This window comes from Cannabis sativa, chromosome 5 (genome assembly GCF_029168945.1).
Source record: "Cannabis sativa cultivar Pink pepper isolate KNU-18-1 chromosome 5, ASM2916894v1, whole genome shotgun sequence".
Classification (NCBI taxonomy): domain Eukaryota; kingdom Viridiplantae; phylum Streptophyta; class Magnoliopsida; order Rosales; family Cannabaceae; genus Cannabis; species Cannabis sativa.
The window spans coordinates 75,142,740-75,213,732 of NC_083605.1; the positions used below are offsets into that span (position 1 = coordinate 75,142,740).

General features: G+C 27.7%; 6 protein-coding genes, 1 long non-coding RNA gene and 2 other non-coding genes across 10 annotated transcripts in view; 5 read left to right on the forward strand and 4 right to left on the reverse strand.

Moving 5' to 3' along the window:
• Window positions 1-4,687, reverse strand: part of LOC115715699 (long chain acyl-CoA synthetase 4) — a 6,368-nt gene extending 1,681 nt beyond the window's left edge. Inside the window, exons 1-16 of the mRNA XM_030644363.2 lie at window positions 4,272-4,687; window positions 3,559-3,622; window positions 3,396-3,485; window positions 3,241-3,297; window positions 2,834-2,882; window positions 2,637-2,713; window positions 2,415-2,454; window positions 2,231-2,325; window positions 1,887-2,054; window positions 1,669-1,779; window positions 1,503-1,590; window positions 1,208-1,274; window positions 927-1,002; window positions 713-830; window positions 354-599; window positions 134-273 (exon numbers count right to left, since the gene is read on the reverse strand). Coding sequence (XP_030500223.2) covers window positions 134-273; window positions 354-599; window positions 713-830; window positions 927-1,002; window positions 1,208-1,274; window positions 1,503-1,590; window positions 1,669-1,779; window positions 1,887-2,054; window positions 2,231-2,325; window positions 2,415-2,454; window positions 2,637-2,713; window positions 2,834-2,882; window positions 3,241-3,297; window positions 3,396-3,485; window positions 3,559-3,622; window positions 4,272-4,423 — 1,638 coding nt within the window. The 5' untranslated portion in view covers window positions 4,424-4,687. The remainder of the gene's footprint in view (window positions 1-133; window positions 274-353; window positions 600-712; window positions 831-926; window positions 1,003-1,207; window positions 1,275-1,502; window positions 1,591-1,668; window positions 1,780-1,886; window positions 2,055-2,230; window positions 2,326-2,414; window positions 2,455-2,636; window positions 2,714-2,833; window positions 2,883-3,240; window positions 3,298-3,395; window positions 3,486-3,558; window positions 3,623-4,271) is intronic.
• Window positions 4,688-14,427: 9,740 nt separating this feature from the next.
• On the reverse strand, window positions 14,428-18,829 carry LOC115716410 (mitochondrial inner membrane protein OXA1). The gene is made up of 10 exons (XM_030645195.2): window positions 18,638-18,829; window positions 18,053-18,512; window positions 17,278-17,368; window positions 16,604-16,651; window positions 16,194-16,243; window positions 15,920-15,995; window positions 15,692-15,823; window positions 15,485-15,592; window positions 15,259-15,313; window positions 14,428-15,126 (listed from the first exon to the last, which is right to left on the reverse strand). Exons 2-10 carry the CDS (start codon window positions 18,508-18,510, stop codon window positions 14,801-14,803), a joined length of 1,344 nt encoding a protein of 447 aa, XP_030501055.2. The 5' UTR covers window positions 18,511-18,512; window positions 18,638-18,829; the 3' UTR covers window positions 14,428-14,800.
• Window positions 18,830-19,785: 956 nt separating this feature from the next.
• On the reverse strand, window positions 19,786-30,034 carry LOC115716411 (RING-H2 finger protein ATL20). 2 transcript variants are annotated; one of them, XM_030645196.2, is made up of 2 exons: window positions 29,106-30,034; window positions 19,786-20,501 (listed from the first exon to the last, which is right to left on the reverse strand). In XM_030645196.2, exons 1-2 carry the CDS (start codon window positions 29,857-29,859, stop codon window positions 19,993-19,995), a joined length of 1,263 nt encoding a protein of 420 aa, XP_030501056.2. In that variant the 5' UTR covers window positions 29,860-30,034; the 3' UTR covers window positions 19,786-19,992. The 2 variants fall into 2 exon arrangements, with proteins under 2 accessions (XP_030501056.2, XP_030501057.2); XM_030645197.2 differs by lacking the exon at window positions 29,106-30,034 and adding an exon at window positions 23,064-23,805.
• Window positions 23,037-24,019, forward strand: LOC133038069 (uncharacterized). The gene is made up of 2 exons (XR_009688028.1): window positions 23,037-23,480; window positions 23,594-24,019. It is a non-coding gene; the product is annotated as an uncharacterized LOC133038069 (long non-coding RNA).
• Window positions 30,035-34,560: 4,526 nt separating the features above from the next.
• Window positions 34,561-37,005, reverse strand: LOC115715916 (RING-H2 finger protein ATL20). Its single transcript, XM_030644591.2, has 2 exons — window positions 36,182-37,005; window positions 34,561-35,153 (listed from the first exon to the last, which is right to left on the reverse strand). Exons 1-2 carry the CDS (start codon window positions 36,981-36,983, stop codon window positions 34,666-34,668), a joined length of 1,290 nt encoding a protein of 429 aa, XP_030500451.1. The 5' UTR covers window positions 36,984-37,005; the 3' UTR covers window positions 34,561-34,665.
• Window positions 37,006-44,507: 7,502 nt separating this feature from the next.
• Window positions 44,508-44,580, forward strand: TRNAE-CUC (transfer RNA glutamic acid (anticodon CUC)). Its single transcript has one exon. It is a non-coding gene; the product is annotated as a tRNA-Glu (tRNA).
• A 234-nt stretch (window positions 44,581-44,814) lies between these two features.
• TRNAE-CUC (transfer RNA glutamic acid (anticodon CUC)) lies at window positions 44,815-44,887 on the forward strand. The gene has a single exon. It is a non-coding gene; the product is annotated as a tRNA-Glu (tRNA).
• Window positions 44,888-46,742: 1,855 nt separating this feature from the next.
• LOC115716620 (uncharacterized) lies at window positions 46,743-50,693 on the forward strand. Its single transcript, XM_030645455.2, has 6 exons — window positions 46,743-46,973; window positions 47,099-47,254; window positions 47,973-48,131; window positions 48,868-49,134; window positions 49,604-50,251; window positions 50,375-50,693. Exons 2-6 carry the CDS (start codon window positions 47,168-47,170, stop codon window positions 50,459-50,461), a joined length of 1,248 nt encoding a protein of 415 aa, XP_030501315.2. The 5' UTR covers window positions 46,743-46,973; window positions 47,099-47,167; the 3' UTR covers window positions 50,462-50,693.
• Window positions 50,694-56,867: 6,174 nt separating this feature from the next.
• Window positions 56,868-57,750, forward strand: LOC115715653 (uncharacterized). The gene has a single exon (XM_030644313.2). The coding sequence runs from the start codon at window positions 56,979-56,981 to the stop codon at window positions 57,339-57,341; it is 363 nt and encodes a 120-aa protein (XP_030500173.2). The 5' UTR covers window positions 56,868-56,978; the 3' UTR covers window positions 57,342-57,750.
• The last annotated feature ends 13,243 nt before the right edge of the window (window positions 57,751-70,993 follow it).

A 70,993-nucleotide genomic window follows, 5' to 3' on the forward strand; every position in this document is an offset into this window, starting at 1 on the left:
GTACATGTCTGTCACAATAAAAGGTTACAAGGTAGTTCAGACTCCTAATTTTACTACCTAAGCATCTCTAATCATTATTAGTGCATCTGAGTGTATCAAAGGAAATAACAAAGAAAATTTAAGATAAACTTACTGAGTCAATGTCAGAAACAAGACCATAAATGTTCTCTAAGTTCTCAACTGCCACATATTCTCCTTGAGAAAGTTTGAAAATATTTTTCTTACGGTCAATGATTTTCAAGCTTCCATCTGCTTGCCACTCACCAACATCACCTAATGCAAAGATGCATATGAGACAAATTGAACAAGGATTTTAAGCCATGTTTCATTAAGAATTAAAAGATGGGAAAAACCTGTATGGAACCACCCATCAATCATGACCTCCTTGGTTAAGTCTTCACGTTTGTAGTACCCAGAGAATAAGGTGCTTCCCTTCACACATACTTCTCCACGCGGTACTTCTGCAAGGGCATCATATCCCATTTCCGGAACTGATTCCAGACATACATCAACATTGGGTACTGGAGGACCAACTGTACCGAGCATTGGTAGTTCATTTGGTATCGAGACAAATGTCCCCGCACAAGTTTCAGTTAGCCCTGCACAGATTGACACCGATATGTGACTCTTCTTTGAGTACTAACATGTATAGAGGAAACTATGTTCAAGATAGGCCAAAGGAAAAACACAGAATGTTCAAAAGATATGATACCATATCCTTGCAAAACATGAGCACATGTCACAACTCGTAAGTAAGCTTCAACATGAGGAGCTAGAGGCGCAGCTCCAGACAGAATAAGCCGCACATTACCTCCCAAACCTTGCTTCACCTGAAAGCATCAGTAAAACTAACAAGTTTTAGGAATTGGTTGTAAAGATTTCTATCAAGCGAATTACAGTTGAGAAACGAAAAGTATCTCCTTCACCTTACTAAATACAATTTTGTCACATAATGGAGCTGCGTCCCCGTGTTTAAGCCCCTTTCGCATGTTATTATACTTGCTGCAGCAATTAAGCAAAAATGATCAAGAACTCATAAGAAAAATGAAAGCTTTATGCTAGAAACAACAATAAAGTAGAAGTATGCTTCTTCCTTTTTTTTTTTCTTTTTTTCTAAATTTAAATAATTTTGTTCTAAGAATGAACCCCTTACTGTGAAACATATTAATCATTTCTTTGCAAGGAAATTTCGGAACACTGCACTTACCGTGAGTATGCGAAATTGAAGAGAGTCTTCTTTAAGAATCCCCCAGCAGAAATCTTCTGCGTCAAACCTGGAAATTTGGACAGTAATTTGAATACAACAAATGAAGTTGGAAATCTAAATCAGAGGTTTCATAACGAAACGGCATTGAATATACATAAATTTCTATCAGTGCTTTGTTGCAACAAATTATGCATGAAGCAATAGTAAAACACTTCCACCAAGATTGCCAAAGTTTAGACCCATCAAAGATTGAAAAAGTAAAAATCATAAGTACATCAATTATGAGGATGATTACCAGCATAGACTCTATCCAGCACACGGGGAACGGCACAGAAAATAGTTGGTTTTAGCTCCCCAATGTCTTCAAGTAATAATTTGACATCCTGATAATATAACAGATGATCAACTACTAGATTTAAGTTCTATTTGGTTAGAGACAAGTTATGAGTTAGGGCACTTACGCCACGCCAGAACCCGATTGAGGCACCATGCAAAATAAATAACTCCTCAATCACCCGATCGAAGATATGTGCAAGGGGAAGATATGAAAGAAATACATCTTTCTCGGTCAACTATGAAGAAAAAAATAGATTGAAAAAAGAAAATCAGTATAATTCAAAACAAAGTGGTGTTATCATAATCATTTTACCATTTTTTCCAGCCAAAAATGTGGACCTACCTTTTCATTTACACTCTCAAGCAATCGCCTCACCCCAGCCAAAAGAGAAATGATGCTCTCATTGGATATCAGTACTCCTTTTGGGTCACCAGTAGTTCCACTAGTATACATTATAGTGCATATATCAGTTTTCTTTTTCACTGGAAGATCGAAATCTTTACAATCACCCTGTTAGAAACCGATAAAAAAATGGATCAATAATCTTGATTCCTACTATATTCATAACATGCAGCAAGCTCAAAAGAGTTCTTTCTTCCATTTTTCTAACATAATTGTTTTATCAATCATTAGTAGTAAGTACTAACTATACATGAAAAATGGGTAAGCAAAATAAAATAGCCTACCAATTGCAAGAACTCTTCCCAGGAATAGATCTTCAATCCAAACTTTTCAACAGATTCCCTTTGTTCCGGTGTGACCTTCCCAAAGCTCACAAGTGCTACAACAAGAGACATAAGTAATGTTACTTGGCACTTTCTTACACAAAGATTCATAGAAAAAGGAATCTAGAAAATGCATATGACTTACTTTTTAAATAGTCTGTGGTGTTAGGAAGTGTTTTCAACAGCTGAAAAGGGGGAAAACAAATATATGCATGAGACAATTTGAAATGGCAACCAAAAGCTGTTTTAGGATTTAACTCTCGAATTGCTTCCATTTATGAAGCAATTGTGTTCATCAGTTCCTAAATAAGCATATCTTCATTAATACTTTTAGTTGGGTCTAGTATAAATATTTCAACAAGTGTACCTCAGGAAGCTTTTTCTCTTCTGCAAAAGCAATTGTAACCTCGGCATGTTTTATGACAAACTCAATTGCATTAGCACCTACAAAATGCTCACAAGTTAGATAAAAAAAATACAAAATGACATTCGAAATAAACAGTCAAGGAACCTTAGTTGCATTTGACATTGGCTGGGTAAGTGCTAAAGAAGAGAAAAGCATACCTAAGGTGTCATACAACGGAACACAATAGAGTCCATGAGCATTGCAAGCCTGCATTAGTATTGCAGTTATGTAAGGCAAAAGTACACCTAGAAACATGGATAAACATGCAAGTATTGTAGTTGTATCTATAATATGTTTCACAGAAAATCATGTAAAATATTATCAATTCCCTACACTAATAAGAAGTTTGTTCAGAAAAACAATAGGCATTCAAAAACATAGAAGAATCATTAACTTCAATATCTTCAGGATATTTTATAATGGTAACATTGTGTGAGAAACAGACTATCAGCAAAACTACACATGAGATAGAGGTTCTCTTCATGCTTGTTTAATTTGACTCGCCACGATCAGTGACCAAAAGAAAGTAAACGAAAGGCAATTGATCGGATAAAGAAGAATGTACCTGCATGCTCATAATCCATTCAGAACAATTGGCACCATAGATACCACATTTGTCTCCCTGCAATGAAGAAGGAACAGATTTTTAGTGTGTTCAACAAACTTGAACAACAAATTTTCCCTTTCACATACATATATTAAGAAAAATCAAAAACTTACTTCTCCGAAACCACAACTGCGCATGGCATTTCCAAGTTTTATCACACAATCATAAACCTCCTTATAAGTTTGCCAAACATACTTTCCAGCCTACAAAGAAAAGACCACATTAGCTTCACAATGAAAAAAAATGCATAGAATTTTATGGATAAATAAAAAATACCTTCCCATCCACAACCTCCCGGCGACCAAGCATTTTGTTTCCAGGATTTCTCTCCACAGAAAGCCTATACAACAATCAATAGTGAAAATTAACATGACTAATCAAAGAGCAAAGTTCATAACCAAATTACTTTACTTTTCAGTTATATAATCAATCTCAATCCTTGTACAATCAAGCTCCAATACCTAAATAAAGCAATATGTTTCAAGCATAACCAATCTTTTATAAATAGATATTGTTTAAACACTTCAATCCATTAATATAATAATGAACTTTTTTAACATATTTATATGACATATTCATTATTCAACATGTTTATGATCTCTTAAAATCCTAAATTAACTTTAAATAAGTCATATGGATCAGTTTAGTTTCGTGTTAGTCGTATCAACCCAAACACAACCCGTTAAATAAACGGGTTAGACAATTCAATCCGAAAATACAAACCCAAACCCCCATTTTGCACTGTGCACTATACAAAATGTAAAATTAAGTTCCAATAGCTAAATAAAGCATTATAATCAAAGCATAAACAAGGTTTTCATAACAAAGTTTCCTTAACTTAGATCAAAACCCATAACGACCTTAACTAACCAAATAAACAGTAACACACCATTAGCTTAACACCAAAGCACAAACTCAAATTACGATCCAAAAACAACCACAAAACCCAAATTACCAAAAAAACAAAAATTATAATCACAAAAAAGTACCTAAACACATCCCAACAACAATCCAATCCATCAATCGGAGGAGGAAAGCCATCCTTGGCGTACATACTTCGATAAACAGGTCCCATGGAAGGCCTTCCATCCTTAGCTTCCTTAGCCTTTTCAACCTCAAAAATAAACTTCTTCTGCGCCATTTTCGAACCTCTACAAGTGTCGACTCAGACTGGATCTCAGTACTCAGTTGACAAAAACTTGAAAGAACGAAGGAAATCAATTGTTATTTATGGCGGAGAAAGACGAACACGACGAATTCAATTTAGGTAGTTTGGGTGGCCAAAAATGGAGAAATGTATATATATATATATATCTATATATACACTCCAAGATTTTTTTTTTTTTTTTTTTTTTTTGAAGAATCAGTTTAAATACATGGCGGAGCTGGATTTGACTTGAAGACGAAACCTCATAAAATAAAAATAAATAAATATTAATTTAATTTTTCATTAATGTAAATAAAATATTGAAAAATTCTATAATGCATCCTTTTAATCTATTTCAATATTTGAAAAGAAAAAAAGGTAGTCTATTTTTTTATTATTATTTATGTTGTAGATTTAGTTATTTAAAATATTTGAAAAATTTAAAAATATTTAACACGATGAAAATAGTATTCAAATAGTCTATTGTAAGCGAGACTCTTTTATTTTATATGCGTGAAATAGATTGTTTAAATCTATTTTTGATGTGTTAAATTTTTTAAAATTTTACAAAATATCTCACATAATTAACTAGCATAAAAAAAATTTAGACTAAAAAATATTCTGAAATATTAAAATTGATATAGGTATATTGGTAGACTCAAGAATGTAGAGGGTAGAATTTTTCAATAAATACTAACATTATTAATTAATAATATAATTTTTTTTTTATTCAAGCGTTTATATATTACATCATGTTTTACTTGGGACTCGAACCCAGGACCTCCAACACTCACACACCCACTTATGGCCACTTGAGCTAGCCCCGAGTGGTTACTAATTAATAATATAGTTGTAGAGAGAGAATGGAGGAGCTGACATTGGGTTATGTATGGAGGCTATGCTATTAATGATATTAATTAATTTTGATTTAATTAATTTCTAGAATATATTTGGCATTATTTTCACTCTTTGCTTTCTCTACCGTCCAATTAAATTTTAGGTAATAAGGTATTTTGTTATTTTGATATTTTCTTCAATTTTTTTTTTTTCATTTTTTTTTTTAAATTTTAAATAGTATATAGAATATAGAGATTTGAATTTTAATTTAATGTAAATATTAGGTTGTTAAATTTTAAATGCAACTCACCTAATAATAAAAAAATTAGTAACCCTATCGATAATTTGATCAGTTTGGTTTAGTTAATCCTTTCAACTACTTAAAATAACTTTTTTTCAGCAATTTTTATTTTTGAAGGTTAAAAAAAATAATGAAAATAATGTTCATACTTATTGGCTACAGATAATACACAAAATTATTTTAAAATAAATAAATAAATAAAATAATACATGAACAAATATTTTTTTTATAAAAAAATCATTCAATTTTACTAACAAAATTATAATTTTTACTTTTATTTTGTTATAAATCTCGAACAAAAATCGAAGTTGTTATAAATATATTTTATTTCTAAATTTAAGACTATTTTTTCAGGTATTTTTCATCAACTAATAAATAGAAAGAATATTCTTAGGCTATACAACATTATTACATATATAATTATTTTTTATAAACTTTTAATTTAAAATTCGTTTTTTTAATTGTGTTGGGTGATAAGAGTATCCAATGACAAAATAGTAGAATATACTGAGAGAGTAACAATTAATAAATTAAAAAAAAACATTAATCTTAACTAATAATATTAAAATAATTATTCAAAAGCAAATTCTCTCTTATCACAGAAAATAATCAATATAATGTGACAAAAATAAAAACAAAAAATTATTTGTGTTATTATAAAATAAGCCGGCATTAAAATAAATTATATATTATGAATTTCAAAAGATAAAAAAAAAATGTATTATGAAAATAAGTGAAGGGTGAAACTAACACTAATATAATATATATATATATATATATTTATATTTTAAAAACTTTATAGCAAAATAATGATAATATTATTATTAATAATTATTGTCAAATGATAAATTAATATTCTAAAAAATATGAGTATTAGATACGTATTATTCATCTACTTGTTTATAACTAACACAGTTACACATGTATTTGGTGAGGTAATTTTTTTTGAAAAACAATGTATTTAGTGAGTAGTTTTTAATTTTTTTTTTTTTTAAAAAAAAATGTTTTCAATCACAATACTGCGATTAACGAGTATTGTTATTAGGTTTTAGTGGTGCTCAACATCTTAAAGGTAACACTTTAGGATTTGTTAACGATATTCTATAAAAGTTATATTATATTTAATTGTATGGAACTCAATACTTAATTATATCAATAACGATGTAACATTTTAAAAAATATTATATACTACTGATATCTTTTAGTATTTTTCATACCGCAAAGAGCTCTAGAAACTAGAAAAAATAATGAGAAAAATACCATTAATATATATATATATATATAAATTTTTTATGTATTTAGTTTTAGATTAGTCTTGTTTGATATATTATATTAAAGTAAATTTTTATAATCTTTAGTAATATTATTATAAAAATACAATATAATAGAAATTAGTATCATTTTTTATTATAATATTATCATTTTTTTATGTATCTTTATCAACTTTTAAAACATGCATCTAATTTAATTTTTTTTTCTTTTTTCCAAACCAAAAAAAAAAAAAAATTGTTTTCAAATTGAACTAGTTAACTATATCCACTAACTTTTTATTTTAATATCCACTAACTTTTTTTAAAAAAAAATTAATTTATTTTTATTCAATGTATATCTACTTGAACTTGAAGTTCTAATTAGAAAGAAAAATATTATGCATGGTAAATATAATAAAGTAATGTTGGAAATTTCATTTTGTGGGACCAATATAAAATTTGAAAAATATTGTTTTAAATGGGATATTGATAGAAAAATTAATTATCTCTCTTATCTAGATTGCATTTAATCTCTAATAATTTGGCTATAAAAGTCTATTTCCCTAATTAAATTGGTGTGGTCATTGGTCTATAACCATTGATATTGTAAATTTAGGAATAACAAAGATAGTTTCTTACAAAAAGATTGTTATTATATTTGCTAAATGATTTACTTATATATTCCTATTTATTTTTTAATGATAAAAATTTATGAATTTATTGTAGAGTACTTTTTCAATTAAAAAAAAATTAATAATGATGTTACATATTATGTATTTTGATAAAGTCTTCTTTAATACTAAGTTAGGTTTGGTAAGAGAAATTTAATAGGTATTGGCCAACTAGCTCTATTTAGTTGCCATTGATTTTTAAAGAAAAAAAATTATTTTTTTTCTTTTTCTTTTAAATTAATTTTATGTTGTATTAATTAAATATTCCTAGTAAAAATTAAATACATATATTTTTTTGTAGTTTTTTTTTTTTGGGTAAAAAAAAAAGGAAGGAAAAATTTAATGTTTTTTTAATTAATTTTATAAATTAATGCATTTGAAGTGGTGTAATTTTCTGTTTTCACAAAGAAAATTCTGATTAAAAAAATAAAAAATCAAACTGAAGAAATTGTCAATAGTTGTCACACCTACAAAATAAAAGTCAATATTTTTTTTATTGTCTTAATATATAAGAAATCTCATCCTATAAGCAAAACTTAAAGCATTTTATTAATTTATTTATTTATATTATAATTATCATTATGTATGGTTGTGTCCAATAGTACCATGAGATATATATCTTCTAATTAAGAATAGTTATTATTTTTTGTTATTTATAAAAATATGTAGGAGCCAATATATAATTATATTGATAAATATAACATATATTTAAGTGGTATTATATTACTAATGTCTTTTTAACTTTTCTCGTATTAATGAGAGAGCCAATTTGTTATTAAATAATTTGCAGTAATATTTTTTTTCCTTTTTTTCATTATTTTATACATTTAATATAAATATATATAGTTTTTCTTAATACAATTAATTATAAATATATATAGCTTTTCATATAAATATGTATAGTTTTTCTTCAAATAATTAATTAATGTTTGGTCATTTTTTAGTTTGACAAAATCTTACTTCTAGCTAAATGATAATATAAATATATTATATTAATTTATATAATATATACACTGAAAAATAAAATGGTAAGATATGAACAAAGTAAGATCTATGTCAAATATTTTATTTAAATAAATAAATTATACCATACATAGGACAAGATGTGGTATTAACAAAATTGACAGCAGAATTGAGCTGTATAATAACATTATTAATTTAATCCAAAAGATATAAAGATTAATTTATTTCAAATTTTTGCCTTAATTTTTTTTTTTTTTTCTAAAAAAAAACATTATTCTGTGTATCATATAAACTACATATGTTTATATTTATACATAAACAAAAATATATATCTTCAAATTATTTAAGATATATTATTTCTGAGATCTCCTTTAGATATACTATTACAAAGTCAAATTAATTCATCACATTAAAAATTTTGTTTATTAAACATTATATATATATTTATATATTTATGAGGAGTGTTAATTACAATTTTATAGTTAATTTTGATGTTCGAAATTACACATCGAAATATTATTTTTACGTGATATACGTTATAATCACAGTATAATAGCTATAAATTTTTGAAAATTTTGAATGGTTTACAATACCAAAAATAGATTTTCTGATATATTCTAGTTTTCTACGCATGTTCAAAAAACTTCAAACGTATTTTCGATACTGTGAATTTTTCGAAAATTTTCAAAAATTTACAAGGATGATTTTGTAAACATAAGGAATACTGCCATGTAAAAAAATATTTCGACATGTATTTTTAGGTACGAAGATTGACTAAAAGATTATATTAAAAGATTTAAAGTATCACTTTCGTTGAAAAAAAATGAAACAAAAAAAAAAGATTGCTTTGTTCCTAAGTTTAATGGAAATGAAAAAAAAAAAAAAAGAAGAGTACATGTTGATATTTTTTAATAAATATTGGTTATATATAAATGTGTTTTTTTTATTATTAATAATTCTTTTTATTTTTGAGTTGTAGTTTACGTATCGATTTTTAAACATACAAAAATTTGTCATTAATTTATGTTAATTGAAGAGTTGAAAATGATGAACAATAAATGGTAAGAGACTTTCACCTTAATTTAATAAAATTAATTAACTTATTGGGTATGTATGACTAATTAAGCTATATTAATGGATCTTATCAAAAAGAAGGAACAAATATCTAGTGTTCCTAAAATATCTTAGAAATAAAATAATAATAATAATAAATTAATAAATGGTCAATGGTATTATAAGATTAATATAATGTATAACATTACACATGAATAATATTTGCTGTCCTATATTTCTATTTGTATTATTCAATATTTATAAGGATCATAGTTAATTATAAGATAGAATTACTTCATAAAACACCCAATTTTTATCCAAAAAAAAAAGTGACTATTTTTCATAAAATTCAACAAGTAATTCAAGTTATCTTTATGAACTCCTTCATTGAAAAAAATAAATAAATAAATAAAACTTTTATACTTACTTCGATTCATCAAATTCACATATATATTAACCTTTATTAATTAAGATTTAAAAAGTCTTTTTTTCATGTAATAAATAATTTTATTGTTGAGAGTCTAATAAAACATTTGTCATCAGGACGGAACTAGAACAGAGAGTGTCATGATCTTCCCAAGTATTTTTAAAATTTTAAATTATATATAAAAATAAATAAAATATTTTTTTATAAAGGAATTTCTTCCAACCAAAAAATATTATTTTTCTTGCATGTTTCGCTAACACATGTACTCCAATATTACCATTTCGCATTACATGTTGAAGATATACACCCAGAAAAATAGATAACAAGAAATTAATAAATCTGATAATACAACTCTATTAGGAGACACCCTCTGAAAAAGAATGGTCAACAATTTAGCATCACTCTCTACAAAAAAATCTCAATTACAAGTACCGCTTTAAAACATAAGAACTTGATAAAGTTTTTTTTTTTTTTTAAGAAGAATAAAAACTAGCTAAAAATTTTGCAAAACACTCCAATAAAAAACCATCATAGTCATGAACAGGCCGGCCACGTGCATAGGCAAGTTAGACCCGCACCTAGAGTCCAACCTGCCTATGCATAAGAACTTGATAAAGTTTTAATTTTTTTTTTAAGAAGAATAAAAACTAGCTAAAAATTTTGCAAAACACTCCAACAAAAAACCATCATAGTCATGAATAGGCCGGCCACATGCATAGGCAGGTTAGACCAGCACCTAGGGTCCACTCATTTTAGAAGCCCAAATTAAAAAATATACATATTTTTTTATTAATTTTTAAAAATATCATTTATCTTTATAGTAAGGACCTAAAAAATTTTTTGTCTATAGCACATTTCAACTCAAGACCGACCCTCATCATGAACCAAAGCGTGAAAACTAATAATATCATTTTCAATTCAAATAGCATCATTCACATTTAATTTTAACCAATAATAATTGTAAAGATTATAAACATTATTGGTTATTAACTTATATTATCATTATCCAATCATTTGTTTGGGAATATGGGTTATTATTATTATTATTTTATTGAAAGGAGGAATAGGGGATATTATTATTAGTCTTTATATATATATAACTATTTTGTTGAAATTATTAACAAATTACAATTACATAATAAATATAATTAGCATATAATATACATTGTAAGAAAATTGTTAAACTTAAAGGCCTCTAGTTTGGTGATCTAAAGCTCAAACAAGACCCACATTTGACCTTGTTCATCATCATCATCAATATCTTCTTGTAGAAATAATAAATACATTAATTTGGTTTGACCAATCAAATAATTTTAGATTGATATTCTTATCAACTCAAAATGAATTTTGAAAATGCAGTAGTGTTCTTTTAATTCTTCATAAACTCTTCTTGTTCAACCGTTATGGACCAACTTATCAACTACCAACTACTACCCACCTAAGAAAATATGTACATATACATTTCTTTTGAAAAATTAAAATTTATACATATATGGGTTATTATTATTATTATTATTATTATTTTATTGAAAGGAGGAATATGGGATATTATTATTAGTCTTTCCCTTTTATTGAGAGGAGGAATATGTTATTTTTAATATTTTATTATTAAATTTAGTTATTGTATTCTATCATAAACCTTTTATATTTTTTTTACATAAACTTTTTACGTTTATTTTTTTGTTGGTTTATATAATAAAATCAATAATAAAGCTATTATTATTTTATATATATTAATAAGAATATTAAATTTTGTATCAAATTTTGTAATTTTAAATTAAAATACAATACTAAAAATTGGTGCAAATATATCACAAAATTATTACTAATGTTAAATATAACATAATTTTTACATATTCTATGGGTGAGTTGAAGGTTAATTGTGATGCTGCTCTTTTTTTAAGGGAGAAGAGTCATGGCTTGGGGTGGATTGCTAGAAATCATGCTGGTTTGTGCTTTGCTGCTGTTGCCATCGACCCCATTGTTGCTGAAGCAATGTCGATGAAGGAGGCGCTGAGCTGGGTTAAATCTAACTGGGAAGAAGGAGGCGTCGTTGAAGAGTTTTGTCCTACAGCGGTGGTTATGGAGTCAAACTGTCTTTTATTGGTTAATACTATCAATAGTAAAAGCCAAGTTCTTTCTCCTCCTAGTCTTATTATTTCGGGTTGTATTAATCTTATACGGTCCATTTCTATTTTTCATGTTTCAGTTCAGTTTGTTAAGCGATCTGGATCAAACCAAGCGACTAATTGGTTAGCTCGTTCTTCTGGTTCATGTCTTGATCGTATTTCCAGTAGGGGGTCTATCCCTTCTGGTTTGAAAGCTATTTTGTTAGCTGATTTACTTTAATGAAAGTTACAATCTTTGTTTCAAAAAAAAAAAGATGCAAATTGACACAACAAATAATTATTACTAATGATAATTCAAAAATTGTATTAAAGTAAGTCATTAATATTAAATGACAATAATGTAAATAAAATATATGTATTAATTGTATGCTAAATTTGGAGCAATACTATATTTTGTGTCAAATTTAGTCTAACTTTTAGTACTCGTTAAATTTTACACAAGTTTTAGCACACCATAAAAAAAAAGTTGCACCACTTATTTCGTATCCATTGAATATGCTCTTACGATGAAACCTGAACTATTAGTATTATCAAATCATACTTTCTTAATTTTGTGTCCCTATAATTATCTATCTAATGATATTTTGAATAGATAATAGAACTTAGTATAGCTTATATGCATGTAAAAAAAAATGAAAATGCATAGAAATTAGGATTGTGACAAGTGATTGGCTTATAATAATAATAATAGTACCATACCATATCTCAACATGGGCTCCATTTCCATGGTGACCCTTTAATAAAGATCATTCTGCATGACAAACAAGACCATTTCATATAGAGAGTTGTCACAATTTAGAAGTAAAGTAACTAAAAGAATTATGGACTCTTCCATTTTCTAATTAAGCCATGGAATTAAAATGATAAACACATAAACACGTTTAGTACGTCGTATTGTATTGTATTATATTGTATTGTTAGATTGTATTGTATTCTATTATATTGTATTAGTATTATTTAATACAATACTATATTTGGTATTGACTTGTATTAATAGATTATGTAAAGTTACAATATATTTCAATACACTTGACCCCAATACAAACTACGGGTCAAATCTGGGTCCAAGTCCGGGTCCGAGTCCGGGGTCTAGGTTTGGGGTTCAGGTCCGGGTTTAGGTTCCAGTCCAAGTATGGGTCCCAGGTCTGAGTTTGGGTCCGGCTCCATGTTCGGATTCAGGTCCAGGTCCAAGTCCGAGACGAGGTCTGGGGCCAGATTCGAGTCCAGGTCAGAGTCTGGGTCCGGGTCTCCATCTTAAGTCCGGCAATCGGGTCTGGTCTCGAGTCCGAGTCGTGGGTCTGGGTCTGGGTCCAGATCCCGAGTCTCGAGTCCGGGTCTAGGTCCAAGTCCGAGTCCCAGGGTCCGAGTCGGAGATTGGTGTTGACCCCTAATCCTTTGTAAATATTATGATGCAAGCTAATACAGACCATTTTTTGTGAATTGAATAATACAATATACATACATTGTATTAAAAAATTTAGTCGTAATTAATACAATACATTAGTTTATCCAAACATAGTATTATTTATTATTTAATACAATACGACCCTTATACAACATACCAAACAAATCCAAAATGACCAATATAGTCACCCTATAGTCATATATGGTATCTATATTCACTAATCTTTTATGCCTTTTTATTTTTATTTTTATTTTTATTTTTGAAACACTATTCTTTTATGCCTTGGATCACAAGTTATACGTATGACCAATTATATTAGAATAGACTAATTATATCTTATTTTGAAACTATAGATAATTAATTAATCCATTCTAATAAATTATTTGAAAATTTTGCAACAAAAATCCTTATATAGCTCATTTTGTTGCATTTTAATCACTAATTACATCTTTTTTTTTTGTGGCAAAAATTTTTATATTGTTTATTTTGTTGCAATTAAACTCTTATCTAAATTTTTGACAGTAAAAATTCTTATGTAGTTCATCATTAGTAGCAAAAATTTCAACCGTTATATATTTGATACAATATTAGTCTCTTAAACTGAAAACAACAAATGAACTAATATTATAACAAAATGACTTTTGCCACTAAAGATGAATTACATAATATAAATTACCCCTAAAAAGATTATCTAGGGATTTAAGTACAATTAAATGAACAATATAAGAATTTTTACTACTAAAATTTATCTATAAAAATTTAAGTATAACAAATACTTATATAGCAAATATCTCCTATTATAATAGGGTTAATATAACTTAGTGTCACACTCTCCTACCTTTGCAAAAAAGGTAATATCTTTTAAATATTAACATCAACTTTCTATCTACATAAATAAATATCATAATTAAAAGCAACAATAATAATAACTCATGGTCCACCATACATGACTATACTTGTGATTGTATGAATTTTGATATCTTATTCAATTGAAATATAAATCTGTTTAGACAATTTTGTCTAAAAGAAAATTACATTAAATGTAGGAGTTTTTTTGGTAGTGTCAAAACCGTAATGAAGTTTATATTATATAAATGGTTACTTCAAAGTAATAAATAATCTAGTATTGATAATGACTTATTAGGACCTATTTCTCTCTTTCATTAGAGAAATTAACTAACCCTCTCATATTTTAGGTAAAAAAAAAAAACAAATAAGTCACTATTTGAAAGAATATTACACTAAGAGCCAAAGCAAAAAAAAACAAAAAACAAAACCTCACAAGTCAATATCTTGAAGGTTTGGTTTCACCAGATGATGGGAGATTTCTCATCATTACCTCTTTTTGTTTTTCTTCCTTCCCTTTACTTGCTTTTCTAAACTTTTAAGCCTCTGGCTGATAACCGAGGTTGAAGAAATTCTTCGGTCAGTAAGCTTTGTTGGTTCAGCAGTTGTCGAGATTTGTTCCTGTGTCATTGCTGGAAATTGTTTCGTCTGTGAAACTGACGCAGGTTGTTTCGTCGGTGAAACTGCCGTAGATTGTTTCAATGATGAAAACAAAGATGCAAAGGTAGTTGGGGTTGATTGTTGGGAAGTGCTTGCCTCCACAACTGGTACTTCAGGAATACCAAGAAACTTCTTCACCTCGGGTCTTTTAAGCGCTGCCCAAAATTTTCACAAACAGAACCGGTCTTTTAGTGTGCACAACAATGAAAGCTTCCCACAATACAGAATACATAAGATGCAAGAAAATCGCTCTTTATTGCCCCAAAAGTGGCTTGAAAAGGACTTACCAAGACCATAAAAAAGCGAAAAGATGTTGGATGTAATCCAGTAACAGAATATAGCCTGCATAGTCAAAATGGGAGTAAATTCATCATTCTGTCCTTAATGTAACACTCTTCATCAAGTCATAAAATTAGTAAACTCGGGAGTAGGACATTTCTGCACATGGCTCAAGACAAGGTGGTTAAAGCTTGAAAAGGATACCGACCCAATAAAATGTACTTGAAAATTTACCTGTGGAAAACTAGCTGTGAATGGAATCGTCGCAACTGCCAAACCCCTTGAAACATTTTTCATAGTACCAGCAATAGGATTTCCTTCCAAACCTTCTTGCATATTGCACTGGCGAAATGTACGAATTTAGTTAGTTAAACTCGTTAAGAGTCCCCTAAATTACATGTTAATAGGAGTTAACAGAATTCGAATAAGTAAGACATCCACCTCTACTGTAATTAAAAACGACAATCCTGTCAAAACTGGAAGTACGTATAAGGCGTCTGGAATTGTGAGGTCAACAAACCAGAACGCTCCACCGCTTTTAAAGGATGGCACTTTTTCTGCCATATTATTTATCTGGAAAAGATGCAAAGTTATCAGAGATATTTAGACACCACCAACTCAAATAGTTTCATCATTCAGGTAATCTTAAGGGAGCAAGATGTATCTTACTGCAAGGAAGAAACTGATGAAGACAGGACCTTGAATGAAGAGACCTTTTAGTGGAGTAAAGGGACTAACACCATACCTACAATGCCCAAAGAAACAACAAAAGTTATATCATTATAAATAAACTGTAAATTTGTTCAAATTTTCCTATTCTTATATTCAGTAAGCTACGATTCAGGATTCAAATAATATAGAAGTAAAGATTCAAAGCCCAGAGTTGTTGGGCTTATACACTAAGCCTTTAGCAATAAGCTACACATGAAAACTAGTCACTTACTCATGAAAAATCTTCTGCATTCTCTTTTGACCCTCAATGGTACTTATGTTCTGAAAAACGAAAAAAAAAAATTATTAAATGGCAATATCTTGAAGCATGTAAAACTAAAGTTCACAGCAGAAATATAAGCCAGAGACTTAAAGCTTAATCGCTAGTAGGTTATCAGTGGTCAGAGAATACAAAAAACTATTAACATCTAGATAACCCTTAAACCTTTCTAAGAAAACGAAAACTTTAGTATGGTTTGGACATATCAACAAAAATGAAAAATAATAATAATGAACAATAAATAAATCTAACATCAGACTTGTATATGAGTTGTGAAGTAGGAAATACTAACTTTCGTAAAAAACATGCCAACTACTAAAAAAAAGTGAGGTTGTTTGAGCTTAATTAGTAAAACATCTTACCCCCTCCTGCATTTGTTGCTTAACATCCTCCAGGTGAGGCCTCATAATCTGCAAACATCCCACCCACAATTATAATCACAATAGGTATGCAGCCATAAATACAAGAACAAAAACAAACTTGCAGCAGACTTTTCTTCGGTTTAATCCAAAGCTAGACTAGAGTATGACTAAATTTAAATAAAGAAGATTTGTGTTGTCTTCTGAAGCAAGTAACCAACTGTATCTATGAGGAATTCAACACGGTCATAACCATATTTGGGGACCAGGAAATTATAGCAATTGCTATTTAGGTACTCAAACCTCATGGAAGCAAACCATATGTCTAACCATTTGAGTTTTGGGAGAAATACATGCTTAATAAGACTACAAAAGCACAGAGCGAGAAAACTTTGGACGATAATTAAAGATGTGTAAAACATAAACAGACAGCAAAAAGATTGCCATCAAAAGAAACTTGAAGCAAAACACAATCATACACCTTTGAGTTTACAACATACTTATATTTTTAAGCTAGGCTCCCTATCTAACAAAACAATAATTGACCGCGAAACTATAGAAATTGCTATGTATTTACCTCGAGTTTACAATAATAAAGTAGGAAGAAAACTGGCAATAAACATGAAAATAAGTTCATAAGAAAATGTGGCATGAACCAACAACAAACATAAACTTACAGATAGCTTAGAGGTAGCTTTAAGTTGATTTATTAAAAGTGGAATAGTTGCCCCTCGGATCATAAGCGTTGTTACAGCAATTGCAGCCCACCTGAAAATATATACAGATTTCAAATTTCAATATCATCACCAAAATAGAAAAAACAAAAAATGATAGCCTTAAATTGAAGAAAAACCAGGAGATATTGCACCTGTGCAAATATGTACAGATCAAATGGAACCAAAAAAATATACACACATGAAAAAAAGGAACTTCCACAGCAAACCACGATCATCACATACTGTTCTCTTAACTCTCTCTAACAAGTAAACTAAAATCTCAACTTAAGACAATTAGTCATAGGGGCGACAATTTGTGTCACGACACGCGAATTTGACACACATGAGGTTTTGTGGGTTTAACACGACACAAGTATTATGCGAGTCGTATTCGTGTTTTATCAATTTTTCGTGTTACGAATTGTACTCATGTTAGCCATATAAAATAAATTGAAAAAGTCCACATGACACAATGACACAAAAACATTAATTTAGCTTACAACGCCAACACAACATAAACGTGGGTTCAACAAGACACAAAATTATGTGAGTTGTATTGTGTCTGTGTTTTATAAATTTGGCAATTTTTCTGTAAATTTAAGATCTCAACACGACACAAATTCAACATGCCTTCAGACATTTTTTTCATCAGCAATTTCAATTTTTAATACCCTATTACCATAACAGAACAAGAATTAATTCCAAACTCATATATAAAAGAAGAAAGTCATCTCACCAATTCAAACCACCATAAGTATGAACAGCATCAATGAGATACTGCAACAACTGAACAGGCAAGTAAGAATCAGCAGCAGCAATGGCAACTTCATCAACCGCAGGGACCTGCGAAGCCGCAACCTGTACAGCCGCATCATTGAGAACCTCTGCCACGTCACTCACTATCCCAAAGCTAACCGAACCTTCATCAACATTCGTCGACATATAACGGTGAAAAGCAAAACCAGAGCTAGATGATATCAAAGCTTTCGAAAATCTTCGATCTTGACAAAACCCACCAAAACCCCCACACCCAATTTTACTAACTCCATTTCCAAAAAACCTTTTCTGTGAAGAAAATTCTCCATTAACGGGCTGAGGCTTCCGATCGTCGTCACGGAGAATATGAAAAACAGAGGGATTGCATTTCCGAGCTACGATAGTGGCTCTCGTCGAGAGACTACGACGATAAGCCATTGCTGTAATTGTAAATTCAAATTATTTAAGAAATTTCAGATCTTGTTAAACCCTAACATAACCCTAAAACCTCAGCTGAAAATCCTGATTCAATGAAAAGTAGTAATAGTTGCAGAAGATTTTTTACCTGAACGAGGAAGAGGGAAGCAAGTTCGAGTCTTGGGGCTTCGAATGAGTAGATGAGTGAGGAATCGGAAGCTGACGAGTTGGGCAACTCAGTCCGATTGTATTGGAAGAAGGCTGTACTCGCCGGTAAAAGGCTTTAGGGCTGGTCTTGATTTCTAAGCTCAGGCCCAACTAAATTCTTGGCCCATTTGTGGTCCACTATTATTGGAATAATTTCATAAATACACACCAAAAAAAGGATTATTTCACAAATACACAAAAATAACTAAAAGAAATTACAAAACTACAGTTATATAAAATTTAAATATTTTTACGATTTATATGATTTTATTTACAGAAAATATATCTTTTTATGTTGTACTTGTTAATTTGTTATTGATTTTTTATTATCTGTATGTAATCTATGTTATTTTTCTGAAACCTTCATGTAATTTTTTATTATCTTCATGTTATTTTTATAAAAAACCGTAAACCTAAAAATGTAAATTTTTTTACATACGATGATCGTACGTAAATTTTTCTTTTAATTGTAATATTTATTGCATAAATAAACCAAATTTTTTCATATTGCAGTATACTGTGTTAAGTTTTACTAGTGTTCTACTGATATTTTTTAGTTGTTCTACTGTTGTTTTGAGTTGTTCTGTTTTGTGTTTTACTGATATTTTATAAAAATACAGTATTTTTGAAAAATTTTCCGTGTGACAGTATTTTTATAAAAGTTAAGTCAAATTCCAATATTTTTGTAAGTTCCCCCACTTTTTTTATTAATGTTATATGTGGGTGTTATAGACAACATATTATCTTGAAGTGGTAATTATTACATTTTAAAAACAAAACATCTCTGCATTTTTAGTTTTCACTAATAACATTTGTTAATTTGATTTTCTATCATAAATTTCTTACATTTATTTTTTAAATAATAAATAATAATTACCCCATTTTAGTGATGTGATTATTGAGATTTTTTCCTTTTACGCATTTCCACTTTTACCAAATTATGTAGAGATTGAGTGTGGTTCCCAAACATATAGGATAACAATACAAATTTACCATTATTATTAAACATTTTTATTTATTGCTTCATTATTAAATGTGCATTCATCACTGCTCAAATTTACGAAAAAGAAAAAAAAAAACACTAAATCACATCACAATCAACAAATGTTATTAAAAAAAATAATAAGAAGAACAAAGACTACCCTTAAACAAAAAAATTGTAAAACACTACCCTTAAACAAAAATGTTTCACTACTCATCTAAGATCCACATTGATATTATTAGTACATATAACAACAAACAACCCATATCTGAAATCTACTTCCAAATATGTACAAAACAAATAAAATTTTTATTCTAAGAAGTTTGTAAAGAAGAAGAAGAAGAAGAAATTGAAGTAGAAGGACTAACAAGATGAGAAGAAGAAGATTGTGAAGAAGCAGAAGTGACACTATTGTCAGTGTCCGGAGAATTACGGCAAAGTGGGCAAGTGGCATTCATTTTAAGCCACTCATCAACACAACCAGCATGGTAATAATGGTTACATTCAGGTATAGTTCTCAAAGTTTCTTTAGGTTCATACTCACACAAACATATTGGGCAAGTGTTATCATTGGGCTTTGGTAATCTCTTACTCTCACCCAATTCAATCTTTGGGAATGATTCAATTGTGGGCCCATCATAGCCCATTACCACCACCACCGGCATAGGTTGCTCCGGCTCGGAGAAGGGTTGGCCGCGCCGCTGCTGCCGTTGCCCGCAAGCTCTTACTCTTCCACATAAGAAACTTGCTAACCCAATTATGCATAGGAGTCCTGGTATTCCAACTCCTATGATTATGCCATATTTTGCACCTCTTGGAAGACCTGAAAAGTCAAACATTTATGTTATGGTTAGTGACACTTTGTCTAATCAAACTCAATTTAAATCCAACTTATGGTTGAGTGGAATGTAATGAGCATTAAATTGTCATATCTGTATTTTTGGTCAGAATTTGACACTTCTCCAAATACCAATATGGGAGAGTGTTATTCTTGGACCAATGTAAAAATCATTATTGGGCTTCCCAACTTCTTGGTTAGCTTTTAAGATGTTTTTAAAACACATGGGTCCACAAATTTCAACATAAAACCAAAAAAAAAAAATTGGTTTTTTTCTTCTCAACTTTATAAATTATTTTTTATATCCTTCCTAGAAAAATAAAATGTCAAATGTCAACAAGCAAGTCCAAAAAATTAAGGTGTTTTTAAACATGTTATGGCCCACTTTCCAAAAAAAAAATGTAGAAAATTACAGCATATAGTCATACATTTTTTTTTGAAAAATATTTAAAATAAAAAAATAATATTTTTTGATGGAAAATTAAAACACTAACTTTGAAGAGAAAGACCTAAAATTGACAAAGATAATAGCTTGAAGTATTTAAAAAAATCACTTCATATATTATTTTTTTATTTTTTTTTCAATTTTATAGTTTGAGTTGCTCTATTAGTTTCTATATGAGTTATTATATGGATTTAGATTACGATTTAAGGTGGCGTTTGGTTAGAGGTAATAAAATGAAATGGAAAAGAAATAATTTTCATTCCATTATTTTGTTTGGTTGCATTTAAAACTATTAGAATACCATTCCGATGGAATGGTCTTTCCATCATTTTGGTGGAATGACTATTCCATTTTAAAATAGAAGGAAAGGTCATTCTAATGTAAGATTTGAAAAAAATTAATAATTTTTTTATGCATTTTAAATTTTATTTCATTCCATTCCTATTGTAATTCTCATTCTCATTCCTATTTTTATATTTTCATTCCTCACAATCAAAAGCCATCTAATTTGTTTCGTTAATTGATACATGCGTTACTATTTGAAATTCTATAAAAATACAAAAATAAAAAAAAAAAAAAAAAAAAACTACTTTAAAATCTTTATAAAAAAAAAAAAAAACCAAACAAAAAAAAAGATCCTACAAGAAAAATGACACAGTCACTTATTCTATACACTCGAAATATACATGATAATATAATTTGCATATTAGCTCATTTATAAAAATAATAGATCTAACATCAAGAAATGTAAATTAAATGATAATTTGATTAATTCATTTTGAGAAATGTGAATGATTTTTAATTTTTATTATTTGTTTTCTTCTAGAAACGATGCCGGCTTGAACTAATTCAATTGACTGCGTACGTACCATATATATCAGCAATTTACGCGGCATATTCTAATATAACGCCACGTGTCAACTCACATTGACTAAGGACTATCTTGAAAGCGATTTTATACCGTCGGACATTTAGCCCATGTTAAGTGATGTGTGAAGAGGAGTAGTGGATCCCACACGCACACCCCAAAATATTGACTGTCTTTTAGTTTACTTCGTCAACGGAAACATTGCTTCTTCTCAGGTTAATAATCCCCTATACTCAACTCCACCGTAAACACATTATAGAAAAAAATCATGATGAAGATTACTATCAGAATGTACTTACATATGCCATCCAACTAGAATAGCTGATTGTCTATTTGAAAAATGTACTTTATCAGATAAGAGAATTTAATTGCACTGAAAAACTTATAAAGATATTTTATTAATTTATTTTAACAAATTTTATTTTTTATAAAATATATATATATAATTTACACTAATTGTTTTCTTCTAATTTAATTTATAATCTTAAATATTATGACAAAAAAAATTAAAATAGATAATTATATAAAATTTGACTTAAAAAATTATATATAAAAAAATAAGTATTGAAATTAACACAAATAATAAAAAAAAAAAATTAATAATAAAATATTTTTATAATTTATTTTGTGATAAGTAAATAAAACTTCTCAATATAATACTTAAAAAATTTCTTAGAAATTTTTATAAAAATATAGAATTTTGAATAAAAATTTACAATTAAACTCATTGGGAATTTTTTATCTTTTTATAAAATAATATAAAATAACAAAACAGAACAGTTAAAAAAATAGTAGAACAACTAAAAAACAACCGTAGAATAACAGTGAAAACTTAACTCAGAATATAGTATAAAACTTACACGGTATTTTTGAAAAAAAATTCCGCTCTACTATGGCACTCCCTGACCCCGTCTTAAACTTATTTAGTATTTTTTTTTTTATATTTTGTTATTTATATTTGTATTTTTTAGTATATTAATATTTTTATTTATAAATTTAATGTTGTGTTTTGAATAATAATTAATTTATTAAATGTTATTAATGTGCAATATTTTTAAATTTTATATAATTTAATATTTTTATTATAAATTATATTATTTATTACGAGTTTCGTCATCCCGTCCCCGCCTCCAGGACGAGATTCTTAACAGTAATGGAAATGAAATAGCACTCCCCGCCACCCCTCCTTAATAATAATAATAATAATAATAATAAATAAATAATTAAAACATACTGCGATTCGACGAAACGGAGCATCCGAAAGACTCGATCTGAAACCCGCAATCTCCACCACGCGCGACGCAATCTCTGCAATCCGGGTTGATCCACCACGACAATTTGATATCTCCAGTTATATCCGAAAAATTAACGGGCGGAACGTACGGACGAGGAACCATAGCCGTAGAAATCACAGTGCAAGTAAGTGGTGACGGTGAATCTAGTATGATATAGTGGTAAAGCACAGTTGGAACGGCGAAAACGGAGAATTCGTCGTTTCCGTCACTCAGACAAGAAATAGGGCTGAGATCATACTTAATCGTCGACATATAATCTAAGGAACAATTAAGAAACGTGTAATTTTCAAGTCGATCGACTACGAAAGGATCGGTACTGTTGAAGAGATTGAATTCTCGATTCAAGAATCGTTTGGGTAAGCAACCGCCAGGGTCGTTGATGGAGAGACTCTGTTCTTCGTAATTGATTTGGCGAACGGTGAATTCGCCTGAGCTGAGACTGATGATTGTTTCGTTTTGGTTGTTGCAGGAAAGATCGATGCCTATTCGGTTGCTGCATCGATTTCGTTGCGATGTGTTTCTGTTTCTTAATCGGAATGGGAAGTGAACTGGTGGTGGATTAGTTGCTCCGGTACAGGTTAAAGAATCGCAGTTGTTGTTGATGTTCTCTGCTGTTGTTAGCTGAGAAAGAGAGAAGTGAAGGAGGAAGAAGAAGAGTAGGAAGATTGTGTGAGACGCCATTGATGGAGCTTTAGTTAGTTGCAGAAGAAGAAGTTGGTGTGTTCTTGGGTCTTATAAGAGAGGTTTTGATTAGGTGTATCGCGGAGGGACTTGGTTAAGTACAACCGGTTAGAGGTTTTGTTTTGTCTAATTTGTTTTACTACAAGGTGGTGATCAAATAAATAGCATATATTGTTGTCTTTGATTAATATTGGATTGTTGTTTGAGTAAGAAATGTTCTTATTAATTATTACATTTGTCGTAGGATTATTTAAGAATAATAATAGAAAATATTGCATAATAAACTAAAAAATTGAAAAAAAAAAAATTATAAAAATATAAAATTTTATTTTTACTTTTTTTACTTTTTTATTTACAAAATTAGTTCTTCAGTTATTAATAATAAATTATTTTTGTTGATTATTATATTGTTTATTTATAGTTGGTATGAGATTGTTTTCTATTGTTTTACAGTTTATTTATAGTTAATTTATAGTTGTAGTGAGATTAATTTGTTATTATTTTTTGACTATTTGCTAAACAAAATATATTTTTATAATTTTATAATTTTAGAAGGCTATTTTTGTAATAAAAAATTTTAGGTTGTAAAATTATAAATAAAACATAGAAAAAAAAAAGAATTTTTAAAAATTTCTCGTAATAATATACACTCAAATTTGATACACATTAAAACAATTGGTACCCTAATTTATTATTATTATTAGTTAATAATTGGATAAATATTATTTTAGTATAATTAAATTTATTAGAAAATAAAATTATGTGTGTTTTGTTCTATATTATTTATGTGTAAGTGATATATGTGTGTTTTTGGCATACAAGTTAACTCCACAATAGGGTTTTAGTAATTATATAAATGCTACCTTGTTTTAATTAAATTTATCAAAAAAAAAAAAATTGTATGTTTATTTTTGTCTCACATTACCTAAATTTTAACCGTTGGATAAATGCTACTTTGATATTATTAAATCTATAAAATAATAAAATAATTTCAAAAAATAATTTTAGGAGAAGTGGTTTTCATATTTTTTTTCATAAGAACTTTTGATAGGTTATTTTTTCTTTTTTTTAAAAAAATGTTGAAAAATTAGTTTTCAAATTAGAATTTTGACATATAATAATTTTAAGGAATAATTACATAAAGTATAATTTGTTGTAAAAAACTTACATTTTTAACTTTAAAGATTTTTGTATATATATTTTTACGGTTTTATGAAAAAAAAAATAACACAAAAATAATAAAATAATTGCATAAAAGTAAAAAAAAAAAAAAATAACATCAAAACAACAATAAAAAAATCAACAACAAATTAACAAATATACAATATAAAAATATGTTAAAAAACTGTATTTTCTGTAAATAAATCATAAAAAATGTAAAAATATTTAAAATTCCATGTAACTATATTTTTATAATTTTTTTATTATTATCTTTGTGTATTTGTAAAATAATCTCAATTTTTAATGATATATAAATACTTTAAAAATAAATTGTCATTGAAGAATAATTTTGTATAATAATTATTCAAATAAAAAATAAAATATATATCGATGAAAAAAATGGAACAATATTAGCTGGCATAATATCTTATAGTTAACATAAAATAAATAACTAATATTTTACAAGGTGACAAAATTTTAGCATTTGAAATTTTTGTATAAAATATTTGATGGGACATATTTTTCCCATTTGGTCAAAGTACTCTTCGAAGAATTTTGTAGTTTTGTTTTTGTACAAGTGAAAGTTATATGAGATGAGATGTTAAGTCTTTTTATAATAATCCAAAAAAGACAATAAGAAAATTCTATTGGGTAGTAACAATTATTCATACTTAAAAAAAAAAAAAGAATGATAATGTATAATAGCTTAAACTACAGTGTAATTAGTATTTTTAGTACATGATGTTGTGAATGGTATATTAAGTCAACTATTTTGGTTACGTAACCTATAATTTAATAAAATAAAATGTTAAATACTTTTTCTTGTTGTCTTTTGCAAATAATAAAAAAATAAAAGAAATAAATAAGAAAATGACCGAGTTTTCTTGTGGAAAGAAATCTTAAGAAAAAACAAAACGAAATTAAAATAAAATTATGAGTCACTTCATTTAATTTTTATAATAACCTTAATAAAATTATCAGGCCGTCTCAAACTAATTAGCGATTTTGGACTAAAAAATATAATTGAATTTTTTATATATATATTTTTTTTGTATATATAATGATAAAAATTTAAAGTATAATATTTTGAAAACATGAATCTTTTATTTTAATAAAATATAAAATGTAGTATCTTAACAAATAAATTAAAAATATTTTTTTAATAAATAATATTAAAATATAAAATCTGATATTTTATAAAAATAAATTTAAAATATTTTTATTAAAAGATTTTTTGAACTTGGGTAGGAGCCTTGGGCGTGGGCCCTCCTACCCGACTATTGAACCGGTCCGGCCCTATTTCCACTAGAGACTTCACCTTGAACAGTTGATCATACTATCATAGATTTATAAGTAAAGAATTTAATTGATTTTACAATTTTCAACAATACATTTATAGTTCCTAATCCTATGATCAAGTCAAAACTCCCATCATTGGAAAAAAAAAAATACTCTTCAAAATAAGTTGAAAACCCTAAAAATGAGCACATATTATTTGAAGGTCATGATCAAATAGAAATCTCAATGTTATTAATGTTTATGCCAAAATATTTTACATATTATTTATGTACTTGTATACTCATGAATTTATTAGTCTATCATGCTATATTATTATATTAACATAGTATTATTAAATGAAACATGATAATTAATAATCAAACAAAGTCTAACAAATGAGTTTTGTCAAGAATTATGTAAGATATATTAGAAATTACAAAATCTATAGTTACTCATTTGTAACTCTAAAATATTTAGCTCGTAAACGATAAAAATATAAGTTGATAAATGGTAACAACAGATATATCTAACATGTCGTTTATCATGATTTTTTAGCTGAGGAAAGTTTGAACATTTTAACTATTTTATTTAGTGAACGCTTAATCCTGAACACTAACAGGTCATATATGCGCCTAAGACAGTAAAATTCATACCCTACTTAATAACACACTCCCAATTTTTAAATGAATATTGTTATTGGGCACACCTAGCATCTTCTATAGTAGGCACATTGGTCAACGATATTTTCCAAAAATTATTTTCTTAAATTATATATGACCTAATACTTAATTATATCAATAGCGATATGATACAAAAAAAATGTGCTAGACACCAATAATACCTTTTAGCATTTATCCTTAAAAATATGTTTTTGTTTACACTTAATAATTAAATATATATATATTTAATGCTTAGAGAATATATACATATATAAAAAGAAAAGAAAAAATTGGACATAGATCTTGAACAATATTAATTATTGATACACACTACTCTCCATGCTGTGTGGATGAGAATTTATTTTATTCACCTTATTTATTTATGTTTGTAATTATTTTTTTTATTTACTTGTTATATTTTATATTGAGTTATTTGTAGTTATTCACTTCTTCATCTATTATATATAGATTTGGAGTACATATAGTTGTTTTTATTTATTATTAGTATTAGTCGAACAATAGTACTAATATTTAGAAAAAAATATATATATCATATGGACTATTTTTTTTCATCGTCAATATTAATATTGAGATGAAACTCATCCATATTTAATCACTCTTCTCCTAAATTCTAACCATATCAATCATATTAGTTAGTATTTTTTGATTGAGTTGTAATATTGATTTCTTTGAATATTCTTCGATATATCATATATATATATATATATATATAATATAGCCATTTTGTTTGACAAAATGTTCATTTATTTTCCTGGTCTATTTCATATTTAGGTGAATTAATTAGAGCATATAAAGACTTTTACCAAGAATATTCTAATGTCTCGTGATGATCATGTATATATATATATATATATCTTTTCTTTCATAAATGTAGTTTATAGTTTGTTGTATTAAGAACATATTAATCTTATTATTTAAAATCAAAATTTAATAATCTTGGTCATTATACAAAAATCCACCAGTCAAACTCATTTTGAAACTATGAATTTTTTTAACAATAAGACATAAAGAAAATCACTCAGATATTAATTATTCCATGAGGAAATTAAAACATCAATAATCTTTTTTATGGAAAATTAAAACACCAATTTTGAAGAGCAAGAACTAAAAAAAATTAAGAAAGAAAATATCTAACATCAATTAATAAGGATACACTCACACTCATTTGATACACTCAAAATATACATTATAATAATATAATTTGCATTTTGCACCTTAAATCATATATAAAAATAAGAGGTCGTTTATTTTTTATTTAGTTTTGAATTTTTTTATTTAATTTTGAGTGTAAATGATTTTTAAAATCCCTTTAATTAATTAACGTACCGCATCAGCAATCTTAGTGGCATATTCTAATATAACGCCACGTGTCAAATCACACTGACTAATGGTCTTTTGAAACAGATTTGGACACGTTAAGTGATGTGAAGTAGCAAATAGTGGATCCCACACTCTCACCCTATTATATTGACTTTTTTTTTCACGACAAACAGTTGACTTTGTCAATAAAACACTGTTTTTCTTCTCAGGTTAATAATTTCCTGTGCTCAACCCTACCGTAAAGTGAACTCAAACAAAAAATACGCTGCTAATTAGATTTTCAGTCCTGGTACCAAATTATATGCTGAATTTTTTATTTGAATTATTAAAATTTTTATTAAGGTGTGGTTTGATAATATTTTATTTTTTAATTTTTTAATTACAAAAATATTCTATAACTGTTTTTATTTTTTTAATTTTAAAAACAAAAAATAAAAATATATTTTGTAAAGTTTAATTTTATTTTTTAATTTTATTTAAGTAGGGTCTGGGTCTGAGATCGAGTTTGAGTTTGAATCAAGGGCCGAGTTCGGTGTTAGGATTAGAGTCGAGTTTAGGTCCAATTTGTGTCTAAAATATTAATTAAAAACATTGTTCAAAAAAATATTAAAAATATTTCTTTTACTTTTAAAATTTTAAAATTTTAATTTCTAATTAAAAAATTAAAAATAATTTTATTATATATAATTAAAAAAGTGTTACGCCACTTAATATTTTTGTCTAATTTTATTTATGATAATCTAAAGTGAACGAAAATCAAAGACTAAAATTTTATACGTTAAATTTGGGGACTTAGTAAAATTAATAATCGTAAAGTTTAACGGAATTGAATATAATTAATTAAGCAAAGTAGAAACATACCGTGATTCGACCCGTTTGGAGAAACGGAGCACCCGCAATCTCCTCCACGCGCTAAGCAATCTCTGCAATTTGGGTCGACCCACCAAAGTTGGATATCTCCAGTTGTACCAGGCCAAAAAAACGGGTTGTACGGACGCGGAACCATAGCGGTCGAAATCACAGAACAAGAGCCTAACGGCGATTCTGACGGTGACGGTGAAAGTGATTGTGAATCTACCGTCATCGAACCTCTGTTATAGTAATAAAACATAGTCGGAACGGCGAAAACGGAGAATTCGCCGTCACTGAGACAAGAAATAGGGTTGAGATCGTACTTCATCTTCGCGATGAAATCCTTGGAGCAATTGAGAAACGTGTAATTTTCGACTCGATCGATTACGAATGGAAAAGTGTTGAAGAAATCTAATTCTCGATTCATGAATTGTTTGGGTAAGCAACCGCTAGGGTCGTTGATGAAGAGACTCTGTTCTTCGTAATTGATTTGGTGAACGGCGAATTCGCCTGAACTGAGCCTGATGATTGTCTGGTTTTGGTTGTTGCAGGAGAGATCGAAGCCTGTTCGGTAGCTGCATCGATTTGGTTGCGATGAGTTTCTGGTTGTCAATCGGAATGGGAAGTGAACTGGTGGTGGATTAGTTGCTCCGGTACAGGTTAAAGAATCGCAGTTGTTGTTGATGTTCTGTGCTGTTGTTAGTTGAGAAAGAGAGAAGTGAAGGAGGAAGAAGAAGAGTAGGAAGATTGTGTGAGACACCATTGATGGAGCTTTGGTTAGTTGCAGAGTAAACAAGAGAGAGAAGAAGAAGGAGTTGGTGTGTTGTTGGGTCTTATAAGGAAGGTTTTGATTGGGTGTATCGCGGAGGGACTTGGTTAAGTACAACCGGTTAGAGGTTTTGTTTTGTCTAATTTGTTTTACTACAACGTAATGATTAAATAAATTAGACTAAGTGTACAATACACCCATTAGAATAGGTGTTTAGATAGACTAATAATAATTTGTAAACTTTTATAAATTTTTGGGTAGTCCAAAAATAAGTTTTTACATATTTTATTGTATGGGCAATTTTAAATTTATTTTTGTTACGGTAAATTATTTAAATTTTTTTAAAAATTTATATGTTATCTTAAATAATTAATTACAAGTTTACGAGATCATAAAAAAATAAAGTAAAAGAAACAAATAAGAATCTATCAAAATAACAATTTAATTTAAGAGGTGTAGAAATTTCTAATAAATTATATGGTCTTTGATTAATATTAGATTGTTGTTTGGGTAAGAAATGTTTCTCATTCATTCATTCTTTCTTTCTTTCTTTCTTTTTTAATTAAAGAGCTTAACTATAGATAAACATTAATCGTTTTTCACTCATTCTTAAGTCTTACTAATTTTGTCGTAGGATTATTTATGAATAATAATATGTATATACACCTTCAAAATAATTGATATTATAATTTATTATTATCTTTTTAACAATTATAACTGGTTGATATAATTAACAATAATTTTGTTCAAAAATAAACAACAACAACAACAACAATTGATTTTAGTTGGTTTAGCTTTTAATTTTTTTTTAAAGATGATTGATTTTTATATTTTATGATTTTAATAAAAATGAACCAAAATTATCGAATAAAAATTTAATTGAGTCACAGACTACGTAGATTATTAGCTTAATTTTCAGTTAAACTTAATTATTTATATCTACACTATATATACATTTAAAAATAAGTATTTTCAAACAGACTAATCACAAAATATATATATATTTTTTAATAATTCATAAAAATGTTCCAACAATTTATATTTTTTATTTTTTGTACAGTAATTACAATTATATAAATCAAAATAGGTTAATATTAGCTGCCATAAAACCTTATAGTGGCATGTATATATTATTAGCTGCAATGATTTTAGAAAGTGGCAAAATTTTAGCAATATATAATTTTCAATATTAGAATTTAATTATAAATTTTGTATAAAATATTGATGTGACATATTTTTCCCATTTGGTCAAACTCTTTGAATAGTATGATACATGTTTTAGCATTACTCTTAAGAATTTTGTACAAGTGAAAGTTATACCATATGAGTTGTTAAGTCTTTTTATAATAATCGAAAAAGGAAAAGAAGAAAATTCTATTGGGTAGTAAGGATTATTCATACTAATTAAAAAGAATGATAATGTTAAATAGCTTAAACTATAGTGTAATTGGTATTTTTAGTGCATGGTGTTGTGAATGGTATATTAGTCAACTATTTTGGCGAATAAAATGGAAAATTAAAAATATATATATAGTCTTTTGTAAATAATAAAAATTAAAAAAAAAAAGAAATAAGAAAATGACTGGTTTTCTTATTATAGGGTAAAATCATAAGAAAAAACAAAACAAAATGATAATAATAAAAAAAATATGACTTAATTACTTAGGCTTCCCACTAGAGATTCCACCTTGGAAAATTGAAGATAAGTAAAGAATTTAATAAATTTTACAAATTTCAACTATACATTTATAATTCCTAATCCTATGATCAAGTCAAAACTCCCATCATTCAAATAAAAATATTCTTCAAATTAAGTTGAAAACCCTAAAAATGACCACAAAGTTATTTGGAAGGTCATTATCAAATAGAAACTTCCATGTTATTAATGTTTATGCCAAAATAGTTTACATATTTTATATCATGAATTTATTAGTTTATCATGCTATATATATAATATTATAGTATTTGATTAAATGAAATAAATCAAACAAAGTATATTAAATGAGTTTTATCATAAGATATATTACAGATTACTTGAGGTTACAGATCTAATTAATTATTATTTTACTTAGGAAAAAAATTGTCCATTTATTATAAAAAATAAATAATATTTTTAAAAATTAATAAAAATATATGTATTTTTTTAAAAGATATTTTTTATTATTTGAGTCCCTAAGAATTTAAGATGGGTGGATCCTAAACGCGGGCCTAGCTCGAGGGCCGACCCTAATAAACTCAAGTCCTACACCAGAAGAATATGTAAGAGTTATTTTAGATAAAAGTGTTCTAGTTACTCTATTAATAAAAGATCTTGTAAGAAGGTACACGAAATTAAAACTATGTGCGCTAAACCCAAAACAGACAATATCATGAAATAAGTTAAAAAATATTCCTTTTTATTACATAAAGTACCAAATATAATTTTATATAATTTATCAAAACTAGAGTTTTTAATGTATATAATAAGGATATAATATATAAAATTGGGTATAAATTAAAAAATAATAAAATAACTATAAAATCAAAATAAAAATAGAAAATAAGTATAAAGTAAAATTTTCTTAAATATCATACTAATATATAGAGTTAAGATGAAGTTATACAATTCTTCATCATATTATATATTTTGAGCACTTATATAGTTGTCTTTATTTTTCAGTCATATTATTGAGTTGTAATATTGAATATTCTCCGACATGTCATATATAGCCATTTTGTTTGACAAAATGTTCATTTTTTTCCCTACTCTATTTCATACATACAATATAAATTATATATGTATGTGAATTAATTAGAACATAAAAAGACTACTTTACCAAGAATATTTAAATGTGTCTCATGAGTAGTACTTAAAATATATATATTTCTTTTCTACCATAAATGTAAGTCTATAGTTTGTTTTATTTAAGGACATATTAATCCTATTAGTCAAAACAAAGATTAATCTTGGTCATTATTTAAGTAAAATCCAACAGTCAAACTCATTTTGAAACTATGAATTTTTTGAACAATATTTATAATGTCTTTCAATTTAATTTAATGTCAAAAAATAATTTGTTTTCATTAATCTTTGGCTTGAAAAATAATTAAAAAGATGTTATGAAGTACAAAAAGAAAATCTATATTGACTATCGAGTTAAACAAACACGATAATAAGTAAAAAAAAACTTTGACCAAGAAATTGATAATAATCAACTTCCACTTAACTAAGACTAGATAAACTTGACTGAGTTTACTACAAATACAAGATTGGTAACAAAATAGAGTTTATGTACGTATCATAAAAAATTATTTTATAAAAATACAACTTACTTAAATTATCCAACAATTTAAAGTACAGAAAAAGAAAAGTGCATTTTTGTACAAATACCAATTCCATAAGCTATATTTTGTTGTATATGATGGGTGCACATCCGGTCAGTTTTGACGGGTTTCGGGTTTTCGAGTGTATAGAATTCGCATACCAAACCCGTTTGTGTGAACTTTTTGGATTTTGGGTCCGTGTGGGTTTTGACCGGGTTTTGGGTTGGCCTGGCTTTTTTTTCTTTTTCAAAAATATAATTTTTCATAAAAAGAAAATGAAAGAAAGAATATAAAAAGAAGAAGAAAATAAAGGCGTTTTTATAAAAATACTTTGAACAAAATTTATAATTTTACTATCATACGGAATTTTTTACAAAAATATTGTCTTTTTATAAAACAATCGTAAAACAACAAAATAAATTAATTAAAACAACAAATGAACAACTAAAAAACAACCTTAAAAACTTAACATAGTACACAGTATAAAACTTATGCAGTATTTTAAAAAAAAAAAAATTCGCTCAACTGTAAAAAAAATAAAAAAAAATAAAATTTCAGTATGTGGTGTAAAAACTCTAAAATAAAAATAATATATCATTGTTGAGAATTAGTTTTTTTTTCCTTTAAATTTATGTTTTTAGGACTGAATATAAAATGTGTACAAATTTTTTTTAAAAAAATAAAATAATATACATCCAGGTTTCAGGCAAGATAGGGTGTAATCTGATTTTTTCGGGTGTTAAATTAATGAAACTCGATTCCGACCTGGTGGGTAGCCAGGTGTAACCCGATTTTTTCGAGTGTTAAATTAATAAAACTCAAACTCAACCGAGTAGTTAACCAGAAGTGTAACTTAAACCCAGCTTATAATTTTTGAAACTTAGTTTTTTTTTTTTAAGTTTTTTGGGTTTCGATTGTGTGGGTTTTCAGTTGTAAATGAGATGCCCTTACTCTCATGTTTTATCAAATAGTAATTTTGTTTTCAAAACTTTTTTAAGTAATACCATTTTTACTTTTCATAACTCATAAGCTTCTACACCAAACTCTTTTAAGCAACTTTATTGGGCCTACAACTGGGCTGACGAAATCATAAATATATAAAGAGTAATTGTCACAAATATCATTTGATGAGCTTTCCTTAATTTTTAATTTTTAAAAAATAAATTGTAATACTAACCAATATTCCTTTTTCAATATTGATTGCGAAATTAATGTGAATATTCAAATAAGACACTAAGATATTTTCAAAAATAAAAAATAAAAATAATAATAAAAAATAAGACACTAAGATATGTAATAAATAGTTATCATGAATATTTTTAAATGATGATCACATTATATTTAATTATTTGATTGAAATCAATTGTAAATTATAGTGTCTAATTTGAGTGTGTAAAAAATTGAAAGTATATTTATATACAAATACAGTTATAAGACATATATTTACACTCTATCAACATGTATATCTCTAAAAATTACATTATTTCGATGGACACATTAAGTATAAGGAGATATAAGTGGGGAGTTTCGACAAATAGGACAAGACGCATTCAATCTGAGCCATTCATCAATGCAGTTCGAGTGAAAATAGTGAAAGCAATTTGGAAGAGTTCTCACTATATCATTAGCCTGATATTCAGTTAAACATATCGAACAACTATTGTAATCAGACTTCAGAAGTCGTCGACTCTCTCCAAACAATCTTTTCGGGTACATTTCAATAATCGTTTTGTCAATTCCAGTGGATGGTAGTCCACCGGAATTGGCTTCATTATGATGAGGAAGAGTTGTAGTAGTTGTAGTAGAACTAATACTAGTGTTAGTATTGGGCAATGGGTGATTATGGTTACCATTTCTCCAACGGTTATTGCTAAAAATCCTATTTTCTTGGTCTTGGCATTTGGGTCGACAATTGTAGCATAAAAACCCTAATATCCCAAGAAATGTGATGAAGTATAGGGCATATTGAACACCCTTGGATAGACCTACATTAAGAAAAAAATCATATTATTTAATTATTAGTATAAATATGACTGAGAATTAAAGAGTATTATTCATATTTATTTATTTAATTATATAATATATGAATAAAATTTGTTAAAATTATAGTACAAATGGGCATTAACTATACACTTATAGCTATTTATGAATAGTGAGTAATAGTAGCTCATAATTATAGCAATAATTCCACATAATTATAGCAATTATTGCATATAATTAAGTGTTGTAATTAATTAAAAAATAAAACAAAATTATATAAACTAATTATTAAACCACATGCATTCTAAAACATATACGAGTGCTCACTCACTACTAATAATTTAATAAACCTATTCCATAATGAAACATAAAATAATAAAATAAAAACAATAATTAAAGTTAGGTAAAATTTTGAATAAGAGATTTACAAATACAAGCAATCCTCCTTAATATGTATATAATAATTTTAATCACCATTACCAAGCTAAAACTCTTCTTAAATATTAATATACTAATATATTAATGGAGCAGTTAAGTTATGTTACTACTAAAAAAATCAAATTTGGTATCTAAATATGTATTAATTTATATTAATTTTCCTAGCTAATTCCTCTTTCTATATTTTAAAAAAAAAAAACTAATTCCTCTAACTAATATAAAAAGGAAAGTTTTAGTTGTACCTCAAAAAGATATCCCATTTTATTATTTTATTTTGTATAAAGTATATATTTTTAATTTATACTCATTCTTGTTTTTAAAAATAATAATCTTACTTCTAAGATTCTAATATTTATATATAAAAAATAATATTAAATATATTTTAAACATTTTTTATAATAAAAACATACAAAATCATTCATTATCTAAAAATATATATTAAAAAATATTAAAATTAACAATGTGAAAATTTTTAAATATACATAAATAATAAATTTTTTCTAAAAAAAATCATTTTTTTTCCTCTTTCAATACTATAGTAGTTATATAATTTGTGTAAATAATAATAATAATTATAATTATAATTAGTACATACCATGCTTATTTGGAAGATTAAAGCATCCAATTTCCAAATCATTACTACTACTCACAAAGCCACAATCTCCACCACGTTTTTCACATTCTCCACAATTGGGTTCTTGCCACGTCAGCCCTACATAACTCCTCAGATAAAACCCCCACTCCTCCTCCCACCACTTTTCCGACGCCGTCACCGGAACCATAACCGCCGTCGAAACAACCCTACAAAACGCCGGAGGCGTCGACAAAAACTCCGTCGCAAAAATCTCCGTGGGCACCGCCGCAACCGTGTAACCGTTCCCGCTGAGGCACGGAACGGCCAACGGCTTTACTCCGGCGCCGGCGCCGGTCACCGGCTCCGGCGAACAGTTGAAGAAAGTGAAGCTGCCAAGGTTTCGGACCCGAAAAGGGGTGCCGGAAACGCTGAACTTGGTGTCGAGAAACCGTTTGGGAAGACAGTTATCTGGGTCGTCGATGGTTAATACTTGGGAGCCATAGACTATCTCTCTGACGGCGAAATCGCCGGCGGGAAGGGAGATAATGGCGTCGGCGCCGGCGCCCGTGGTGGTGGTGGTGGTGTTTCTGCAAGAGAGGTCGAAACCTGGGTAGCCACAACGAGTTGGGTAGTGATTTTGATCGGAAATTTGAAATGGGAATTTGACAGTTAATTCAGTTGGAGAAATACAGTTATTTCTGTTACAGATTTGAGCAACTGTGGTTGTGAAATTCATGATGATTAAAATCGAATATGGTAATAAGAAGAATGATAAAATTTTAGAAGAAACAGACATTTTTTTTGTGTGTGTAATATTATTCATTGATATAGAAATCTAGTGTGTATATATAATATATATTGAATTATTATATATATATATATAAAAAAAATATGAAGTGAAATATAATGTCAATTGTCAACTCAATCTAAAGTTATGATTAAATATTGTGTTTTGTAGGTGCTTGGAAGGTTAATGAAGATTTCTTAGCAAGAGGGTTGGTATTATTATATATAATAATAATATATAAACAAATAATTATTAATTTAGTTATGTGTGTATAGTTTAAAATTAATATTTCATTCATTTAAAAATAAATAAATAAATATTTCATTAATTTTCTTACTGTTGATCTTTTATTTTTAAAACAGTGTCTTTGACCTAACAAAAATAAATAAATAAATAAATAGTGTACTTATTTTTAATAAGATATATTAATAATCAGTAAATATTATTTTGAACTATGTGTTTTATAAAAGTTATTAATTGGATATTATGTTTTGTTAAATGATAAAATAGACTCTGTATTTTTTAGAATTGTAAAAATAGGACCCCGAACTTAATTTTTAACAATTTTTTTTAATATAACCAACTTGAAGATGATTTCTAACATGAACAGATACAGAAAATGTAACAGTTTTGTCATAACACATTTAGATCGGTTTATTATTAAATTTTATTTTGACAAAGAAATCAGCTCAGGATCCTAGTTTTACTATTTTAGAAAAATACGGGGTCCATTATATCATTTAACAAAACAGAAGGTCCAATTGGTAACTTTTGTAAAACTCAGGGTCTAATTTTTTTAATATAACCAACTAGAAAATAATTCTTAGCACAAATATATGCAGAAAATGTAACTAATTTTATCATAACACCTCTGTATCGGGTTACTATTAAGTTTTATTTTAGCAAAAAAAAATAATTTAAGCTCTTATTTGTACTATTTTAAAAAATACAAAGTCTATTATTTTGTCATTTTTCATAATAGTATTTACTCTTATAACAAAATAACAGTTGGTATTAGAGTCTATCTCCATACCAACCAATCACGTAAAATTTGAACGCCCATTTGGCAATACAATGAACAACTTGATTATAGTTTTAGAGGTCTAAAAAAAGAACAATCCGACGATTCAGGATAACCCAATTATCGATGACCAGTTCTATGTTAATTTGGGTCTTGTAAAAATAAAAAAATGAGACCCAATAAAAAAGTTACTGGTTATTAAACATTGAACTTTTTAGATATTATTTTATTTAAATTACTTATCACTAAAGTGCAATATATATTTAGTACTATAAGTATAACTTTTTAGTTTATTATTAACTTTATTTTATTTATTTTATTTTTTTTTTAAATGAGGCCTAAGCGGTGAAGGGTCTAAGACGACTGCTTTCTTCGTCTCACTTCGTCGCACAAGGGGCACAAGAGGGTCGGAGAGGGCTAGGAGTTCTGTGAGGGCTGGGTGAAGAAGAAAGAAGAAGAAAAAAAAAAAAAGAAAAAGAAAAAGGAGAAAAAGTAAAAAAAAAAAAAATTAAAATTTTTTAATTTGATTTATTAATTTTTTTAAAATATTTATAATTGTTTTTTAAAACTAATATTACGTGAACCACTAAAAATTTGTCACGTGTACCCGTGTGTACACGTGGACAGTCCACCGTGCCACTTAACTGTGATTTTTGGACGGAGGTGTGCAGAACAAAACGTAACCAGGGTTTAGGTAGTTTAGCCGTCAAAAATTTAGTTTTTGTGGTTAAGTGTTACAAACCGTAAAATTCAGGTGGTTTCGCCGCCAATATCCCTAAAAAAAAACAATCTTAAAATACAAAAGTTTTGTCAAACTGCCTCTAGCATTGGAAAATTAATTGCAAGTTAAGTGAAAACCACATTTTCATTGGGTTTTCCTTGCAAGCCAAACTAAAACCCACCACTTTCACTTAGCCAACATTAAAATATTAAAAACCTAACTAAAGATAGTAAACTTTCAGATTCTCATTCCCACTTTTCCTAATACCGCATACCAAACAGCCCATAAAACTCAAACATTAAAAACACACACAATAAAAGTCGAACCCAGAACTTAACACACACATTAGAATAATAATTAAACCATGAATGAAGATTTATGCTACCATTTTTCGAATTTTGGTATTTATTAACAACAAATTTAATATTTTAAATATTTATGTCACAATTTTTTTAATAATAAAGTTAAAATTTTAATATAATTTTACTAAGTAATTATTATTAATTAAAATACACAATTTATTTTTTATATATAATTTAAAATATTTTATATATCCGCCGTGAAGCGCTTGATGTTTACTAGTTTTTAATAAGGCACAATATTTTGTAAAAGATTTACATTTTTACGTTCAAAGAATATTTTTTTACATTTTTACGGTTTTCTAAAAAATAACACGAAAACAACATAAAATCAACAAGAAAACTACATAAAAGTAACATGAAAATAACAACAAAAAATAACATACATATAACAAAAAATCAACAACTAATTAACGAGATTACAACATAAAAAGACCTTATTTTCTGTAAATAAAATAAAAAAAAATCGTAAAAAATGTTTAAAATTCTGTGAAACCGTATTTTTGTAATTTTTTTGTTGTTTTTATATTTTTGTGAAATAATCCCTTTTAATAAATATGGTAAACAATTTTTAAGAGTACAATTTAAGTTTAATATTAAAATACAAAAAAAAAAAAAAAGGTAATGATATAAAAAAAATTACTTTATGTACTATTTTTTATAAATTTATAAATTTATAGTTTGGGTTGCTTTGCTGATTTTACTGGTAGTTTTTATATAGATTGCTATGTGAATTTTGTTATATTATTTTATAATATAATAAGTGTAGATTAAAATGTGGTAATATATGTTATTATGTGAATAATATATATTAAGTGTTTGGTAAATAAATTGTGTAACATGTGATTTATTTAACCTAAAATTGTAACCTACACTTTGCAACATGGAGAGGAGTTACAAAGTTAATTACTTTTGTAACATCTTTTGGTTGATCATAATTTTGTGTAAAAAAAGAGATGTTACACAAAATCGATGATAGGATTTAAATATTATGAAATATAGTTGTTATGATTATATTAATGCTCATTATATGAGAGAAATGAGACGGAGTGTTTGAATTCTAAGTGCATGTGATCACCTAAACACTATATAAAGAAGTCTAATTTGCTCATTTGGATGAGAAGTTTTCTATCAATAAAGCACTTTGCTAGAAAACCCTAAGGCTTGATAATTCCCAAAGCTATTTCCTAGAGAATTCTCTTAGTGCTTAGAGATAGGGGAAATAAGCTTTTGGACAAAGGTGTAATACCTTGTTCAAGTCGTGATCCCAACTAATCTACACTCAAGGTTGTGAGTGAGTAATAGTATATATACATATTCTTCTCTTGCTGTATATATATATTATATTACATATGTTGTAATCTATTTTCTTATACCTTTCTTATATATAATATATATAGTGTATATATATATTGTATATTATGTATTGTAACATTTATTTAATTTATTTTATTGATCCTTGTATTATATTGCAATAAAGTTGTAATATCTTGATTTTCTTCCATGATAATAAAATATCTAACAAATTTTAGTTACAATTTAAATTGTTCTGTTAGTTTTTACGAGAGTTTTTATGTAAAATTCTATAAAAATATATAAAAAAAATTATTTTAAAGTATAAAAAAAAAAAAAAACCTAATATAAACACCTAATATTATTTAATATTGGAAATATTCAACTAGGTCTATTTGCATGATTATGGAAACTACACGCTTCCAAAAGTAGTTGTAACACTCATAATTATCATTTGGAAGGATAGACTTCTATCCATAGATTTATTTAGAAAATTCGCTTTGTTATTTAATGTTAAGTACTTAGGATAAGATTTTTATAGAGTTAATTGGGAGTAACAATGATATTGCCAACTCTCTTAGTTTTATTGTTTCTGTGTTTTCTTATTGTTTTAGATTGGAAAATTTACATAGTATATTAACTTTTGTTATTTTTTTTTACAAAAATACTGTCAGATGGTATTTTTACTATTGTACTATATTTTTTTATAAGTTTCATATTGCAGTATACTGTGTTAAGTTTTTACTGGTGTTCTACTGGTATTTTTTTGTTGTTCTACTGTTGTTTTGAGTTGTTCTGTTTTGTGTTTTTCTAGTGTTTTATAAAAACACAGTATTTTTTAAAACTTTTTTGTATGATAGTATTTTTGTAAAAGTTAACCCAAATTCTAGTATTTTTGTAAGTTTCTCTTTAGATTAGGGACGGCCCTAGGCTAAGGTGGGTTAGGCCCGTGCCTAAGGCCCACTTCTATTATAGGTCTAAATTAAAAAAAAAAAAAACTTTTAATAATTTTTCAAAATGTTTTTTTTTTTTTGAGCAAAAGATGATTTATTCATTCATAAACATTCGACATCAACAATAGACTTGAGTTCAAGAGGAGCAGTAAACTCACTAACAATAAGATCTGAATGGTAACAAGACGCTCTAGCAAGGCAATGAGCCGCTCTATTAGCAGACCGTTTAACAAAATGTAACGACACATGACTAATACAAGACAGTAAATTACGACAATCTTGTACCAAAAAACCAAACTGCGAAGGCATCTGAATTGAGCCAGTGACAGCCTGCACCACCACAAGCGAATCCGTCTCAATCTCCACCTCCGTCCTCCCCTTACGCTTGATCCAACTCAGCGCTTCCTTCACCTCAATAACTTCAGCAATCTCAGGCCCCACAACACCAAGCCGACTGCCCGAGATAGCTTCAATTATTTTCCCATCAGCCCCACGAGCTACACACCCAAAACCGTACTTGTGTTCCTCCGCAAAGATAGCACCATCCACGTTCAAAATGTTATTTTATTGTTATAAAAATAGTTTAAAAATATTATTTTTTTTAAGGCTTAAATTAAAATTAACTCAGGACTGACCGTGTTTTAAATGGAACTATTTGTTTCCATTACATTCTAGATTTGCACTGTAAAAAAAAACAATTTGTGAATATATATTTACAGAAAAAAAAAAAAAAGCATAGAATGTGTTTCATTAGAGAAATGAGTAAAATCAAAAGGTTGTAATATAATATAAATGAAAGTGATAGTGAATTTTATTTTCTTGAAAAAAGAAATGATGGTGGGGTTAAATAAATAGATAATGGAACAATTTTTAGTTTTTTTTTTTTTTTTTTTTAAATGATAGATAATTTTATTATTATTATTTTTCCAATGGAAAATGACAAATAATTTGGGTGAATAGATTTATGTTTATTTTATTTTTATTACATATAAGTAATTACTGGGTGAATCATTATTTTTTGGTATTTCTTATAATAAATTTAAAATTCCATCATCACAACGTGGCTCCAGCCATGCCTCAACTTATAGTTGTGTTTTTTTACAAAGTTAAGAAACTAAGTATATAAAGCCAAAAATAAAAGACAAAACAAATTAATTATTTATATAGAAAAAGAAACAAACAAACAAAATATGACTTTGACAATCATAATTCATATAGAAAATGGTATCCTTTAAAATGAAAAAAAAAAAAAAAAAAAAAGTTTTACCAAGAGGTTTAATTATGAGAAATAATTCCTTAAAAAAATATGACAAATTAATTTCTTACAAAATAAAAAAAAAATACAATATAATAATCGATTTCGAAAGTAAAAACACCAACTAATAAATAATTATATAGATCGGAATTACTTTATATATTATTTTTAATTTTTTTTCTTGTCATTTTTTTGTTTGAGTTATTTTAGTAATTGTTATGTGAATTGCTATATAAATTTAAATTGTGATTTAAGTAATCATGTTAGTTGCAATGTGAGTTATTATATAAATTTTCGTAAATATACAAAAAAAAAAAAAAAAAATCACTTTAAAATGTAAAAAAAAGTCCTTATAGAAATTCAAAACAACAATATCATATTACGTGACTCGTTTAAGTAATGTTCGGTAATCATTTAAAAAAATCAGTTTCTATTTAATTAGTAGTAGAAACTAAAAACAAACAGAAAATTATGACAAAAGTTCATAAAAAGTTCACTTTGGTACAAATAAGTTTTCATTTTCAAAAAATAACGGCAATAGTTTCTAAGCTTGAGATTCTTGTAAGTCTGTTGGTCATCTTTTTAACGAATCTGTTAATTTCTTCCTAAAATGTCACGTGTTGATATTAAATTGAAACATAAGTTCTTAAAAAAAATTAATTTGATGCAGATAAGTCGTAATCTCAAAAAAATTATGGTTATAGTCCGTAGATACCCAATTTAACAATTTTATTTGTAATTCTTAAAATTTTCATGTGTCAAAAATTTATTGGTTGACAACATAAAAATTATTTAAAAATAATTTAAATAATAAAAAATTATCAAAAACTTTATTTTTTTTCAATTTCTTTTATTAAAGATTAAAAGACATTATATATATATATATATATAAAAACTTTCTACAATTCGCCACCCACCCTTCTTGATGGTAGAGGCTTGCCGCCGACAAGTGTCATCCATTTATCTCCACTTTCTTCCTTGTCCCATCCCACAATCTCATGTAGAAAATCTAGAAAAGCAATTAAGCAAAAAAAAAAAAAAAAAAAAAAAAATCTTAAGCAACTACTTTACTCCGACCCTCTCCCTGAATCTCTTCTGTCAGTCCCCATCTACGGTGAGTGGTGGATTTTGATGGCCGTTTGTTTGATCTTAGCTTTTCTAGTTCAAATTTTACTTAATTTGTTTTAGAGTGACTGCTCTTGCTAATATAAATTGGAGAGTTTTAGTAAAGTAAACCAGAGCTATGATGTTAGACTGAGAGTGAAGTAGAAGAAGAATAAAGATAAAAAAAAATAGAAAAGATAAAAAGAAAAGTTAATTAATTAATTTTTAAAATATTTTATTTTTGTTTGCTTAGTTTAAATTAATTTTGATTAAAATTATAATTTGGACTAATATAAAATTTACAAGTGTCATTTTTTTAGAACAACGTCAATGGAGTAGTTAAATTAGGTACCTACGGACAATCGAAAATTTTGAACCTGGGGTTGTTGTCACGATTTTTTAAGATTGAGGACTTATCTGTCTCAAAAGGATTTTTTTAGGGACTTGTGTCGCAATTTAATATCAACACGTGACATTTTAGAGAGGAATTAACGAATCTGCTAAAAAGATGGCCAACGGACTTACAAAATTCAAACTTGGGGATTATTGTCCTTTTTTTAAAGTTGGAGACTTATCTAAATCAAAGTAAATTTTTAAAGACTTTTGTTGCAATTTTCCCAAAGAAGAAACTATAAAGAAAGTTAGAAAATGAAATTGTTAGGAATGGGTCATAAAGTTTTGTTATTAAGAATTAATTAACGCAATTTTCCCTTATTTTCGTTAAAAACGACAATGTTTGGATTATACACTTTAAAAACGACATCACTTGGTAAACGACACTAAATGGTAGACGTTTAATGCTATATGCTAATTAATTGAAGTAATAAATAATTTTGATAATCAAAGTTCAACAATCCGTTGTAGTCTAGTTGGTCAGGATACTCGGCTCTCACCCGAGAGACCCGGGTTCAAGTCCCGGCAACGGAATATGTTTTTTCAGCTATTCTTTCAAAACGACAATATTTGTGTTTACACACATTAAAAACGACATCAATTAGTAAACGACAATATTTGGGTTTACACACTTCAAAAACGACATCAATTAGTAAACGACAATAATACACTTGAAAAACGACAATAATTTGGTTTACACACATTACAAACGACAATAATTGGTGGTTATTTATTACTATAATTTTATTTAACCTCTAGAGTCAACAATCCGTTGTAGTCTAGTTGGTCAGGATACTCGGCTCTCACCCGAGAGACCCGGGTTCAAGTCCCGGCAACGGAATTTTTTTCCTTTTATTAATATAATAAATACACAGCACAACCGAAATTGGGCCTAACGCAAATGGGCCTTACCTTATTGGGCTGAAAGGTTTGTCAGTTGGTAGCTTTGAGCCCAAGCTGAATAGGTTCTTCATATTCATAACCAATCCCCTTTACCTATATTTTTGAATAAATAAATATTATTTTATACCTTAGGTTTGCAAAAATTATTGATTAAGAGTTTGTTTGGTCGTGTATTCAGTTTTCAAGTTTTAAAATTGTGTTTTCAAAAGTGAAAATAGAATACAGTTTTTTGTCATTTTAAAAATTTGAAGGTGCTTGGCACAAATTTTTAGATTTTTTCTTACTAAAAAAATAATTAATATTTTAACACCATACTATGACATGAATCTATCCGAGTTCAGGTTCGAGTTTGGTTTTGGGTATAGGATCCGACTTAGAGTATGTGAGCAAAAATATAAAATAAAATATGTTACATAATTTTTTTTTTTTTTGAAAAATAGAAAACAACATTTTGATGTTTTTTGTTTTTTAGTTTTTTAAAACTCAATTTTTAAAAAACTTTGCCAAACGACTAGGCCCGGCCCTAGGCACAGGCCTCCCTGGGCATAGGCGGGCTAGGCCTGTGCCTAGGGCCCACTTAGCCCAAGGCCCATTTTTTTCCTTTTAAAATTATGTATTTTTTTACTAACTTTGAAAAATACCACATTTTTTCTAACATAAGGGCCTAAAAATAATTTTTTTTGGCCCACTTTGTTTGAGGCCCGGCCCTGCAAACGACCATTATTAGTTTTTAAAAACTGTTTTCAAGTTATGAAGCTAAACAAACTCTAAAACTTTCGTTTTATTTTATAATATTTTAAACTATTTTTTTAATATAACCAACATAAAGCGTGTCTAACACAATCAAATGCAGAAAATATAATAAGTTTAATCATTATACTTCTAGGTTAAGTTATTATTTAGTTTTATTTTAATAAAATTGAGCTTAGGGTATTATTTTGTACTATTAAAAAAAAAAATCTTATTTTACTAAATAAATTGTCCAAAATAATATTTTGAATAAACTATTTTATAGTTTTACATTCAAATATATGTTTTTGAAATATTTTTCAAAAACAGCAAGAAAAAGCTACATGAAACTAACAAGAAAATAAGATCCCGATAATATCAGAAAATATAAAAAATAATATACATATAACAACATAAAAATAACATGAATATATAAAAGACCCTTTTTTTTTTTTTATAAATAAAATCTTAAAAAGTCGTAAAACTCTTTGAAATTCCTAACAATTATATTTTTGTGTAATTTTGAAATAATCTTTTTTAAGTAATTCTACAATGTACCCCCTTAAAAGGTATGTACTCGTGCACCCTGTACTTGTATCAGCATCCAAAAGAATTGTTTAGTCTAATTATTTTTCACATTTATTTACGTTATAGCAATTTAAGATATCTTACAAAATTTTGAGAAATTTCAAATAATTTACAATACAGAAAACAATATTCAAACAATTTATTTTACACGCGTATAAAATAAAATAATCACGCGTATAACACACTGTTTAAACGCAATCTTCAGCGTGTTAAACTTTTCTGAATTTCTTAAATTTTACAAGATGTCTTAAATAATTTTAATTTACATGACCATGAAAAAAATTTGACTAAAAAATTATTTCAAATATTAAAATAAATAAAAATGTATACGTACATCCCTTTCAAATGGTGCATTGTAGAATTTTTAATCTTTTTTTTTAGGCTAACCAAAACTATTTCTTTATTATTAAGAAATAAAAAATAAAACAACAAATAAAGATAAAGAAAAGGAATATGAGAAATTTGAGATTTGGAGGGAAAGAATTTTTGTTATATAAATCTTCTTAAGAAATAAGAAGCTTTCATTTGGCGGGAAAATGTCCTTAAAGTCCTTCCCTTTTTCTCTTATCCAAACTATAAATATAAAAACCCTAATCCCTTCTTTCTCTCTCCTCACAAACACTTCAATTCGGTTCATTTCCACACTCAGCTCCGTCGAAATCTCTCCCACCTTCCGCCCTCAGATGATGTCTGTGTTGAGAAATTAGGTACGTATGTTTTCGTTTTGGGTTTTAAGAATCAAATTCCACTTTGCCATGGATTCTAGGGTTTGGTGTTTCAATGTTATGATTTTTTTTGTAATTTGCTGAATTTTTGTTCGATTGAGCTGCAGGTTTGGAGAGAAAAAGTTTGGTATAAGTGATTATTGGGTTTTTGAGACGAATTTTGTTTATCGGTGAAGATGGGTGATGCATTTGATGATGAAGTAGAGGTAGAGCAAACAGTTTCCATTCAAGAGTATCTTAAGGACGTTGAAGAACGGGAGCTGGTATGTCCTGTTCTGTTCTGTTTTGCTTTGGTTTGGTTTTTTTATTTTGTTTTTATGGTTTTTTATTTGGTGAATTTTATGGGTTGTAGAGGTTGAACAATATGGTTAGCAGAAATCCCAGCTGTTAATATCAATGTATTTTGGTAATTAGCATTATATGTTGAATTAGGAGTTAGGGCATATGTCTTCTCATTTTAATCTTAGCTACTGCTTGAGTTTGTGTTTGATTTATATTGGTACTTGGTGAGTTTAATGGGTTGAGGAGGTTGAATTATATGGCAATTTTTATTCTGTTTCTGGTGAAAAGATGCTGGAGGAAAGTAATTATGTTGGAGAGTTTGAACTGTATCAGTTTATTGGTTTCTTTGTGCAATGTTTGATGACTCATTTGAACAATGACACAGTTTAGCAGGCATGGTACTTTGATTATTATGCTATAGCAATGTGCTTTGATTTCTCATAGAGATCTACTTAGCAACAATTTTCTTGAGTGTCATACTTCACAAATAATCTAGGGTTTTAGTGGAAGGACGTGATACAAAAAAAATAAATTAAGATTTGAATGGATTGATGACTGCATTATACAAATCAAGTTGACAAAATTATCCATTTCATTGTTTCTTAGCTAGGGCAGTGCAGATAATTGTTTGATATTTATATTTGTTTAAGCTGCTATGTTTCATTCATCTTAACATTGGTGCCTTCATCTTGCTGATAGGAAGCGGATTTGGTTTTAGGAGGTGATGAAGGGAAGGAGTGTACGTACAATAATGGTTACATGAAGAGACAAGCAATTTTCTCATGCTTGACATGCACCCCAGAAGGGAATGCTGGAGTTTGCACTGCTTGCAGTTTATCTTGCCACGATGGCCATGATGTATGTTTTAGTCAATATCCTTTTCATCATAGAGTATTTTTTGATAACCACATAATTACGAGTTGCATATTCATTTGGTAAACATCATGCTTTGATGTGGACTTCTACTTTCTTTTTATTTGCTTAATGATATCAAGATAAAGCTAAGTTTATGAATGTAGTATCCAGATAAAGCTAAGTTTATGAGTGTAGTATTTTGGCCTAGCAAAACAACTTTCTGAAACAAAAAAAAAAAATGGATACTTTTCCTATCATCCAGCATAAGGTTTTTTTTTTCTTCTGTAAACTTAACATATACTAATTGGTTTGCTTCTTTCTAGCATGTTTTTATTCATTGGGAACTGTTTTACTGTTTGGTTCTTTCTTGCATTTTTTTATTCTCTGGAAACTCTTTTAGTGTTCATTTCTTTCTAGGATGTTATTATATGGAAACTGTTTAACTGTTTGATTTACATGTTTAACTATTTCATCATGATATTTCTCTTTAATAGGATGCTCATCTACATTTCAAATTGTGTGCACTGGAGTAGTGGGTGGGGTTGATTTCCATTATTCCACTACATGATAATATGCTGTTACCATACCTCTTACACAATAGTTATATTCAGAGAAATCTTGATGCATTAGCTTTACCTACCGTTCTTGTAATATATATTCATAAATTTAAGTTATGCACTTATATCTAATCTGTCCTTCCATTTGTTTATTTCCTTTTTCTGGGTGCTGTTTGGACCAGATTGTGGAGCTATGGACAAAAAGGAACTTTAGGTGTGACTGTGGAAATTCAAAATTTGGAGAGTTCTTTTGCAAGCTTTACCCAAATAAAGATGTTGAGAATGTTGAGAATTCTTACAATCAAAATTTTAAAGGCTCATACTGTACATGTGGCCGGCCTTATCCTGATCCTGAGGTTGAAGCTGAAGACCAAGTTGAGATGATACAGTGTTGTATATGTGAAGACTGGTTCCATGAGGAGCATCTTGGTCTTGAATCTTCTGATGAGGTTATTACTCGATATGTTTTAATAGGCTTAAGTAATTTTCTCATGTTTTACTTGCTGAGTAACAATCTGCACAAGTAGTTTACACCAAAACATTGCGCACATGTATGTGGCAAGATTTTCAACCAATCACATGTAAGAAGATATGTCTCACTAGGTTAAAATGACTTCGCACATACCATTACTTGTCTTTGCTTTCATTTTGTCAAGTCTTACCATTACGGCCACTATACTCAGCGGTAGTACTTGATCCGTGATGTCGTCTCATTTCTTATAATCTCCAAGATTTGCCTTTGGGGTCCATCCAACTAGAAAATTGTTAAGGAACATAAATGAAATTATTCAAAAGATGTTGCGAGAACTTTATGTTGCTCTTAAGTACATTTGTCATTTTCAAAGATTGGCATTTTAATAAGTGTTGGTGTTTGGCATGTTAAGCTTTAAGTTCTTTTGATATTTTATTCTACAACAGGTGCCTAGAGATGAGGAAGGCGAACCGTTGTATGAGGATGTCATATGTGGGGCATGCTCCATTGTTTGTTCTTTTATAAGGCTATATCCTCGAGCCGTATGGGCAGTAGAGAAGCAGAATACTGACAGTGTTAGTGTAAGCAAGGACAAAAATGTTGTGGAAGATACACAATCTGGCTGTAAATCTGAAGAGATGGAAAATAAGACATCTCCCGAAAAGGATTGTAAGCTGGTTTCTGCCAAATCTGAATCTGTTCCTTGTGGGGAGGGTTTACAAAAAGGGGAAAATTCTGGAAAAGACAAAGATTTAAAGCCTGCTGTGGATGCAGTTTGTGCTCTTGGTGTTGATTTACTGGTTACTGCCATTGACTCAGAGAGGAAGCCAATGTTTCTTTCGAAAAGCTGGAGGGATGCTCTTTGCAGGTGTGAAAGATGTAATGATTACTGCAAACAAAAGGGCATTGGTTTTCTTCTTGATAAGGAGGACTCAATTGCAGAATATGAAAAAATGGGAAAGCAAAAGAGGGAAGAGAAGTTGCAGAAACAAGAGGGAGCTGAGTTAAGTCTACTTGAAAATCTTGGTCATGTAGAAAAAATGGAAATTCTGAATGGTATTGCTGATATGAAGGATGAAATTCGCACTTTCCTGGTATGTTTTTTTTGGATCACTGTTGTATTTCTTTAGTGTCGTTAATAGCTTAGGCAGTTGAAATTCTGTTTTATTAGTTGCTCTTCACAAAAAAGCCTCAATGTTAAGTCGATTCTTTTGCAGGAATCTTTTGATTCTTCGAAGCCAATTACTTCTGACGATGTCCACCAAGTGTTTGAGAATCTAGCAAAGAAGCGCAGACGTGAATAGTGAGTTATTATTATTACAATATTAACTAATGTTCTATGGATATGTTAATCGAAATGTTCAATGCTCGAGACTAGACTTAGTCCAGATTCAGAAACATTAAGAAAAGCTGTTCGTGTTTAAGGCTTTTCTTAAGCAGACTGCTTTTTCTTCGGTGTAACAGTTTATTCCATGTACTTATTTTATGAAGGACCTAAAGAGTCATTTTAGGCATGCCTAATTCAATTGCTGAAAATGTAGTGCTTACGTTTTAACACAACAACCATGTTTGTAGGTGCATATTCATGCTTGCCCATGTGGTGAATTACACACACGACACTTGACACTAGAAAAGGCCATCCCTTTTGGTTGACTGGTTCATCATATGTCATTGTTAATTGTTTGTTTTATGACACTGTTCATGACATGTATTTATTTCACTTGTACATATGTTCCTCTTTTCCATGTGCATTTGTCTCTGGAGTAATTTAGTGAAGTCTAACTTTTTTATTTGGGTCCATGATTTGGTTGGTATTGAATTTTTTACATCAATTTTTGACTTGAAGCATTTAATTGAAATCACATGCTCCTTTTTCACCATGTGCATTGTCTCTAGAGAATTCAATATGAGATGAATTGAGGGCAAAAAAAGTACTGAACATCTAGGAAAAATCTACTGCCCATTAGTCTAATTTTTTTTATGGTTGTTTACTTTGTAATTATTTAAGACATTTTAAAAACTTAAAAATTTATCACGATGAAAATAGGGTTTAAATAGTTTGTTGTCTTAAAAAATTATAATATACACGACCATGAAAAATATTGAATTAAAAAATTTTCTTAGATGCTTCGGTGTGGGTTGTAGAAGCACTTATATATATTTTAAGCTTAATTTGGTACTTGATTTGGTTGATAATAAACTTGAATAAGTCACTTTGTCAAGAATTAAAGAAATCACATGCATATGATATGAATAATGATATGCATTGTTAGAAGACATAATCTTTTATGTAAGATTTCATTTCATTAGTGAAATAAAATTATAAATCACATAATACATTTCTTGTATAATATGAATTTTTTGCATATCTTATAAAAATATATTATAGTGGGGGGGCTTTAATGAAATCCTTTGGTTTGATTTTCTAACTGACTTGTGATAATTATTCAACTTTTATTTATTTATTTATTTTTCATTTTCAACACTCTTTAACGAGCTAGGACAAGAGTAGGTAGTTATAGTTAGTCCCATAAGGCTGTACACGTGTTCCAAATCTAGCCATATAGTATATAAATATATACTATATGTATATATAAATATTAATTAGTAATTACCAAACTTAGTCATTGTGCCACCTAAATTTGTGAGACTGTCGGCTTAAATGTACTATAAATTTATAATAGTACAGTAACACCAATCTATGAAAACAAAAACACAATATAACATTATAATTATATTAATGTCTTTTAATTTGATGTGGACGAAAGAGAATCAGATTCTTGTTTGAGTGTTATGTATATAATATAAATATTAAATCATAAATGTTTGAATTAAATATTTGTTCAACTTCTAATGTCATGTATTGTCATGATTACATCATTAGATGCCTACTATACTACTAAGTATTACTATAAGGGCGTTTTTACAATACAATTCCACAAAAATTTCGAATATTTTAGTATCATAAACAAATTTTAAATAGTTTATTGCACGCGTATTTATTAAGGAGTCAATTGATTTGAATACAATGTGGAATTTTCCGAATACTTGCCCTAAATTATGCCAATTTATCGGTGTATTGTACTTTAGTCTTGTCCTATAACTTCATTCTATTTTTACTCTTGTATTTAGCTCTTTTAAAAGGGTCTTCAAGGACTTGAACAATGTTATTGATATTGATAAGAGTAGTGTTAAGTAACTATTAATTATAATAATAATAAATAATAATTAGTGTTAATGTACTACCCAATAATCTTTGTAATTAGTGGAGATGACTAACTTTGTATCTCGTTGCATGAAATGTATAAAGAGAAAATTCAAGCACTAAAATGTTTAAATAAATAATAAAAGAAAAGAAGAGGCATGTTGAATTTTCATGCAGGTGTGAACATGAATATATATAAGAATAATTTCACTTGGATTGTTTATATTTTTTGAGACAAAAATACAACTATTGCTAATAGTAGTAGTAGTAACCATGCATTGGTCCAAAATGGTTGCTTTAGCTTAGCTCCATAGTCATATCAATCAAACCGTGATTTTTGTTTTTATCACATATTAATAATACCAATAATAATAATAATAGGGAAATTTGAATTTCCATGCTTAAATTACTTAATAATTTTTCCCCTAAATGCAAAGTTAGTAAAATTGGTGATATATGACAACATTTCTAAATTTCCTAAACTACCCCTCTCATTTGAAACCCTCTATCTTCCTCTCTCTTCGTCTCTCTCAGCCCAATCCCAGCCGCAACCTCTCAAAGCAACCAGCAACCGACAGAGGCACTAAATTTGAAATTGTTGATTTAGTACTCTAAACTGAGAAATTTAATTTTGTGGTACTAAATATGTATGAATATTATTAAAAATATACGGTACTAAATTTGCTTGTCGAAATTTTTTTATCAAATAAATATATTTAAAAAAATCTGGTTAATAGTATCATAAATTTTTGTAGTAAATATTTTTGAATAGTCCTTCGAGTAGATCTTTTACTTGTTTTAACATTCAAGAGGGTTTCTTAATCTATTTTTTATAATCGCATGTGTTGTAGTTATTTAAGACTATATATTTAATTTTTTTTAAATAATTTACAGTATTGAAAATAAAACTTAAATAGCTATTTACTATACATATAAGAAAAATAGAAGTGCAAGGAAATATTCAATTCTTATTTTTAGTAAAATTATTTAAAATTTTCTAAAAATTTACAGTTGAACTTAAATAGTTACAACGTATATGATCATGAAGAAAATTAAATTAAAAAACTCTCTTAGATACCGAAACAGATAAAGGATGTATCAAAATACTCCTAAATCCACTATAGATTTATCCAATAATATCTGTTATTTTTCTATGTACACACTTAGGTGAGAAAGACAAAACTATTAGGCTTTTGAGAAGTAAAACTAGTTCTCAATTTAAAGTTTGAACAATGGTTTAAAGCTGCCACAAAAAGATGAGTACAATTTGTCTGATTATTATAGAGGAAATTCATAGAAGTTTTTTGTTTGTATTTTTATCAAGAAAAGAAAAAAAAAAAAAACAGAATCCACACACTAATAATTCTTGTGAAGAATCCATACATAAGATGATATAATAATGTGAATATAAAAATATCTATGCTTATCTGTATAAATAACAAGAAGATAAAGCTCAGCTATTTAATATCTTTTTAAATCTTTTCTTATTAGATCAACATAATAATTTTGATTTTTAAAAGTCAATTAACTATTTTTAAGGACAAAGATGCCTTGTGACAAAAATAATAATGATAATTAAGAAATGACAAAGAAGGCTCTAAATATATATATATATATTTTTCTTTCTTTAATTGCTATTATTATCAAATTAAGCTTGGGTATTTTTTTTAGTAGTTTTCGTTGTCAATCAAAGAAAAAAATGTTGAAACAAAAAGTGAAAAATAAAAAAAAAATTAAGAAGAAAGAATATAGTAGGTAAATCTAATGATTTTCTTGTTGTAAGAATAAAAAGGTCAAATTTTTTTTCAACACGCAAATGGAAAAATAAAATAACTAAAAAGAAAGAAAAAAAAAAACACAAGAAAATAATTGAATATTTTTTTTTTCCTCAAGGTGTAATGTCACATAATTTTATTTATAAACTTTGTTACGATGATCTATCTTTATAAATGTATTTACTTTTTTTTTATAACAAGTGGGAATAATATGATATATTTATTATATCTATAAGAAAAATACACTCATATCACCTTCAATCAAAATCAAATTACATATATATAAAAATAAAAAAAATAAAAGGAATAAAACTAGAGAAGATAAAAAAAATCGTCAAGGTCTTATAGTTTTTATTTATTTTTTAAGATATTATTTTCATAATATTGTATGGAAAAAAAAAACAGATAAAATAATTATGATTATGACATTATTGATTTATTAATTTAATCACCGTCGTCGGTTTGTGATAATTAATGTGAAGTGAAGTTGTGACTATATGTCGGCTAAAATGTCCTTAAATTAAATTTATTATTATTATTATTTTGGAAAAAAAATATTTAAGTAATTTATTATTTAAATATTTAAATTTAATTTTTAATTACATGTAAATATTTAAATTTAATTTTTACCGATAATAATACTTAAAGTTACATATGTAAAACTTCCTTAAGTATTCATGTGTCAAGTCAATGACTACGTGGTAGTAATAATTTATGATATAAATATTTAAGTTTAATTTCGGTTACACATAAATATCTAATATAATTTTCTACGGTAATAATAATACTTAAGTATATATTTAAAACTTCCCAAAATATTTATGTGTTAAGTTAATGACCACGTGGCAGTTTCTGATTGGTCCAAATTATTAAATTTATATTTATTAATTAATTTAAATATATACCAATAAAAAAATGACACTTAGAAAATAACTTGATATTTTTAACAACTAGTTTTCTAATGAAATTCTAAAAATATAACATAAATATTATTATCGTAAAAAAATAAATTTAAATATTTATTAGAAACTGAAAATTAAATTTAAATTTTTACACTCTAAGTTATTTTAATTGAAAACTTTTGGGTTGAATTAATTGTAGGAAATTAAGGGTCATTGTCATGTAGTTTGCTAGTTTTTGGGTGCAATTATTATTTGTTTGATTGTTAATATTATTAAATTACAAAATGAAAATAATTGAAGAAAAATAAGACATGTAGAGAGAGAGAGACACATGGATGGAGTAGAATAATTTGTACTGTTATTAAAGCCGTGATTAACTGAAAATTGAGTTATTTTTAATTGGAATGGTAATCCAATTTGTCTACTCATATGCAAAAATAAATAAAATAAAATAATAATGAAAAAACAATTTTCTTCATAAAAAGAAATTAGATGTCACTTTAAAGTGAGTTAATTGTCTACATCAAAATTATATGCCAAACAAGATCTTGTTGTACTGTTTTTGAAAATCTTGGATGGTAAGGTTTCTTTTCCCTTCCACACATAATAATAATAATAATAATAATAATAATAATAATATGGTGTTTGGTTTATTGTAATTAAATGACAATAGTAATAATAATAGTATCATGATGTTTGGTTAATTTATTTTAAACTTAAATAGTAATGTAAAAATATCTTATCCATCTTTAATTTTTTTTTTAGTAAATTAAAGATATAAATGTTGTTAGTAGTGCAGTTACGTAATTTACACAATAGTTGAGTGCTTAAGTTATGGGGTTGAATGAACTTGTTATAATAATTTCTATTGTTGTGTCTTCTGAGCGGTAGATGAAACATAATATAAGTGTTCTTAAAGTTAATTGTAATGCTGTAATTTTTTTCATCTGATTTTATTATTAAGTTTGTTTTTTTTTTTTTTTTTTTTTTATAATTCTGGTTTTGTCTTCAAGGGGAGAGATATCCCGATTGAATTGCATGCTATTATTTTAGTTTATTGTTATTTATAAAATTTCATGATTTATTAAAAAAAATGTAATTCTTATTTATAAAAATACCAAAAAAAAAACCTAAACATGTTCATCAAGAGAATTGTTAGACACTAATTGTTGGATTAATTAGATGATTATTAATCATCAAAAATTAAGTACATATATAACGTATATTAAACTTCAATTTAAATTCAAAAAATATTTATAATACTTAACATGGACAAAATCATAATTTTATTAAAAATATTCTAAATTTAATTGGAATAAGTAAATTATCACATAACAATTAACAAATGTCCAATCAACCTAACTATTAATCCAAGTATTTATAAAATACATTAATATTTGATCAACACAACTATTAATCCAAATATTTATAAAATACATTAATATCCCATTAACCCAACTATTAATTCGAATATTTATAAAATAAATTTGTTAGTAGACAAAATTTAGCCACTATATTACATGTGATTGCTAGCTGTACTTAGATGAAAGATTAATAAAAAAGTGTGGGTCGACATAGGTCTAAAATCTTGTTAAAAGAGACATAAAAAAAGTCACGGGTTAATATAAAAAAAAGTCTATATTTAATTATTTATTTTGTGTATAAAAAAATAAATAAATAATTCATTATAATAAATTATATAGCACTAATAATTAATAACCAATCCTCATGAAATGAAGTAGGTCTACGTACTTTATTTTGTTTGGTCATTATTGTCTTTAGTATCTCTCTTTTTTTTTTTTTATATATATATATACACTCACACACTCCCCCAATATAGAGAGACTTAAATCTCATTTTGTGTCTATACATAAATTTTTTTTCTTTACTCTAAAAGGGTTTGGTTTGGTTTTGGTTTTGGGTCTAAAAATCTTCAAGTATGGGAAATTGCTTGGAGTCATGCTTAAATAGAGAGCAAGAAAAATATGATGATGATAATAAGAAGAAGAATATGATTTTGGAGCAACAAGAAAAAGAAGATTTTGGGTTTGTGAAGGAAAGTAGTTCAAGAAAAGGGAGTCTAAGATTGAAGATTGTTTTGAGTAAAGAAGAGCTTGAATATTTTATGGTTCAACTTCAAAACAAAGGTGGTAAAACATTACAAGATGTTTTGGAAGAGATTGAGAAAAGTAGAGGAAAATTACTTCATCATCATCATCATCAATCTCATAATTGTAATTGGAAACCTTCTTTGGAAAGTATTGTGGAGTGTTCTGATGAGGTTGTTGAAATGGGTAGATGAATTTAATCTTTTTTTTGGTTTTTTTGGGTTTAGAATGAGGTTTTTGATGTGGGTTTTGATCCAAAATTGTAATTATTTAGTTAAGTTTTTGTCAAGTGGTGAAGCCCTTCTTATAAAGTTGTTGAGACTTTTAAGACATTTAAACACTTTTTATTTAGGCTTTTGTTTTGCTTTAAACCCACATTTGAAACTTAATTAGGGTACTAAGTTACTTCTTTTCTTCTTCTTATTTTTATTTTTCTCTTTTGTGTGTTGAAGAGTGTGTTTCATACCTATATATATATATATATACTTGTTTGCTTATTCTCACATCATGTAATATAAGGCTATTTTTGAGCTTTTTTAGTGAAAAAAAGTTACTTGTTGATTTACTTGTTAAGAAATGGTGAAAAAAGAAAATATTATAACATTTTAGTTTTTTATTTTGGAACTTATTAGTATTTTATTATTTAATTAATACCATTATAAAAATTATAGTGATAATTTTGGCTTCTTTTTGTTTATATTCATCTGGACTAGAACATTTTTTAACTAAAAATATTTATCAATTTTAGTAAAAATGTACAATTTTAAATTAGTAATAAATCGAGGTAAACAACTCATTCTTACTCATTTTAGTTAACATTCCTCTCCTTTCGGTGGTGGGACCACCCAGCACCGATGATATGAAGAGAAAAAATGATAAGAAGTAGAGCGAGCTAATAACAACTAAAAATAGCGCTAATCAAAATGAGGTATGTAATGTATTTTCACTTTAATTAGCGCTAGCTCTATCATAGAGGTAGCAAAATAAAAAATCCAAGCCTTAAAATCATCGAATGCCTCTCTATAAAGTAGAGCGAGCTAATAACAACTTTACAAAATTTCTTAACAAATAGAGAATTCTTATTTAGTGATCTTCATTTAACTTAGTACATAAATGGCATAATATTGTCATTTTCTTTTTCAAAGTTTAATGTATAGAAAAGGTGAAGTTGATAATGATATCTACAATATCAATTTCAATAATTTGTTCATGTTCACTAAAACAATAAAAAATAGAACACTCCTATACCATATAATTAAGCAAATTAATTTCAATACTTTGGTGAATTGGGGTCCCAACAATTGAATTTTGGTACCAAACTTTGCTCCTTGAAAAAAAAAAGAAAAAAAGAAAAAAAACCCACACACCATAACACTACTTCACCTGAGTTGTTAGTATATCAAATCTCAAATCTTAAATCTTTACACTATACTACTATGTAGGTCTACTTTCAAAGTCAATCTTTTGAAGAAATTCTCTTTCTTTCTTTTCTAAAAAAGTGAGGTTGAAAATGGCTAAACTATGCAAATATATATATGTGTATATAAATGGAAAATTAATTTATAAAATATATGGTAAATGCTATTTTGTGTCTCCTAAAAAGAGAAATTAATGTATGATTAATTTGGTGGAAAGAGATAGAATTATAATCTATAGTTGGAATTGCCAATTGGGATAGAGTGATCTTAGAATTGTATTTTTTTTTATAATTATTCAAGTTATCTACAGTTTTTTTTTTCAGTGATTTCATAATTAGTAAGCTAAATAGTTTTTTTCGCAATTTTTTTATTTTATTTGAATTTATTTCCCTCTTATACGATTAGTCGGTATTCATAAAGTTAACATATTATTTAAAAAAAAATAATTAGTATTTAGTGAAAATCATCTTGTTTGTGGTGTTACTAATAAGTTTAAGATCTATAATTTATATATATTTTTAAACAAAACTAATTGGCGTGAATTATTATTCTCACATCTACATTTTGATTTCAATATTGTGGGACACTTTCATTATCATTATCACATTCATATAATCCATCCTAACATGTTAAATAAAATAAATAGAGCCATGCCTATGTACAATAATATAATAAAATTAACAAAATCTAAAAAATAATTGTAAAAGCATCTCCATAGCTTTATTTATTATTATTATTATATTTTTGAAATATTATCATAGAAACAATATGTTATATGACTCTGAATATATGTAAAGGACAAATAAATAGACTTTTTTTCTAATGAGAAAAAGACAACTAAATAGAAGAAACCTATTAAATTAAGGCTTGATATTTTTGGCCATAGTTTTAACTTTAAATTTTATAAATTTGGGTCCTTACAAAAAAATAAATAAACATATTGGGCTAATTGGGCTAATAATGCCTTAGGGGCCTACCCTGTGTTAGCCCAAGTTTGATCCTTTTCAAATTTTGAGGAAAACAATTAATAATGAAAATGATAGTAATCTAATTTATACTATTTAATATTTAAATAGACACATTGCCATAAATATTGCTGCAGATATAATTAATAAAAACATCATATTACTAATTTTAAAATACATATAATTTTTTATTTTTCTAAAAGATAATCATAAATACTTTTCTAAAAAATAAAAATGTTGTCGAGCAAATTTCGCAACACCAAATATATATGATATTATTAATAACAGAAAGAAAATTATGTGAAGAACAACTGCGAGTATTCAACCTAGAGTGGCGAGTACTCAAACTGGGAATGAGAAATGTTTAATAGAAAATTGGAAATAACAATAAGACAGAGGATTATAGTGGTTCAATGAGGTCACGGTCTGCTTAGTCTACTGTAGCAAGAGTTTTCATAGGTGCCATTTCACGGTGGATCACCGCTTTATATACAAAGTAGGTGTCCGATTAGTTATACAAGGATTGCATTCATTGTCAAATTGTTTTTACACATTGAATTATAATAATTAAACTAAACAACGTTAACATCAATAAATGAACGGCAGTTACTAAGCTCATCAACGTATGCGTCTTCCGAATCCGCGAGTTGACTGTTCATATTCCGATGTTAAACTCGCAGGTCTATCATGATGTCTGCGTTCTTAGATAGTCACCTTTAAGGACATCGCATGACGAGCTGACAGAACCTAGACATGCGAGCCTATATTGGTTTATCGAGGCGGCAGGGTCTTTGGGACCAACGCGTATTATAGAAAATCGGTCTCTGTGTTTATATAAGGATATAGAGAGGATACTCGCACATAGTCCGATATATGCGAGTTATTCTCTTGTCCCATATAACACGAGTTATGATCGTGCGATCTGACTTTGGTCATGCCTGCTATATCTCGCTGATTCTATCTTGGGCGAGGTTTAAAACTTCGAAGAGACTCTCATGGACGTCTCAGCTTTCATTGGAAATCTGAGTACACGTGTCCTCTAAACAGGAGTCTGATCTCGAGTTTCTAGGTGAGAGAAATCTTACTATAACAAAAAACAAAAAAAAATATTGTAAACTTGGCTACAATAAATATTTTTTTCATGCCAAATAATAATATATCATAACTCATGATATATTATTATTATTAGTACACTTTAATAACAGGTCCTACATAATTTAATATAAATTCAACATGTAAAATCGAGTATTAAATTGCAGCAAAAAACTAAGGTATTTTTCTTATATGTATAATTGTATATCTATCAACCAAAAAAAAAGGTGGAACCCTTGAATTACAAGTGGGCTTTCATAAATTCATAATTAATATAATTAATAGATTGATTTTTTAGGTATTCTTTATTGTCAATCATTAAAATCTATGGACCCATTTATATAGTTCAAGTTGAAGGAGTGAAAAAAATTTAAAGGAAATTACACTGTTATAGGATTTTAAAAGTTGTTTGGTACTTTTAAGTTTGATTAATTTACATGTTATGTTTTGTAGGTATTTTTATGGTATTTGATATGTCACATATATGTAATTAGGTTTTTAAAATTCATATTTAATGTTTTAATTTGTTTAGACAGTTTTATTTGTCACTGTTGTCAAAAAAGTTACTAAAGTAGTTGTCGGTACCAAAAAAGTCACTGGAGTAGCTGCAGGTGTTGAAAAAGTCACCGGAGTAGCTGCAGGTACTAGAAAAGTCATTAGAGTACCTGCAAGTGTCGGAAAAAATCGTCGGAGTTACTGTCGGTATTGAGAAAGTCGTCGAAATTGGCATTATCACCGAAAAAATTATCAAAAAAATCACCTAGTTTCTTGATGAAAAAACCAGTTTCTTGGTATTTTTTTCAGTGATTTTATCGGTGACAATGCTAATTCTGATGACTTTTCTGACACCGACAACAACTCCGGTGACTTTTCCAACACCCGCAGCTACTCAGACGACTTTTTCGACACAGACAATAAACTCCAAAAAATTCGTCAGAATTGACATTGTCGCTGAAAAAATCACCAAGAAACTGGTTTCAGTTTCTTCATCAAGAAACTAGTTTCTTGGTGATTTTTCTGTCGATTTTGCCAATTCAGACGACTTTTTTGGCGCGGTAGCAACTTTGATGACTTTTCCGGTGTTGACAGCAACTCTAATGACTTTTCTGGCGCCGACAGCAATTCCAGTGACTTTTTCGGCATTGACAACAACTCCGGTGAGTTTTTTCAACGCCAACAGCAGACTCCGACGACTTTTCCAGCACCAATTACAACTGTGGCAATCACTGTAGTTTCATTTTTTTTTTTAAAAAAAAAAAACAAAATATGAAGAGAATTTAAATATTTTTTATGGTAATTCAAAGTGGCATATCCCATATATGTTAAGTTTTTATTTTAAATACCATATTTTTTTTCTATTAAGTTTGCTTACCATATTTTTGTAAACTAGTTTTATTTTTTTCATATTTATGTAAATACTCGAAATAATGAATAGTCTTATACTATTGAAATGAAATAAAGAATCTAAAGAAGACAGACGCTAAATTTAATTAGTAAGAAGTAAATTATTTGCATACAAAAAATCTCGCTATTTGGAGGGATAAGCCTAACTGAAAACCTAAGACGACCCTTGATTATAATCATTATTGTAAGTTTTTTTTAATAATTAAATTAACTATAAATATATAAATAAGTAAACAAAAAAGGAATTTCTCAATTTTTTTTCTTCAAGGCGTATATTATAGGGTTCTTACAAAAATATTAAATTTCAAGTAAAAGTTTACAATTTTACTGTCACACGAATTTTTTTTTATAAAAATACTGTCTTTTTATATAGAACAACCGTAAAACAATAAAATAAAATAATTAAAATGACAGTAGAACAACTAAAAAATAACTGTGGAACAATCGTAAAAACTTAATACAGTATATTATATAACACTTAGAGTATTTTTGAAAAAAAATCTATCCTACACTAAAAAAGTAAAAAATATTAAAAATTTTAATACGTGGTGTAAAAACTTAATATAGTAAATTAGTGATCACTTAAAAAAGGCTCAAAAGGACCAAAATCCTTAATAAAGCAAGACAAGACATGATCCCTTATTTCTGCCTAATTTCACTTGCATATGTTTGAAAAGTCCAAAATCCAAAATACACTTTTTCAAAGGAAAAATCAACACAAAAGACAAAAACACAAGCTTTTTTACTTTTTTATGTTTATGAAAGCAAAAACAAAAAGGGCTTTCATTAATTTAAATTATATTTGCAGAAAAACAGAGTCCTCTATTTCTCAAACAATTTCAAACATTATTTGACTCTAATTCTAAAGTGCATATGATGAGATATGTCATTGGTTCCCTTTTCATTACTAGCTCTAACTCATCATCATCATCCACCAAAAGGTTTATCTTCATTTTAAAGTAAATATATATCTAATCTTTGGATCCACTCAACTATTGATTGGTTAGTGATAAAATGAAAGAAAAATAGAGCAAGTGAATAAAAATTCAGTCTTTAAATCTATAAAAAGAGGGAGTGAGTTTCATAAAGATAAGAACAACTCCACAACAAAAATTATTGTATAAAAATAAGTGCTAAAATAACCACTAAAGTGAGAGAGAGAGAGAGAGAGAGAGAGAGAGAGAGAGAGAGAGAGAGAGAGAGAGAGAGAGAGAGAGAGAGAGAGAGAGAGAGAGAGAGTTTCATATAAGGAATAAGAACAATCCCATTACAAATATTCTCCTAAGATATCAAAACTAATAAGTAATAAGTGCTCAAAGAATTACTCATTACAAAAAAAGTAACTTGTTATATATATATTATCCCTCTAATGAAAATAAGTACTACTATTACTAGTTACTAAAACTACTATTATACTAATTATATGAATATTTAACAAAATTATTACTAACATTCTTCAGAAATACTTTGAAGCATAACTTTTTTAGGAGAAGAAGAAGAAGAACAAGTAGTAGGGTTTGGAGAAAGATCAACCGAAACCCGATCGACCGGAATATTAACAAGCTCTAGGGCAACATCCTTGAACTCAAGCTTTCCTCCTTCTTTACACTTTGATAAAAGCCTAGCTGCATCTTGTTTTGTCATAGTAACTTTCACTCTCATCACTTTTTTCTCTTCAATTTCTTCACAACAAAATTGCCTTGTTGTGGTTATAGTAGTAGTAGTAGTAATATTCTCTTTTGAAGGTAATAAGGGCTCTTCTTTACTCTTCACTAAAGAATAATATGGTGAAGAGTTTTCCTTCTTTGATTTTTTGTGATGATTCTTCTTCTTCTTCTTATTATTATTATTACTACTCAACTCATCTCTATATATTATTTCTTTATTATTGGTTGTTCTTAACATTTCATCTAGTGAAATTTTGTTCAAGAAACTAACCAAAGTGTTCAACATTTTTTTTTTCTTTTGAAGAGAAGAAATTAAAAAGAGTTGAGAAGAAGAAGATGGTTTTGGTTTGTGAATAAGGATATTTATTAATTAGATGGGTGAGGAGGGTTTGTATTTATAGATGGATTATTATATGACTTTTTTATTATTATTATTGGTTTATTTTATTGAGAAAATTCTACTTTATAACCCATTTAATTCTACGATGTTGTGGTTTAAAAATAGAACATTGACTTGTTGACTAATACTAATAAAACTTTCTTATAATAATAATGAAAAATAAAGAAATAAGACACATAGACATATAATAAGTTATAAATTATGATGCAACCTAACTAGTAGAGATGTACATTTTTTCAATAGGATGGGGCGTGAAGGAATTCCTCATTTAAATAAGGAAAATTATTTATTTTTGTATAAGGAAATAAGGAAAATTATATATTATATAATTGGAAAAAACAATAGTAACTAATTTGAAGCTATAAAGCCATAAATGTTAGTTTAGTAGTGCGGGAGGGATGAGAAAAAAGGAAGGGTATGAGTTCGAACTCAAGACTCTTAAATTATTAATTCATTGTAATACTATTAGACTATACTAAAAAAAAAAATTATTTTAAAAAATACTTTTTTTGTCATGATTTATTTGTCAAATAAAACTACTAATATATTTTTTAATTATCAAATAAATATTAAAAAAGAAAAAAACTTATCAAATAAATACGAGAAGTGTCAAAAAAATATCGTATCTAATACTACTACAAATGTCATATTGATATTGACTTAATTAAGTATCAGATTTTATATATTTTAATAATTTGATAATTATTATAAAAAATTGATAACTATTTAGACGTGACTTCTTAGTATTTTTGAACAGGATGAATGTGATTCAACAGTGGTTGTAATTGGGTTAACAGTGCTCAATGTAATATTGTTGGATTTAAGAATTTTTTAAAACATCTTTAAAGTAATTTTTTTTTTCAATATGCTAAAATATTACTATACACCACTTTTTTTTAACATTTATTAGAGATGTCTAATATTTGGTATCTCTTAATTTAAGTAAGTTAATTAACAAAAATTTTACTATTTTTTTTTGGTGTTAATTGTAAATATAGTAGATTTTTAATAATTTTTTGAAAAAAATCCAAATAATTAATAATGGCCGAATTCAAACAAAATTTTAAAATTTACAAAAGATTTATTATAAGTTATAACTACAAAATTATAATTAGAATTAATTTAGGTAGCGTTTGGTAATATTTTTATTTTTAAATTTTTTAATTACAAAAGTAAAAGTAAAATTTTTGTTTTAAAATTTTGATTTTGAAAAATAAAAATGTATTCTATAACAACTTTTGTTTTTCAATTTTAAAAATAAAAAATAAAAGTGTGTTCTACGAATTTTATTTTTATTTTTATTTGTGGATATTAATTAAGTAGGGTCGAAGTCAGGTCCAAGGTCGGGATTGGAGACGGATCCAAGTTCGGGGTTGAGTTCAGTTTTTAAGGTCTAAGTTAGGGTCGTAGTCCAAAATATTAATTAAAAAAAGTGTTTAAAAAAATATTGAAAATTATTTTTTTATTTTTAAAATTTAGATTCTTAATTAAAAAATTGAAAAGTAAAAAGAGTTTTATAGAACATCATTTTAGAAAATATTTTTCACTTTTTTAGTTTTAAAAATAAAAACTGATTAAAAAAGTATTAACAAAACAAACATACCCTTAAATATTAAAAATAATATGAAAAAAAAAAAAATTGGAGGTGAGTAGAACGGTATTGAATGACCATTGAATATTTTGGCTATGCTTTTCATTTCAAGTCAAGTGATTTGATGAGTCTCAACACAAAATTAAAACAAAGAATTTGAAATGGTCAATTTAATTAATCTTTAATTATTGGTTAATTCTTTTATTATGTGAGTCCTTTTTTTATTAAAAATAAATTAAATAACATTTTCAATATATATATATATATATATATATATAAGGATGAGTATTCAATGGTTATGATAAAAGTGTAATCATGATGATTTATGACTTGCTTAATATGTTATTAACAGGTATAGTTTTTATTTTTAGACTTAAATTAATTAAAATATTTAATTAAATCTTTTTAGAAATTAATATTTATAATTTTTTTTATTTTAAAAAAATAAATAAAATCAAGTTAGTATCATGTTACAAGTAATTTATTAATTATTTTTCATAAATTTTAAATTAATTATAACCGTCTAATAATAATCGAATGACTAAAAGTAAATGTAATCATCATAATTACATATTTGATGTAACTATTGAAATATCATTTTATTAAGGCTAATTAGCAATTTTTCTCCCTGAACTTTGACATATACCAAATCATGCTCCCTGAACTTTTTTGGCCGTTAAAAATCCCCCCTAAACTATTGAGATTGTTAAATTTAAGGACTTTTGTCTAATTTCATTCAATTTTACTGTTTCAGTGATTGTTTATGTACTAAACCATGCTCCCCAAACTTTGATATCCACAAAATCATGCCCCTTAAACTTTGATATATACTAAATCATGCCCCCTAAACTTTCATTCATGTTAGAATTTTTTTTACTAAAATTAGATAAAAGTCCTTAAATTTAACAATCTTAATAGTTCAGGGGGAATTTTTAACGGCCAAAAAATTTCAGGGGGCATGATTTAGTACATGTCAAAGTTCGGAGGAAAAAATTGCTAATTAGCCTTTTATTAAAGAGGGAAGCATCTAAGTGTTTACTTTATTTTCTTTTCTTCAACCATATTGTGAAAACTCTAAAACACTTCAAATATTATTAATTTGTCAAAAAGAAAAATTGTCAATTTTAATATATGTTTATTTTAGATATTTTTACTTTGACTGGATTGTTTATTTTTATTTTTTAACTATTTCATTTTAATGTGTAACCATATTTTAGATTTTTCTTTGTTTGGCATAATAATATTTAGAATAGTTTGGCTTGTTTTAAACAACTTTGGTAGTTTTTTTTTTTAAGTTATTCATATTTGTTGTTGCTATTTTTGTTTTAATTTTTACAAAATTAAAGGAGTATTGAATTTGGTAATTTGTTAACTAAGTGAAATTTGAAATACATATTATTAATCATTATAATTTAAAGAAAATTTACTTGTATTTTAATAATGAAATATATACCTTTTCTCTGCACATTTTTCCATTCCTTCCAAATAAATTGGATTGATAATAATTTGTATTCGCACACTTAGATTCAGTTGAATGATGAATGGACAATTTCATAGTTTTATAAAAGCAAAAAAGAGGTATTCGACAAGGTGATTTTGCATGTCTCTACTTTTATTTATTCTTGTTATGGAGTATCTTTCTAGAATTATGTTGAAAGTGGCCAAAAAGAAGGTTTTAAGTTTCAAGAAAGGTGTAGAGGATTGAGGTTGAATCACCTTTGTTTTGCGGACGACATTTTGTTGTGTTTCAATGGTGACTTTCAGCCTGCTTATTTCATGCTTCAAGAACTAAAACTCTTCTCCCAGTCATCTGGTTTACTTCCTAGTGAAGCAAACTCTGTTGTCTATTATTGCAGTATGGAGCAAAATGAGATTCAAAGGGTATTAGAATGTGGAGTTCAAGATACTAATCATTTGCAGGAAGAGTGACTATCATTTACTCTGTCCTAGTTTCCATTCATTCGTATTGGGCGCAAATAATGCTCATTTGTAAGAAGATTTTGAAACCAAATCAATTCAATCTGCAGATCTTTTCTATGGAAAGGTGTAGTGGAATATGGGAGATAGGATACATCTCTTAGTCTGATCTTTGTAATAAGCTGAAGGAATTAGGTGGCTTGGGGTTTCAAAAGATTGTTACTTGGAACATGGTTGCTTTGGGCAAATATACTTAGGTTGTGGCTACGAAACAAGACACTATGGGTAAAATGGGTACACAACGTTTATTTAAAGAACAACTCTTGGTGGAATTACAAATCTATAGTTAATAGTAGTTGGTATTGGAGACAGATTGTGAGAGTGAAAGAAAGTATTAAACAAGTATGTATTGAATAAACTTTTCTTGCTAATTCTTACTTGATTAGTAAGGGATATGGCTGGTTAGTATCTTGTCTAGAGCAAGTTCATTGGTGTGGACAAATTTAGGGAAGATATAACATCCCTAAATAAAGATTTATTGTTTGGCTTGCTTTCCAAAACTGATTACAAACTAAGGATAGACTTTTTAAGTTTCATGTAGCCTAAGTAGGGCCACATACATAGGGTGGTGCAACTGGAATCGAGGCCCCAAGCCCTACAATTTTGGTGGCGTCAAAAAATTAAGATTTATATTATATATATAGAAACAAAATATATTATATAAAATTTAGGTTAATATATTGCATAAAAATATTGTAGCACAAGTAGTTAGTTGAAGCTTAAAATATATATTGATGATTGGAGTCTTGGGTTTGATCCTTACCATTGTCACTTTTGTTTTTATTAAATTCTTGTACATATCATATAAATGTATATAGTTAGTGATGTTTAAATTTATAAAATTAATTATTAAGGTTCATTTTATATAATATTTTAAAATATCTTTAGTGCATTATTTAAAAAAAAATATAATATAATATTTATATTCTTTTTAAATAATTTTTGTAGAAATTAATTTAATATATATATATATATAAACATTTTTAGGTGCAATCAAATAAAAAAAACTATCACGATAGTAATAAATAAATTAAATATTTCAAAACGAAAACTAACGAGAATATTATAACTTAAAAAATTAATGACAACATTATAATAGATAATGATAATATATTAACTTATTAAAAAGTATATTTGTTAATTATTATGTATTTTCTTAAATTTATTAATTTTGTATATTTATAAAAAAAAATTGACATAGTATTTTTTTTATATATATAAAAGTGTTAAAATATATAGCATTTCAATAGAGATACAATTATAATCAAATATTACTTTAAGTTAATTTATGTGGCTAGAAAAATTATTTATTATATATGTAACGTTCCCGCTTCAAGCTTCTATTGGGCCCTTACACCCACGGACTGATGGCTCTTATACACGAGTACGCCACTCTGGCTGCTTCCTGGATTGATGACTGACCCTACAAACCAACACGAGTGTTTTCAGCGTGCTTTGTCCTCACTCGCACGCTTCTTGGGAAAACTTCTCAGGAGGTCACCCATCCTTAAAATTGCTCCAGGCCAAGCACACTTAACTGTGGAGTTCTTTCGAGATGGGCTACCGAAAAACAAGATGCACCTTGTTGATATAGGTAGTACCAATCAATCCATTTATGCTCTCTTCGACTGTGTAGTCCCATACCTACACAGTCTCAGAATCATCCCACTTGACCTTCCTTAGGCGATGTGGGCTTGCACAGCTTACCCGGTATTTCTCCTTACGGATCACAGGACTACTGACTGTCACAATCACCTCCCTTTACGGGGTCCGACGTCCTCGTCGACCACACTTCCGGCTGGGTCAAGGCTCTGATACCATTTTGTAACGTCCCCGCTTCAAGCCTCCATTGGGCCCTTACACCCACGGACTGATGGCTCTTATACACGAGTACGCCACTCTAGCTGCTTCCTGGATTGATGACTGACCCTACAGACCAACACGAGTGTTTTCAGCGTGCTTTGTCCTCACTCGCACGCTTCCTGGGAAAACTTCTCAGGAGGTCACCAATCCTTAAAATTGCTCCAGGCCAAGCACGCTTAACGGTGAAGTTCTTTCGAGACGGGCTACCGAAAAACAAGATGCACCTTGTTGATGTAGGTAGTACCAATCAACCCATTTATGCTCTCTTCGACTGTGTAGTCCCATACCTACACAGTCGCAGAATCATCCCACTTGATCTTCCCTAGGCGATGTGGGATTGCACAGCTTACCCGATATTTCCCCTTACGGATCACAGGACTACTGACTGTCACAATATAGGGATAAAATAAGAGTTAAAACTGATATCAAAATTTGAATAATATATTTTTATTTTAAATTTTTATATAAAAAAAATAGATCTTGCTTTAAATTTCGCTTTAAGTCTCTCAACACTTTGAGACAGCCTTGGACCTAAGATAATTGTTGTTTAGTTTGTGGTCAACAAAGGAAGAACGTTGCTTACTTATTTTTTGACTGTGTGCAACAAAAGATGTACCTAGATGTCATTAAAAAATAGTTGGGTTGGAGAGCTCCTAGTTGCCACTTTCAATAGCTACTTAGAGGGATCTTTTGGTCAAAACAATTCCTTTTTAAGAAGCAAAATTTTCCTATGGTGGTTGTTACTTTGATTTACGACTCGAAAAGACAATTCATGATGGTTTAGCCTGTTCTACACTCTCCCGTTACTGAAAGTTCATCTTTTGATTTCAACTACCTCGGATAAGTCTTTCATCCGGGTTTCTCCACGACTCCCACTCCCTTTAATGCGATTCTATTAATATATAACGATTGATTTCTTCTTAGATCCATTCATTCCACCTGAGTCTTATTCTTTTGAATCAGAAAAGAAGATGAGATCATATTTCATTCAACCAAAAAAATAAAATTGCTTTGGGCCCATGAGGGTAATAAAATCTTAAATCGATTGACAATCATCTTGGTGATGATGAAAGAACAAGAATGAACTGTTTTGGTTGCAAAAAGTGATGACAATGTCTACAATTGTGAAATGTGTTAAAGTTTGATAGAATTCTTATTATTTTACAAAAGAAATTGAAGAAACAAGAATTAGAATAAGCTGATGTATAGTCAAAACATATGTATAAAATCTTGAAAAATCAGGCCTATATGAGGTTGTGAGTGTATAAAAATTTTGTGGTTTAGTACAATTTTATAAATCATACAAAAAAAAATGGAAAATATATATAACTTAAGTATATATTTTCGAAAATGGTCTCACTATCATAAAATTTGAAAATTGTTAACAAAAAGTACCAAAGATATTTGAATAGTACTTTTTTATGATTTATTTACATGAACACAATTTTTATATATGTTCCCCTCAAATT

Excerpts from the sequence above, each read along its gene's own strand:
- LOC115716410 (XM_030645195.2), bottom strand. The coding sequence starts at position 18,510 with ATGGCTTATCGTCGTAGTCTCTCGACGAGAGCCACTATCGTAGCTCGG. Across the intron at positions 15,996-16,193 it reads ATGCAGAAGATTTTTCATGA|GTATGGTGTTAGTCCCTTTA; the intron begins GTAAGTGACTAG and ends TGGGCATTGTAG. Across the intron at positions 15,593-15,691 it reads CGTTTTTAATTACAGTAGAG|TGCAATATGCAAGAAGGTTT; the intron begins GTGGATGTCTTA and ends ACATTTCGCCAG.
- LOC115716620 (XM_030645455.2), top strand. The coding sequence starts at position 47,168 with ATGGGTGATGCATTTGATGATGAAGTAGAGGTAGAGCAAACAGTTTCC. Across the intron at positions 49,135-49,603 it reads GTCTTGAATCTTCTGATGAG|GTGCCTAGAGATGAGGAAGG; the intron begins GTTATTACTCGA and ends ATTCTACAACAG. Across the intron at positions 50,252-50,374 it reads ATGAAATTCGCACTTTCCTG|GAATCTTTTGATTCTTCGAA; the intron begins GTATGTTTTTTT and ends ATTCTTTTGCAG.
- LOC115715916 (XM_030644591.2), bottom strand. The coding sequence starts at position 36,983 with ATGAATAATATTACACACACAAAAAAAATGTCTGTTTCTTCTAAAATT. Across the intron at positions 35,154-36,181 it reads TAATCTTCCAAATAAGCATG|GTCTATCCAAGGGTGTTCAA; the intron begins GTATGTACTAAT and ends TTCTTAATGTAG.
- LOC115716411 (XM_030645196.2), bottom strand. The coding sequence starts at position 29,859 with ATGGTGTCTCACACAATCTTCCTACTCTTCTTCTTCCTCCTTCACTTC. Across the intron at positions 20,502-29,105 it reads TCCAAACGGGTCGAATCACG|GTCTTCCAAGAGGTGCAAAA; the intron begins GTATGTTTCTAC and ends TTGACTTTTCAG.
- LOC115715653 (XM_030644313.2), top strand. The coding sequence starts at position 56,979 with ATGGGAAATTGCTTGGAGTCATGCTTAAATAGAGAGCAAGAAAAATAT.